At 38.6% G+C, this 72089-nt stretch overlaps 2 protein-coding genes across 3 annotated transcripts in view; both read right to left on the reverse strand.

The window, feature by feature from the left end:
• Window positions 1-813: 813 nt before the first annotated feature.
• Window positions 814-28888, reverse strand: prpf4bb (pre-mRNA processing factor 4Bb). Of its 2 annotated transcripts, XM_084399262.1 has the most exons (15): window positions 28766-28888; window positions 26789-28042; window positions 24914-25069; window positions 24644-24802; window positions 23088-23169; window positions 22786-22996; window positions 22543-22616; window positions 22349-22439; window positions 22100-22247; window positions 6608-6745; window positions 4503-4656; window positions 4313-4427; window positions 4068-4219; window positions 2400-2486; window positions 814-2260 (listed from the first exon to the last, which is right to left on the reverse strand). In XM_084399262.1, the coding sequence occupies exons 1-15, from the start codon at window positions 28810-28812 to the stop codon at window positions 2057-2059; spliced, it is 3072 nt and encodes a 1023-aa protein (XP_084255388.1). In that variant the 5' UTR covers window positions 28813-28888; the 3' UTR covers window positions 814-2056. The 2 variants fall into 2 exon arrangements, with proteins under 2 accessions (XP_084255388.1, XP_084255387.1); XM_084399261.1 differs by having other exon boundaries at window positions 4313-4656.
• A 2782-nt stretch (window positions 28889-31670) lies between these two features.
• gli3 (GLI family zinc finger 3) overlaps window positions 31671-72089 on the reverse strand; it is a 182165-nt gene continuing 141746 nt past the window's right edge. Inside the window, exons 6-15 of the mRNA XM_084399264.1 lie at window positions 61142-61297; window positions 57002-57206; window positions 52158-52374; window positions 49143-49256; window positions 48077-48217; window positions 37945-38094; window positions 37609-37773; window positions 36886-37179; window positions 34440-34836; window positions 31671-34112 (exon numbers count right to left, since the gene is read on the reverse strand). Of these exons, the coding sequence (XP_084255390.1) occupies window positions 31780-34112; window positions 34440-34836; window positions 36886-37179; window positions 37609-37773; window positions 37945-38094; window positions 48077-48217; window positions 49143-49256; window positions 52158-52374; window positions 57002-57206; window positions 61142-61297 (4172 nt within the window). The 3' untranslated portion in view covers window positions 31671-31779. The remainder of the gene's footprint in view (window positions 34113-34439; window positions 34837-36885; window positions 37180-37608; window positions 37774-37944; window positions 38095-48076; window positions 48218-49142; window positions 49257-52157; window positions 52375-57001; window positions 57207-61141; window positions 61298-72089) is intronic.

Raw genomic sequence — 72089 nt, forward strand, 5'->3', positions numbered from 1 at the left:
TTATAAAATAATGAATTGATAGCTTCAATCGTAAAACATCATTCATGTGAAGAAATATTGCATCCTGAAGTCTGTTCTGCTACACAACTAGCTACAAAGAAACTACTTATTAATGGAAGAAATACAAATATATATTTTTCTTGACTCAATTCCTTTTTAGGAAAGGAATCGAGTCAAGCTGGCATGAAACGAAAATTCAGTATCTTTTAAATTCAAGTTACAGATCTTATCATGAACCATTTATCCATGTATAGATTCATTTTCTTTCTTTTTGACCTCGTAATGTTTAATCAAAATGACATAACTCGATCTTCTAGTGAAAACAAACTTCTCTCTGATAACGTATACCAGACATCTCCAAACCAATCTCCAAACCAATCTCCAACGGACATACTTTCAACAATCAATGATAGAACCAAGTGCCCGTTACATTCGGATGTACATCACAATATGAAATTAAATATTTGTTGCTACTTTCATTACATCACTGTTTGTAATACAGAGTCGTCAGAATAACCACTTGCAGCAACAAACCTACATTATAAATATTATTACAACTTGAAGTAGTTGGCTTCACTACCTCAATCTGTATTTGTCAGCTAAAGCTTGTGGGCGAGTTGGTAGATCAGGAAGTCTGAGGGTAGGAGGCAGAATTTTTTTTTGCAGGTTTCCACCTAGATATTCCAAATGACTGCATTAGGGGAGTCAAAAAAGAAAAGGCCTCAGCATGTGTCTGACGCCACAGCACTCTCAAGAGGCCAAAAATGACAAAAGCTGCAGTTAACAGGTTAAAAATTAGTTCAAACATCTTAATACATCAGAAAATTTAAACCTTTTATTACTAAAATAACACTCAAGGTGTCATTTTCCTTCACAATCCTATATTTCGAGTTTATTATGTCCCAAAAAACAAAACAAAACAATCATTTCCCAAATATATAAAAAAAAAAAACACGTTTTACATAGCAAAAATTGTGAAGTATTTACATTGTGAGGAAAACAACTATCATCGGTTTGTCAGGACCCGTCTGTGAGAGGCTTTCTATTATGGTTCAATTCGGTCACAAAAGGGAGGCACTTCATATCAGATAACCTTTACATTAGGGACTTAGAAAACAAACATTTTAATCTCTAACAGGTGCATAAATACTGGTATGCTGAAGTTGGAAATAAATATTCAAACCCCAGAGATAACTAGTAATAACAGTTTGCTGATGGACACCATTAGAAACGTTTGAACCAAAAAGTAGATCTTTCAAATTAAAATGAGACCTTTGGAGTTTTTGGAAATAGTGAATTGAGGTAAATTGGCCATTTAGCTGACTGTCTAAAAGTGACAACCTATTCACTTAGTAAGATTTAACTTGTTTCCTAAAATCAATCTCCCAATAGGACAGGCTTGTAAAGTCAATAAAATGAGACAAGAATAGATCACAAAAAATTCAGTACCATTTTGAGGTAAATGTACTACACCAAAACCAATATTTTAAACAACTGTACGTGTTAAACTATTGCGTATGGTTTTCAATAGGAAGGAGACTGTGTGAAGTTACTAACCAGCAAAAGTTAAGATCACCTGGTGAATCTGCAGTTAAAGTCAATCATGCACTGATTAGATAAAAGGAATTTAAACTGAAGCCACTGGTTTAATCGGTCAACAAAAGGGGCACATTTGGATTATAATCTGCTAATGTCAAAAACAATTTGGTCTTTGAATACCCCTCTGATGTGCTTGCCTAGCCATTTCTCACATTCAATATCTGAACAACTCAACTAACCTTTTAAATGCTGCACTCTGCACAGTTCGGTCACTTTTGAAGTCCGATATCTGCTAAACATGCCTCTCTTTCTCAGTGAATGACAATGTGTGCATATGTACAATAAAAACAAGATCATTCTGAGAGATTCGAATCAAATGACGAAAAAAAAAGAAAAAAAAAAACTAGAAAAACATGAATAAAAATAGAAAATTGAAAGTCTTGTGATGGTTCTGAACATTCTGAGTTGGAGTCTGTTGGCTCAGTCCTGGAACAAAGGATGGTGAAAGGTGAAAGTGTCATATCTTCTCCTGAATGAAAGGGTGCTGCAGGGCCTGGTTGATGCTGATGCGTTTAGCAGGGTCCAGCATCAGAGTCCCATCCAACAGATCCTTCAGCTGCATGACCTTCTTCCTTTGATCCTCAGGTAACCTCTGACCTCCGATCATGTCCGCAAGTAGGTCTTTAGTGGGGTTAATAGTGCTCATCACAGTTACCTTCTCCTGAAAGATTAAAAGAAAGTGCAAGATAAAGAGAAGGGTAAGAAACAGGAAGCAGATGTGTGCGGTGATATAGTTTATCAAAAATAAATTAAATTACAGTAAATTAGAAAATCAGTACATGTGAGATCTAAGAAAATACCCTTTCAGTCACTTTGTCAACCTCGATGTACAGGAAGTTCAAGTTCTGGTCAAAATGTTGGTCTTTAAACAGGCCTTTCCGGATCATCTACAGACAAATGAAAAATAAAACACCATGTAAGAGACTTAAATACAATAATAAAGTGAGTAAAATGAAAAACATTTCTATGGGGTGGTGTGGCGCAATGGATAAGACACATGCCTTTGGTGTGAGAGACCTGGGTTCGAATCCACTGTGAGACACCAATGTGTCCCTGAGCAAGACACTTAACCCCTAGTTGCTCCAGAGGCGTGCGACCTCTGACATATATAGCAATTGTAAGTCGCTTTGGATAAAAGCGTCAGCTAAATGAATAAATGTAAATGTAAATGTAAATGTGAAGGTATAATATGGAACTTTTTTGTTCAAAATTAAAATATTGAAACCTGTTATAATTGTTTATATTTTAGACCTGTCGTGATGGTTTTCATTGGAACCTGTGTACATTCATCACTCGCCCGTGCAAGTCTTGTCATATCCGTAAATAGAAAAAAGTTGCTCCGGCTATTTTGATGCATGAGTGGAAGTGGCATAAGTTAGTTGTCACAACGAGCGAGAAAGGATGACATGGAGCAGCTAAATCTCAAACCTCCAGGGAATCACTCGTAAAAAAAAAAAAAAATTTAAACAGAACAGAGAATGTGACAAAGCTCGTAATAAAATGAAAATCGAGATTGGCTTTGCTTTTCAGAGATGGCGGAACTGAGGAATTTGAAATGTTGTAAAAGCATTTTTGAGATGACGTTTTCATTACTCAACAGTTATGAGGTTAAAAAGGTATTACAGTTAAAAAGGTATTTTATTGAACAGATAAACTGCCATATGTAGCTCATTGTAAAACATTATTTATTTTGAAGGGTCATTTCATTATGGTTGTGGTAGCGCTGTGCTGGAATTTATTTTCAAGGAAGGACCGCATATTAATTCTTTCCCCGCCAGTGTTTTTTTTTTTTTTTTTTTTTTACATTTGCTAACCAGAACAGAGCCTCTGCTTTTAAACAAACAAAAATTTAGTCTAGCTTTATGCATTTTTTTTTTTTTTTTTATTAACACTTGAATGTGGGCAAGTTTATAAAATAAATAAAGCAACATTTTGAACAAAAAGCTGAGAAAAATCTCATTTTTGTCGAAGACTACATTTGGATTGGATTCTGAACAATGATCAAAACATAGATGGAGTAAATCGCTTCCATCAAGACCCCAAAAGCTTGCACAGTCATATACCCCTTCCTGGGTAGACATTTAATTCGGTAACATTAGGAGGTTTCGATTTATATGCGGTTTAATGTTTGATAGTGTTATTTTATGTGCTTCTATCGCTAATTTCTGCTTCCCATGTGTTTTGATCCGTCCTAGATTCTGTACTCTTTCAGGAGATGAGTAATAGTGCCTCCTAATGTATAACAGTGACAACATGGATTGCCGGAAAATTCCGTCAATGGAGGGAAGAGAGTTAATGGCTACAGTAATGTCTTCAGCTACTCAGTTTGAGATGCTTTCCATCTAAAGTAGTTATATCTAGTAGTTAAGGCTAGTAGTGAATGTCTGAACCGTAGGATAATCTCTCTCTCTTTTTTTATAGTTATGAAAAAATAACCCATGTGGATTCTCAGAGTAAATTTCCAGTACCTTGTTTGGCATCTTGCCCTTCACATCCATGGCCAGTTTCAGCATGTGGTTGTTGGATCCACCAGGGAATAGGATCTTCCCTGCGTATAGCTCATACAGGGTACAGCCGACTGACCACATATCAATGCCATAATCATATGGTTTACCAATGACTAGGGAGGAAGAGAGATTAGATCCAATTACTAGGCCCACATAGAAATGGTTCACATGTTCTGCTGTTATCAGACAATTACAGTGCAACTTACCGATTTCAGGTGCCCTATAGAATCTGCTGACTAGGTAGGGAGTGATTTCATTGTCGGCAACATGGGATGCAGAGCCGAAATCACAGAGTTTAAGAATTGTCTTTGACTCGTTCACCTGCAGACAGAGAGTTGAGTGAGTGAGTGAATGAATGAGGTCTTTGGAGTCAGGGGCCATATAAATGATGCTAACCAGTATGTTGTCTGGTTTGATGTCAGCATGGAGGATGTTGCAGCGTTTCAGTAGTTTGAGGGCCAGAAAGAGCTGTTGACTGTAGGAACGCACTGCCTTGATGTGTAGCCCCACGTCTTTACCATACTTTTTCAGCACTTCCCGCAGATTCATACTGCGAGACACAAATATGGCAAAAAACAGCTGAGAATAACTTTTGCATTATCGTTGAGATTATTAGTTATGCATTACATGTTAGTGACCTTATCAACATTAATATTTATTAGGGATGTGCACAAGTACTCGGACGTGGCAGCGACGATCGATCATGAAAACGATGATTGTTATTTTTTTTCTGATTGGCTATTGCAGCATTTTGGGCGGTTCCTGATGTCTGATTGGTTAGCGTTAGGACAGCACGCAGTGCAAACTGGTGAAAAAGTGACACTATAGATTTGAAAGCGCACACAGTAATGCCTTGAAATTGCTTTGATAACGAAAATACAGTTAAGCGCAAGATGTGCAGCACCACCAATATATCATATGCATAACATTATGAGAACACTACTGTAATAGAATTCTTTGTGCTTTAGGTGCCTGTTTCTCAGCGTTGTTGTTACGGGAAGAGCACATTCACAATTGAGGTACACATTCAGACATGCACGGTCAAGTTCACGTGAGCATTCACATCCTTTAGTGCAAATGCAAGTCATAATATTATTTTTATGTTGTATATATTTCAGATTAATCTCATATAGGATGCGTTTAGTTGAGTTTATTAACCTGCTAGCAAAACACTTCAGATTACGCTGTTCATTCAGTCTTCAGGATCTGCTCAAATGGCTATGCCCGACATTGTTTCAAATAACCAAATCATAGTCAGACATATTCCTTTTAGAGGTTTCTTTTTCAAATTTTTTTTTTATGATTTTTACATCAAAAAGTCCAAATTTTGAAATAAGACCTTTTTCCCTACCCTGATTTTAGCCCTTTGATTTGAATGCTCTGTTTGAAGGGGCATGTCTGCTGGGAGACTTCAGTGTAAACACCCACTGCTGTGATTGGCCAACATTTTTGCATATGAAATAGCTAGAATTACATGTGAACTCTTGAAAACTCTTGAAAGCATGTTTTTACTCATTGACCGTTTAGTCACTAGGTTGATTACTGGTGTACAGTTTACTCTTCAGCTTCACCTCCACCTCATGCAGCTGCTAATACTTTTAATAATTTGTAATTTTTAATAATTTAAGATAATTTGATAATCTAGCAGTCTAATTTTCATATTTTGATAGACATTTGCATGTCATATTTCTATTTGTCAACATTCATTTTTGCGCAAGTGTTTTAAATAAAATAGTCATTATCGCCATGACAGACACACCCTGCCCCCACACAGATTTTTTTTTAATCTCAGTACTCAAAATAAAAATATTGGATAAAAATGCCCATCCCTAATATTAATATCGGTTATTTGATATTATCAGAATCTTTTAGAACTATTAGGCTGATAAAGAAAAAAAGATAATATCAAGGCTGATTTTCACCCCAATTCAAATACTAAAAGTACCAAACATTCATTTATTCATTTATAAAATGGTTTGATTCCTATGTCACATCAAGAATGAACAATTTTAGATGCATTTATGAATTTACACAACCTTTCAAAAGTTTGGGGTCAATAAGATCAAATGTTTATGAAAGTCTCTTGTGCTCACCAAGGCTGCATTTATTTGATTAAATAAATAAAAACCGAAAACAGTTATTTTAAATAGTAATATTTCACATTTTTACTGTTTTTAATAGTTTAATACATTTTAAAATGTAATTTATTCCTGTAAAGCCAAAGGAGCCATTACTCCAGTCTTCAGTGTCACATGATATTTCAGAAATCATTTTAATATGGTGATTTGGTGACTCAAGAAACATTTCTATTATTAATTGGTGAAAACTGTTCTGCTTAATATTTCTGTGGAAACCGGTATTTTTTTTTTTTCAGAATTTGTTGATGAATAGAAAGTTCAAATTTAAAATACAAATCAATTAATATACTGCATCCTTACCAATTTTCTAATGTGATGTATTGAGGAGCATATATACACACACACACACAGAATATGAAGTACCTGAGAGGTTCAAACACCAAACAGAGATGCTGTTTGTGGTAAAAGTGTCTGAAGAGACGCAAACAATGAAATTTATCGTCAGGATCTGCATCATTCAGCTTCTTCAGAAACTCAAGTTCCTTCAGTCCCGTCTTCTGCCTGCAATCAGACAACAAATTAAACTATTGAATACAAACAGTTTTCTGAGCCAGGACTACACTGACTGAACTAAACAAAAAAGTACATCAACTTAACATTTAGGTTAAAATGAAAGCTTTTATAATACATCATTTAATTAATTGGATAAAAAAAAAAATGTGTGATTAAATCGCAAATTAAACAATTTTGGCTGAGAAACTCTCTCAAAAATATTATTTGAAGACATTGTGTTGGATGAGAAACCCCTTCCTCATCACCCCCAATTTTGGAAAGTGCTGCATACATGACATACCCAAAATAAAAAGGTTGCTGCTCATAAGTCATTCTGAATAGACACATAACCAACATATATTTAGAAAGCCAACCCTTGAGAGTTTACAGTTCAAGACTCAAAATTAACCAGACTGTTATTAACATTGAGATATACAAGCTGAAACATAAAAACAAAAACAACAAATATTAAGACAATATTTATTAAATGCATAAAAATATGATGTGAATTTAGGATAGCAACTTATAACCACAACTAAAGTGTAGCCACAATAGTGGTCATGCTTTATTTCAATTCTGAGCATGATAACTCTAAAATTATGCATTTTATGAAGCCTATTGTGAGACCATGTCAGGAGAAAGCTCCTGCATTAGCACAACAAGTAGCCTCAAGCTACATGACACAATACATTTTTTTAATATTACACTTTTATTTAAAGCTCATTTTAAAAAACCATTGAGTATTTGTATCATATTCCGGTCGCGGTTTAAAATAGTTTCAAGTCGTAAAAAGATTTTGAAATATGTTATATTTAGCATTTTAGATGAAGCTATGGGCTACGCTTACTCTTACCTTTATTCTTTATTCATATAAAAATACCCCAAATCGCACGAAAATAACACACAAAACATAAATACTTAAATCGTGCATTTATTAGCTGCTTGTTTCAGGTGAAGAGATGTCACTTTCGCTTTGTTATCACGGATGTCCAGAATCAGGAAGTGTACACAGGACGCGTCATGCAGAAGAGGTCACGCTGAATCACGTGAGATGATTGACGGCTGTACGAGCTAATCATATTTCTCCGAGGTCAAATCTGACGCAAATCAGGAAGAGGAGACACACATCTCGTGGTGTTCGCTGTTTGAGCTCTTCAGATCGCATAATTCAGTGGAAAATGAATAGAAATGGTTATTCTGTATGACGCAAAAGTTTACTGGCATGTGATAATTAATAATTATTTCTCCAAATATGCGCTCCATTGGACTAAGAGCCCTGGCAGATTCTGTTTATTATATGTATTTGAGCACAAATAAACCGGAGAAGACGAGAATTAATGTTTTGTGAGTGATTATTTCTACTCAAAATAACGATCATTACAGATTAATTATTTTGCACTCCTGGCATAAATTAAGAAATTAATGTCACTGCAAACCAGTTAAATCATAAACAGTGGTCAAATATCGAAGCTGGAGTATTAAACCTTCCTTATGATGCTGAATCGGTCCAGATCAAGTAAGAGTGTGATGTTTTTATGAGTAATGAATTTTGAACATCAAAAATCCGGGATCACCAGTGATCCCAGACGGGTAAGGGTAAGGTTTTAAATCGCAAATTAAACAATTTTGGCTGCGAAACTCCCTCAAAAATATTATTTGAAGACATTGTGTTGGATGAGAAAAGTAATGTCCAATAGACCAGGGGTTTTCAAATTGGGTGAATGTGAGCCTCCCCTTAGAGTAGGTAAGGACAGCCGAGCCCCCCCTTCCCCAAAATCCTGTCCGCCTGCCCTACCCCACACACGCCTCTGCAGTAAATGCCATCTTTTGTGTGTTCCAGGCAATGATGAGTTTCAATAACAACTGATAAAATGTAAATATTATTTTATTTCCACAACTTTCTTAAAAGCGCATTCATAAATGATTCTTTGCAACAGCAAATAATTTCCAACTTCATGCAGGCCTAATTGAGGCTACTTTATAATCACTGAACATCAGTAGGCCTAACCACAAGTCAACTAAACATGCTTAACATGTGCAATCGGTGCCAAAGCTACCACTGACGACACCTGATGGCTGAAATCGGCACGGTGTGTCTGGGCTTTAAGCGCACATTTGAAGGAGATGCACATCATCTCGAAAAAAATCAGCAGTGGTGGAAAGAGTACTGAAAAAACATACTCAGGTAAAAGTAGGCTACCATTACATGTCAAAATAATGTAGTGTGAGTAGAGTAAAAAGTACTTGTCCAAAAAACTACTTGAGTAAGAGTAAAAAAGTAGCTTATTTAAAAGTACTCATGAGTAGTGAGTAGAGAGTACTGAGCTGCAGATTCTACCCCGATAATAAACACTGTGCACTACAGTTTATATATTAAATGAGAATCACTAATATTATCAGATTACCTCACCTAATGCACTGAAAAAGGCTAAGATAGTAGGCTAACACTAATTACACTGTAATTCCATGCCATTAAATATGTTACAATCTAAACGTAAATGCACATTGTTGTAGAAGGGTGGCATCATCCCTTACATTTTACACGGCTACATTTACTCACATTGTAATGCTGATAATATCATTTGTAAGGAAAATTGTGCATTAAATAGGCAAGTTATATCCGGGAAACTTTTACAAAAGAAACAAACAAACACACACACACACACACACAAATGCATGTCTCTTTGTAGTCTCGGCGAAGCTGTTTTATCAGCAGCATCCACACACAAAAAAACAGTTGAACATGAAAAACGTTTTTGCGCAAGTGGACTTGCCAAATGAAGACGGATTGTATGAAATGGATAAAAAAAAATAAAAAAAAACAGCTGTAGTTTATTAACGAGCTGTAGTCACGCACTGACAGAAACGCAGTGTTAACGCCATGGTTCATAAGGTGCACTGATACTGAAGCTGGCTGCATGGCGAGCGCGATGTTAATGAGATTGTGAAGTAAATGGGAGCGGGAATTCACCGCATTATGAACTCGTCACGCAATACTATGTGGGAACGGATTGCGAAAGCGTGGGCACGGTTTATGAATTTGTGAAAAAACTGAAGGAACGGTTAACAAGTCTGAGAGCGCGGATTAGAAACTCGTGGGTACGGTTTATTAATCCGTGGGCACGATTTGTTAAACCGAGAGAACAGTTTGACAATTTGTGAGTAGGCTACTGTTTATAAACTGAGCGGACGGATTGCAAAACCGTCGCCACGGATCGTTTTTTTTACTCACACAGGTGACTTCCCGGGCTCCGTATCCTCCCTTAATGCTGACTTCTGTTGACTTGGGACAAGGAAACGACGCATTTTAAAGCTAATACTCGCACACACAATTACCGATATCAATAGAGCTGCAAAGTTATTTTTTCCTTTGCGTGTCGCGCCTCCCCTGTGGCTCTTTGGCGCCCCCCAGGGGAGGCGCGCCTCACCTATTGAAAACCGCTGCAATAGACATTACAAAAAGTAGCTTTAGAAAGAAATATTTTGATTCAACATTTTATGTTGTATGACCAAAAATTTATATCACGGTATTTAGTCTAGATGGAAATAGGGGTCCACGCGCACCCCCCGGCTTTTTTTATGCCACCTGATTTTTTCAAATCTTTAAAGTGTCTATTTTCAGAATCTGCCAGGTACCAAGCTGAAATAATGTCCCAAAGGCTTCATTTTTAACCCTTTGCGGAACCCGATCGGAACCCGAAAAATCAAAAAATTATATAGAAAGTGGCATAACATTTGAAGTAAACAACATACAGAGACAAATGAACATATTTTCCCATACAATTCTGACCCCAGGAATTGAATGGAATGGTCATTTTTGACATTTGAAAACATATTGACCCTATTTCTGGACAAAAATAGCAAAAAATGTCCAAAAATGTGTAGAGGATCAACTATATTTTCCTTTTCTGAAGTGCATAGGGTGATTTCTTTTTCACAAACTGTTATTTCTTTATCATTCAAGTGTCTATTTTAAAATTAAATTGGGTACCAAGCTGAAATAATGTCCAAAATGCTTTATTTTTAACCCTTTGCTGCACCCGAACGGAACCCGAAAAATCCAAAAATGATATAGAAAGTGGCATAACATTTGAAGTAAACAACATACAGAGACAAATTAACATTTTCCCATACAATTCTGACCCCAGGAATTGAATGGAATGGTTATTTTTGACATTTGAAAACATATTGACCCTATTTCTGGACAAAAATAGCAAAAAATGGCCAAAAATGTGTAGAGGATCAACTATATTTTCGTTTTCTCAAGCGCATAGTTATTTATTTATCATTCAGGTGTCTATTTTAAAATTAAATTGGGTACCAAGCTGAAATAATGTCCAAAATGCTTTATTTGTAAACCTTTGCACCAAACTCGAAAAATCTAATGTGATATAAAGTGCCATAACTTTTGATGTAAACAACTCACAGAGACAAATGGACACATTTTTCCATACAATTCTGACCCGGGGAAATTGTTATTTGTTATATTTTAGAACATCTTGACCATCTATGGTCAAAAACAGCAAAAAAAGCTAATTTGACACCATTTTTATTATACTAATAGCAGCCTGAAATGGGGTTTATTTGAACCTTTTACTGCACCTATCCTGAACCTGAAGAAATTGAAAATAGCTTTACTTTTGAAGTAAACAAAACAAAGCAAATTAACTTAAAAAGTTTGGGAATGTGGGGCTTTGCAGTTGGCAGTTGGTGGCTGTCAGTTGGTACCTGCAGATCGCCATTTGAAAAAAGTGCTATATCCTTTTACTGCTACTGTTGTGTTTGCTGCTGCGACACTCAGTTCTAAAAGAGTCAAATTTAGCGAACATTGTTTCAAATGCCTCGCCCCTTGTGCATACACAAGGAAGATGGGCCCTCGGAGTGCGCCACGTGCCTGGGACCCACCCACACTGAAGCTGCACTCTCTGCCGCAGGCTGCTCTCACTGCAAGAGCCTGCCCATCTCAACACTGCAGACGCGGCTAGCTCTCTTTCGAGACGGCGACACTGTCGCTTTCTCACTTTCTCACTCACTTTCTACTTCGCCGGTCCTGTTCACTCAGGCAGACCAATGCCCCCTCTCCCTTCAAGCGACAGGTCTCGTCTCCTTCGGCAGATCGCACGAAAAACACAACGACAGCCTCTCCATCGCTGCGCTTGAGGAAGAGTGGACAGGCCCTGCTGACCCCGCCTTCTCATAGTCTGGTGCTAGCGCTGCTGCTACCGGAACTAGGCTAATTCGGACACTGAGATGCTGCGTATCCTCACTGCGGCCGTTTTAGACCTCGGTCTCGAATGGGCCTCGTCCTGAGGAGCCACCTAGAAGCAGGCTGGATGGATGGTTTCTGCCTGGGCGCCAGCAGGCCCCCGTCACAAGCCAGCGCCTTTTTTCCCTAAGGTCCACGACGAACTCATGAAATCATGGCGTGCGCCGTACTCAGCACGCACGAGCGCTTTTACTTCCGCCACGCTCTCCTCTGTTGACGGCGCAGCAGAAAAAGGTTATGAGAAGCTGCCTCTGCTCAAAGAAGCAGTTGCCGCCCATCTATGCCTGCCCACTGCTGTTGGCTGGAGATCCAGAGCGGTTCACAAGACATCCCTGGAGTGTCGAAATGGGTTTTGTACATTATAAAGAGAGGTTACTCGCTCCAATTCCCTCGCAGACCCCCATGGTTTCAGGCGGTCATCGAGACCTCGGTGAGAAGCAGCGTGGCTCACGTGCTTCTCACCTAAGTGCAAAATCTGCTAGAAAAAAGGGCGATAGAATTAGTCCCCCCGCGCTGAGCCGGTCAGGCTTTTATAGCCGTTACTTCCTTGTACCAAAAAAGGACGGTGGCACTCGCCCCATTCTAGATCTGAGACATCTGAACAAAGCTCTCATGAGATGGCCATTCAGAATAACTACCAAACAAATCCTCGCGCAGGTTCGCCCGGGGGATTGTTTTTTTAACGGTGGATCTGAAAGACGCTTACTTTCACATTAAGATAACGCCCCATCACAGGCCATTCTTGAGATTCGCCTTAGAGGGGTAGGCTTATCAATACACGGTCATACCGTTCGGTCTGTCTCTAGCAGCCCGTACTTTGACAAAGTGCATGGATGCAGCACTTTCTCCCCTGAGGCAACGGAGTGCGCGTGCTGAACTATCTCCACGATTGGCTCATTATTTGTCAGTCGAAGACCGAATTATTGACAGACAGATCTATGCTCCTCAGCTATTTGGAATGCCTGGGGCTCAGGGTAAATTTTTCCAAGAGCAAACTGTTACCCAGCCAGAACGTAATCTTTATGGGCACAGTTATCGACTCTACAATGATGAGAGAGAGCGGCTCACACCAGAGTGCGCTCTCTCTATAAGGGGTCCTTCAGGGTAGGTGCGTGCATGCCCCTCAGGAAGTTTCAGAAGCTTCTCGGTCTCATGGCCGCTGCATCGTCAGTACTCCAGCTAGGGTCCACTCTTATTAGTCTACCTATTACTGTCCATTAGCACAATTGTCCTGGGACTTATGTTCGGAGCGACCCTTATACTCCAGCCCCTTATTCATGAAACCCGACTCACGTCTGGTTACTGTCACTATGTTGGGGTTTGTTATGGCTTGTTTCTGTGAACCTCGGGGTGCTTCCCTAGGATACAGTTGTATGCAGCCACTTGCTAAATAGTGCGGCATTTTACATTGCGTCCCCACTGCATATTAGCTACGTAATACGAAGTGACCGTTCTCGAAAGGGAACATACTCGGTTACTAATGTAACCTCGGTTCCCTGAGAGTAAGGGAACGAGTATTGCGTAGCCTGCCGCACTATTACAATCTGTCGGGATTTGTCACTTCAGTCGATTTAAACCTGCTATTTGGCCAGAATGGGATTCCTTTATAGACTAAGGGGATATTTTGGGGATATTTTATTTTATTTTATCAATGAATAAATTCCACTAGAAACAAACCTCGTTGTATTATTTTAATTTAATACTGTGAAGCTGCTTTGTAACAATCTGTATTGTGAAAAGCGCTATACAAATATACTTGACTTTTTTTTTTTTTTTTAATTTGGGCTATGTTTTAAGCACTTTAGGCCCTCTTTTAGCCATTTATGTGTTTTTATGTTTTTCTAAGGTATTTCTAATATGTTTCTAATATATTTTTGGTATGTTTCTAATATATTTCTAATATTTTTGTCTAATATATTTTTGTATTACGTATGTTGGTATATGTGTATGTATGTGTATGTATATATATATATATATATATATATATATATATATATATATATATATATATATATATATATATATATATATATATATATATATATATATATATATATATATATATATGTATGTATGTATGTATGTATGTATGTATATATATATATATATATATATATATATATATATATATATATATATATATGTATATGTATATATGTATGTATGTATGTATGTATGTATATATTAGAGCCCGACCGATATATCGGCAGGCCGATATTATCGGCCGATATTAGGCATTTTCCAATCTATCGGGATCGGCATTTATAATGGCCGATTTAAAAAAAAAAAAAAAAAAAAAAACCATTCGAAACGGCCTTTAACCATGTCATGAGTGTTTGCGTTATATAGTTTATCGATCAGAGGGCGCTCTACAACGCCCTAGTTGACAACACTCGTGTATAACGCGCCACATATCCTGCAGCCTCCTGATCCAGCCAAAGTCAGGCAGAGAGAACAACGGTTAAGTGAGTTCATGGTAGGGTGACCAGAAGTCCCGAAAAATTCGGGACAGTCCCAAAATCTGAGCTGTTGTCCCGAATCCGGCCTTAATTGTCCCGAAAATTACACTTAAGCAAAATATTGAGTAGATATTGTCTGATAAAATATTAAAAACTGTCCGTGGAGATTGAGTCGTCCTGCAGCCAGCCCCCGCCGGCTGCTCATTGGCTGCGGCATCTTTTTTGTTTCTTTTTTCAAAGATACAGAAAGGCGCGAATTTAGATATGCATTGATAAGCTAATTTTAGAGAGCGCAAGTTGCAGCCGCCGCGAGGACAGTGAATGTGCAGGCAGTCATAAAGGAGTGAGGAAACAGAATTGGTCGCGGCACTGTGTGCAAAAAATACTTCGGCCTAATGTCTGATGTCGGGTGACACAAAGCAAATCATCTACACAATTATTTAGTTTTCTTATTTAATGACGACAATTTAGTTGTAGGCTAATAATAATGTTGGCATAAGGCTTATTTGCGTTCGCTATAGCCTGAAAGGTCTGATTTACGCACTGTAACAACAGTGATTTTTTTTTTTTTTTTTTACAATTTGAGACGCAGAGCGAGCGAGAGAGAGAGAGAGGTGCGCGCGCGAGACGCAGAGAGAGAGAGAGAGAAAGAGAGAGAGAGAGAGATGCGCGCGCGAGACGCAGAGAGAGAGAGAGAGAGAGAGAGAGGTGCGCGCGAGACGCAGAACGAGCGAGAGAGAGGGGGGTGCACGCGCGAGACGCAGAGAGAGAGAGAGAGAGAGAGAGATTGTTGTTGTTATTTATCAGAACTTAACAGAATTTGTCTCCAGTCCTATTCAAAGTTATATTTATGAACCAAGTCTTTTAAAACTGGTAACTTTGATTTGGTTGTTGTTGTTGTTGTTTTTTGTTCAAAGGACTTTACGTTTCATATCTTAAGTTTGTATTTATACAGCCCACATACATAGAACAGGCAGATATTTTGAATGTTGTGTAAGTGCAGTCTATAGGAAATGGGTCTAATATCCAGTTTATTTTCAAAATCTAAATATCGGCTTATAAATCGGCTCTTTTCGAGTTAATATCGGCATCGGCATCGGCCCCCAAAAATCCATATCGGTCGGGCTCTAGTATATATATGTGTATATATATGTATATGTATGTGTATGTGTATATATGTATATATATATATATATATATATGTATATATATGTGTGTATGTATATATATATATATATATATATATGTATGTATATTATTATTATTTTTTTTTATTTTTTTTATTTTTTTTTGTCTGTTTTCTTGATGTAATTGCATTTTCACTTGATTGGTCATGTGATTAATCATGGATGTATGTGATCATGTGATCATACATGGCTGTATATATGGAGGTGTGTCTCCCCACTTTTTTCATGTCTGATGAAGGGCTTGGGCCCGAAACGTCACAAGTTGGTGAGCAACTATTAAATTGCTAAGGAGCATTCTCTGGTGTGCGGACTCATTGTTCATCTTTGCTATTACTTGTCTGTCCAGAACCCAGCTTTATTGTTTTGGATGTGCGTGCTGCACCTTTGAACTCTATTGACTTAACTAAGGCCACGCCCATTTTGGCGCGCTCTGAGGTGCGACCCAATCAGATGAATTGGCGCCCATCACGTCAGAGGTGCTTGGCCATAGGTTGTGCAGTTGCCGCAGCACAGCCAATGGGCGAGCTAGACGCTCTGGTGTGTTCGCTGTGCAGCTGCACTGCGTATTAAATTATTGCACACGCTTAGCAACGACAGACGCCTCCGGAGCGCAACCGCCCTAGCGCTTTGGAAAAATGAGAATGCGGCGCGCCTAGCGTTTTCTATGCGTTTTTAGGCGCGATATGTGAACAGCGCCTAAGAATGTAATCCTTTACCACACAATACGACTTATGTGCTGCTATCTTCTGGGCCTGCAGACTGTCAATGTTGTCTGCTGCCTTTTCTGCTCTCTCCCTTCCATGCTCATGGATTTGGTACTCTGTGTTGAAGTTGTTTCTGCATGATAGATGATACTTAGCTTCCATTGCAAAAAGGTCCTTGTCCTACACCTTGAGATAAAGAGCCTATTTCTTTAATTCCTGTGCCCTAGGTTCAATAACTTTCCAGGCTGGTTCCTTGTGTTTCCAACTCTGAAACTTTGTAAGCTCTTCAGTCTTGCCCTTGAACTTGGATTTTGCTTTGTCACAGAAAATGCAATGATTGGGAAACGAGAAGGAACACCTTCTTGGAGCTCCTTCAGATACCCTGGTAATACAGAGTTCTCACGAGAGCACAAGTTGAATTTGCTCAGCGAGATACTCTGGTGTTGAGTAATGATGCTCATTAAATATGCCCCTCGATCGGAGCTGCACCAATCACATCAGGTTATCTGATATAGGCGGGCCAGAGGTGAGCTAAACAGATGACGACAGTGCTGTTACGTCGAAGTCATTAGTAAACATTGCAAGATGGCTATGGATGAATACCAGTTGTTTGAAACAGCTTTGGCCGCTACAATGAACGAGTTAGACTTGGCTTTTTATCTAAAAGAGGAACAGAAGACGGCGCTTGAATTGTTCCTTTGCAAGAAGGACGTTTTTGCTGTTTTGCCGACCGGATACGGTAAGACTATCTACCAGTTAGCTCCGCTGGTAGCATTTTATTGTTGTGATTGGTCGTAGTGTTATCCAATTGCGTGCAGTGAGATTTTCAAATGCACGCTTGGTGCCGCCCCTCGAGCTGGGCGATTTGCATTAGTCGACACCAGACCATTAATCTTTTAGATTTAGTTGCACTGCGTTTTAAATTATTAGAAATAAATTATCAAAAGAGAAAGCAGTGGGAAATGGCGATCTGCAGGTACCAACCGACAGCCACCAACTGCCAACTGCAAAGCCCCAACATTCCAAAGTTAAAGTTAATAACTTTGATAACCAGCAAAGTTAATTTGCTTTGTTTTGTTTACTTCAAAAGTAAAGCTATTTTCAATTTCTTCAGGTTCAGGATAGGTGCAGTAAAAGGTTAAAATAAACCCCATTTCAGGCTGCTATTAGTATAATAAAAATGGTGTCAAATTAGCTTTTTTTGCTGTTTTTGACCATAGATGGTCAAGATGTTCTAAAATATAACAAATAACAATTTCCCCGGGTCAGAATTGTATGGAAAAATGTGTCCATTTGTCTCTGTGAGTTGTTTACATCAAAAGTTATGGCACTTTATATCACATTAGATTTTTCGAGTTTGGTGCAAAGGTTTACAAATAAAGCATTTTGGACATTATTTCAGCTTGGTACCCAATTTAATTTTAAAATAGACACCTGAATGATAAATAAATAACTATGCGCTTGAGAAAACGAAAATATAGTTGATCCTCTACACATTTTTGGCCATTTTTTGCTATTTTTGTCCAGAAATAGGGTCAATATGTTTTCAAATGTCAAAAATAACCATTCCATTCAATTCCTGGGGTCAGAATTGTATGGGAAAATGTTAATTTGTCTCTGTATGTTGTTTACTTCAAATGTTATGCCACTTTCTATATCATTTTTGGATTTTTCGGGTTCCGTTCGGGTGCAGCAAAGGGTTAAAAATAAAGCATTTTGGACATTTTCAGCTTGGTACCCAATTTAATTTTAAAATAGACACTTGAATGATAAAGAAATAACAGTTTGTGAAAAAGAAATCACCCTATGCACTTCAGAAAAGGAAAATATAGTTGATCCTCTACACATTTTTGGAATTTTTTTGCTATTTTTGTCCAGAAATAGGGTCAATATGTTTTCAAATGTCAAAAATGACCATTCCATTCAATTCCTGGGGTCAGAATTGTATGGGAAAATGTTAATTTGTCTCTGTATGTTGTTTACTTCAAATGTTATGCCACTTTCTATATCATTTTTGGATTTTTCGGGTTCCGTTCGGGTGCAGCAAAGGGTTAAAAATAAAGCATTTTGGACATTATTTCAGCTTGGTACCCAATTTAATTTTAAAATAGACACTTGAATGATAAAGAAATAACAGTTTGTGAAAAAGAAATCACCCTATGCACTTCAGAAAAGGAAAATATAGTTGATCCTCTACACATTTTTGGACATTTTTTGCTATTTTTGTCCAGAAATAGGGTCAATATGTTTTCAAATGTCAAAAATGACCATTCCATTCAATTCCTGGGGTCAGAATTGTATGGGAAAATATGTTCATTTGTCTCTGTATGTTGTTTACTTCAAATGTTATGCCACTTTCTATATAATTTGATTTTTCGGGTTCCGGTCGGGTTAAAAATGAAGCCTTTGGGACATTATTTCAGCTTGGTACCTGGCAGATTCTGAAAATAGACACTTTAAAGATTTGAAAAAATCAGGTGGCATAAAAAAAGCCGGGGGGTGCGCGTGGACCCCTATTTCCATCTAGACTAATTTGTCAAAATTATACCGGTTTCACGGTATATATAACGGTGTATTTTTTTTTCCAAAGCATGACTGGGTGTTAACCACATTTTCTACTGAGTGAGAGAGGAAATACTGCAGTAGATTGACTTAGAATGCCCTATTTTACTGTCTTGAGTGAATATTGTAGAGAAATTCCACACTAGGATTAATATATGGAGAGAGAATTGTGTCTTTATTACATGCGAGAAAATAAATGATCTGAGAGAAAAAAAAAGTTATCACACTGATAGCAAAAAAGCATTTCATGAGAGAAAAAAATTAATATATTTGAGAGAAAAAGTTCTCATTCCAATAGCAAAAAATAATATTTGAGACTAAAAAAAGTTGAGAGAAAGTATTTTCTCATAGAACAAAAAAAAATATTTCTAAGAAAAAAAATCTCTCTCAAAATAGTTTGAAAAAAACTCAAATATATATATTTTGCTATCAGTGTGAAAACATTTTCTCAAAAAAAAAAAAAAGCGTTTCTCTCAAAACGCTTTTCTTTGCTCTCGATGCAATTTCTTGCTCTTGTGTCAGGATTTTGCTTCACTGTGAAAATTGTGTCATGGGCGGGGCCACGTTCCTATTGGCCAGTCGGATGAGCATCGTCTTGTCTTGGGAGTCGAACTGAATCATTACACCATTGTTCGGTTCACCGGCATAGATGCCGCCTCTGCCTTAGTTGAGCACGGACACTCCAATGTTTGGGTAAGATGATTCACGGTGATCTTAGATGATCACGGACGTATTGCCTGCGATAATTAATGCGATATGGCTCAGCTTGTCAGTGAACTACGGCTCTGTGTTGAATGCCGCTTCATCTGAAAGCAGGCGATGGTGATTTACTACTAATCAAGGAACCGGCTTTACTGACGAGATGCGCATAACAATGTCATCCGATATATCGCCCAGGCCCAGCCCTAGTTCATCATATACAACCTCCTGTACAATTTTACTCGGACTCAGAATAAACTATTTTGTTTTAAGGTCAATATGATACATTTCCTGTTTGAACCTATAACTGAACTATAACCTAAAATGATTGTTATTAATGTGTTTAGCATCTGTATCTCTCACTATAGGTAGGCTATATAGAGCACTATCAGTGTTGTGCCTGAACGCGTTCATTGAACTATAGTTCATGAACGCGTTCATATTTTGGGTGAACGTGAACTGAAAGTAGCCTACTGTATTACTGCCTGATGAATGATACTGTGAACTCGTTCATTCTGGTGTCTGTGAACGGCACGCTCTCTCAGTTTAACTTCGTTCAACAGAGTGTCAGATTTCTATAGAGCTTTCCAGGCGAAAACCCGGCTTAACGGTCCTCCACGACGTGTTTCGTCAAGAGTGAGTATGTGAGCGAGACGAGTGAGTGTGCGAGTGAGCGACAGTGAGTGTGTGTGTGCGCGCGTGCGAGAGCAATTGCGTGTGTGCGAGTGAGCGACAGTGAGTGTGTGTGTGCGCGCGTGCGAGAGCAATTGCGTGTGTGCGAGTGAGCGACAGTGAGTGTGTGTGTGCGCGCGTGCGAGAGCAATTGTGTGTGTGCGAGTGAGCGATTGTGTGTGCGCGAGTGAGTGAGCGAGCTACAGTGTGTGTGTGTGTGTGAGCGAGCGAGCACAGTGAGAGTGTGTATGTGAGTGAGTGCGTGTATGTGCGAGTGAATGTGTGCATGAGACGGCTCGCGGTGACTGGTCGGAAAGCAACGTGTAGTCTGACATATTTCTTGTCCATCCACTACATGACAAAACTTTTAGGAGTCAAAATCGTGTAATCTGACACCGTGACTATCGTAACAGACACAAAAATCTTGTAATCTGAACCAGGCATATGATCACCGTGAATCATCTTACCCAAACATAGGAGTGTCTGTGCTCAACTAAGGCAGAGGCGGCATCTATGCCGGTGAACCGAACAATGGTGTAATGATTCAGTTCGACTCCCAAGACAAGACGATGCTCACCCGACTGGCAAATAGGAACGTGGCCCCGCCCATGACAATTCTCACAGTGAAAGTAAAATCCTGACACGAGAGCAAGAAATTGCATCGAGAGCAAAGAAAAGCGTTTCGAGAGAAACACTTCTTTTTTTTTTTTTTTGAGAAAATGTTTTCACACTGATAGCAAAAAATATATATTTGAGAGTTTTTTTTCAAAATATTTTGAGAGTTTTTTTTTCTCAGAAATAATTTATGTTCTATGAGAAAATACTTTCTCTCAAAACTTTTAGTCTCAAATATTATTATTTTTTGCTATTGGTATGAAAACCTTTTCTCTCAAATATTTTTTTTTCTCTCATGAAATGCTTTTTTGCTATCAGTGTGATAACTTTCTCTCAAACTTTTTTTTTTCTCTCAGATCATTTATTTTCTTGCATGTAATAAAGACACAATTCTCTCTTCATATTAATACAGGTTTGCAAAGCCCCACAAAATTAAGCTGTTTACGCTTAGGCGCTTTAGGAACGGCAGAAATAGCGTTTTCCCCGGTAACGGCTGTACACAAAGCAGCGCAACGCTCATAAACGCTGCTTTATCAGAAAAGATAGATGAATTAAATGAAAATAACATTGAAACTTTTCTAAAGACAGTCGGTTCCATTCAAAGATGCATTCATATAAAAACACCCGCGCTGCGTTTTGACTTTGAAACGTGCAGTGCTCATGTTTACTCAACTATGTCAAAATCTTGTGGAAAATCTATTTGTGGCGGGCAGTGTTGATATTGTTGAACCAATGTATGGGAAACACTGTAATATAATTTTAGAGCTATCAATTATAGTTTAACCTATCCATCTTCACAGTCACGCTTGTCCTCACCACAGTGTCACCAAACGTTGTTTAAGCAACAAACACCAATATATATTAAAAATTCAACAGCACTCTAGCCCTTGTGGTTTTGCTAAACTATATAGACATATTATATTAATATATAATATGTCAATATAATAAATGTAAATAAATATATTTTTTGCCCTCATATCTAGAATTTTAGTGGGGTTTTTTATGCATTCTAATAGATTTCATCATGCAGTCAGTCATTGCCCTGCATCATGTTTGTAACTAAACTGGATGCAATGGGTCGGGGCGGGGCAGGCTGAGGGGGGTCAAAATTGACGTGTTAAATCGACATCCCTAGTAAAAATATAAAAGAACACAAAAGCAAAGTCATAGAGATGGTCATTGTTTAGTAGGATACTTACATGAGCTCATTGTTTCGGATGATCTTGACTGCCACCTCCTGGCCAGCCCGGGCAGTGTCTCTAGCTCTGACCACATTACTGAACACACCCTGTCCAGTGTACCCATACACTTCATACCGCTTCTCCAGTATTTCACCAATGTTCACACCTTAAAAGAGTTGTTTTTAATGATTCATTCTTGCATTTAAAATATATTTTCTTTGAAAAAGCAAAGATTTAAATGGATTTAAAGACTTAAATAAGGCTTACGATAGTATCCTTCTGCATCAGTCCAGTTGTCCCTGAGGTTGGGATTCTCCTTAAAGTCTTTTCCAATGCCTGCAGCCCTGAGTCTGGCACTCTGTGGATGGGAGAGAGACAGAAGTCAGATCTCTCAAAGTAACCAACTGGTAACTGGTTTAATCTAATGCCGGCAGAAAAATAAACAAACAAATAAAGTTTACGTCAAAATCTGCAGCAAACATGTCATCTGACTCAGTGAACATGTCAGGTGCCGAGGGCTTCTTTGGGTTGGCTCCTGCATAAAATACAATAAATAGTTAGTCATGCATTAGCTCATAGATTCTTTGTGTCATTATGAGAAAGACCACCTAGATTAAAAATTGTCCCTACAATCTGAAACATTTCCTGAAAACTGTTCAAGCAAGAACCCTGCTAATGTGCCAACTTCAGCCAGAGTACACCACCTTCTTTCTCCTGAGCGATGAGGTTGTGCTTGGCCTTGATGCTGGCCTCAAAAGTGTTAACATTCTCCCGCTCATATTCCTTCACGTCGGCCGCAACCCGTTCCAGGATGTCATCAGGGGAGGGTGAACGGCTGCGGGTGCTACTCTGAGGACTGCTGGGTTCTGACGCCATGGAGCCCATATTACTGTCCTCATTTACCATTTTATATTTCTATATCAAAACAGAACAGTTTTATAATACAAAATGATATCTCTCAATAGAAGGAAGTTACTGTGCCTCAGGATGACTGTTGTATTGTTACCTGTACGATTGCAAGCCGCTGTTGTCGTCGCTGCTCAATCAGAGCCTCTTCATCCTCCTCTTCTGCATCAAAATCTTCCATCCTAAACATATTTACATCCAGGCGACTTTAATAACCATGTAAACAAGACGACTCAATGACAGTGTAGAGCACCGCTGCACACTTCAGAGAAAATATTAAATTAAATATTAATTCTGCATTAAATAACCTTATCTCAAAAAAGGTTGATAAAATACAAAGAGTCAAATAAACAATTTCAATATTAATAATATAAAAAAAATTGAAATAACACTTAAAATTATTTAAATAACACTTGCCTGACGGCTCATGCTACTGCTAACCTGGACACCGACGTCACTTCACTGAGTTGAGAAAAGCACGTAAAAGTCCTGACAGAAAGCGATGCATAAGGATGTAGTGTAACAACGAATTATAATTTTTTCCGAAGTGTTGACAACTTAGTGTTAACTAATAATTGTTATAAACTGGTACTACCAACAAAATATTAGTGCATTCCTGGAACTGGGCGCCGTTACACTACATCCTTATGCATCGCTTTCTGTCAGGACTTTTACATGCTTTTCTCAACTCAGTGAAGTGAAGTAGGTGTCCGGGTTAGCAGTAGCATGAGCCGTCAGGCAAGTGTTATTTAAATAAACTCCTGATGTACTTACAAACTTTCCAATGCCTCGTTTTATGAGTACAGAACCTATTTGTACTACTGCAGAAGTTTGGTACCATTCTGGGCATTATTAGTGGGGTAATTTACGAGATACAAATTTGGAGCCAATAGCGCCTGCACTCGGCTGATTTCTCTAAATAAGCTCTAACATTAAAAATGTTCAACCAAGGAAAAAAAAGGCTTCTGGGGGGGGGGGGTTCAGAATAATTCAGAATTTGAATTATGCTTAAATATTTATTTTCAGTATTTTCAGCACTGAACTTTTTTTTTTTTTACTTGTTCTACCTCACATGTTTTTAATATTTGTCAAATATTGTTTTTTTAAGTTCAATAAATGTTCCTTTTTTAAATTGAGACTTGTAACATTTGTTATCATCATTGTGTCATTTTTATGATGTAAATTGAGTGAGCAAAAGCAGTATCGGCTCCAAATATCGGCCCAAGAAAATCGGCAGCCCGTATCGGTCATGGGATAAGGCTGATGAAAAAAAAAAAAAATCCATATTGGTCGATCCCTATTATTTAGTTTTCTTAATTAATGACAAACAATATAGTTGTAATAATAATTTTGGCATTAGGCTTATTAGCGTTATGGCTATATAGCCTGAAAGGTCTGATTTACGCACTGTTACAACCGTCATTGTTTTACTTTTTTTTACAATGACATTTGAGTTCATGATTTTAATGTTGTTTTTTTGTGGCAGACTAAAGACAGACTGTTGATCTTTGAATAAAAATGTGTTTGGTTCAGGTTTGAAATTCATTATCTTTTATTATAGGCTATGTAGTCTAATATCATAGTAGGCTTACCCCCCACTCGTACCCCTCCTTGCTTCCCTTTTTTTTGACATGTCGTGAAAATACCATTACTCACACTTCTTCAGAGGAGGAGTCTTGGTCTGCTTTCATACCCTCTGACAGACTGCCTTTGAACTTATCTTCATCTCGGCCCCGCCTCTTCCTCCTCCTCTCACGATCTCTGGAGGTGGATCGTCGTAGTCTGGAACGGAAAAACCGATCCCTATCAGCAGACCTGCCAAAACAGAACAGTACAATACACAATTATCTTACAGCACTACCAGACTGGACTGGGTTTCACTGACAAAAACTACAGTTCAAGATCATATTTCTCACTGTGTCTCACCTGCGTCTTAGGGGCGATCGACTTCGCCTTCTGGGGGAGGATCGAGACTGTCGCCGTGGTGATACAGACCTACGTCTGAGTGGTGAGCGGCTCACTCTGCGCCGAGCTGGACTTGTTTCCCGTGATCTCCCAACTGCATCCACACGAGGACGCTTCCTAAGAGACATGAAACATTTGCCAGATCAGTTATTTTATAATAGGTCGTAAGCAGAGGTAATAAGCATACATAAACACCAATTCACCTTAAATAATCAAATCTTAATGTCTATTATTCTGACCCTAGGTAAGTAAAAAAAAACTTCAAGACGTGTATGAATTTTACTTTAACCCCAGGCTGTTTCAGTGAGGACTCTACCTTTTAATAGTGTACAAGAAATTTTAGAAACTGCCTCAAACCAAACAATTAGGTTCCCTCAATGGCACAATCTACTCAACAGGGAGATTCCCAGTGACTGGCCAGTCCTTCACCTTGATATCAAACCTAAAAATAGCTCTGATCAGGGTTCAACAGTGTGAGGGTTTCATCCACATTTGCGACTAAGAGTAGATACAGCACAAACTGTAAAATGCATTTAGGAGCATGAGTACAAAAAAAATTCTTAAATATCTTAAAGCAGAGGTATTCAACCCTGCTCCAGAAAAGTTTATTTCCAACCTGCTTCAACACTATTGTTTATGATTTCCACGCCTTCCTGGAGAGTATAATTAGCTGGTTCAGGTGTGTTTGATTAGGGTTGTAGCTAAACTCTACAGGACAGTGGGTTGAAGACCTCAGTCTTAAATGGTATAACGAACATCTTAATTATTTTAAGAGGTCTCCAATTTAGGAATGGAAAAACAGCTATTTTACCTAATATGATAATTAAACTTCAAAAGGCAATGATTTAGGGTGTTCGCACTTGTAGTTCAGTTGTCTTGGTTCTTTTGGTCCCCGACCCGACAAAAAAACAAAACAAAAAAAGGTACATTTAGTCAATAGCTTGGTTTCCGTGAAGCGAATCCTTTCAAACTTCACAAAAAAAAAAAAAAAAAAAAAAAACCGAATTAGGTGTGTTTCCATCAAGTTGTTTGAGCGGATGATGGTGGTATTGGTAAAAAAACAGTAAATAGAACCCCATCAGCAGAAACAGCCTGTTAGTCATGTGGGTTTAATGTTTAATGTCAGAATTTATTAGTCAAATGCTTTTCCATCTCCCTTTAATCGCATTAACTTTTTCACACAAGTCAAAAACCACCTCAAGCAGGTGTAAAAACTTTTCCCCAAAAACATGGCGTTTCCATCACTCGTTTCTGATACAATACTTCAAAATGTGCATAAAACAGGGTGACGGCAACAGCTATTGTTCGCTTAGCTTTTACACTGTTATTGTTTTTTTATATACCAAACTTAAAGATACACACAAAAAAACTAAAAATGTGTCAAATATTTTGCATCAGAACTTTTTAAGGGCCTCGGTTAGGGCTGTGAGCGAGCCTTCTCTGTGACGAACTATAATAAATCCAAAGATGATTCTGCGTCCGTGCAACCTACTCTTGTGGCAGAGATTTTTCACGTTTAAAGCATAATGTTTTCATAATGTAAAGCAGTAGAAAACTACATAAAAAAAAGCTGATTCATTTGATTAATAACTGTGATTATCTGTTCAACCATTATTGTGCAGACCTAGTACGACTGACTTTCTTCTGTGGAACACAAAAGATGTTCCAAACAACATTGAACCCTTACTGACATTCTATCACAGTTTTTCAAAAGATCTTCTTTCGTATCCCTCAGAAGAAAGTCATGTCTGGAACAACATCAGGGTGAGTAAATGACGACAAAATGTTATTTTTTGGGGTAATTTTCCCCTTTATAGAAGGTGTGCTGATGAATACCTGGCAGGGGAATCTCTCCGGCGCTCATTTGAGCGGCTTCGTGCTCTTCGAGCGGCTGGTGATCTGTTCCTAGAAGGTGAGTGGCTCAGTTTGGTGTTCCGGTCCACAGAACCTGAGGGGGGCTGCGGAGCGGAGTTGGACTGGCGGTCCCTGTGGCGAGGGGAGGAACTGCGTCGGCGTTGAGGGCTAAGAGCTCGGCGTAGATGAGGCGACCGATTCTCTTTCCCAGAGGAGGTGTCTTTGGATGGAGACTTTCCTGGCCTCTTTTCTCTGTCAGTCTCCGATCGACCCACCCGGGCATCTTTAGAACGAGATCGTCTATCTTGCGACCGGCTCTTGCGCCCTCGTGAGCCTGATCTCTGCCTGACTTGTTCCCGCTTATCTTCTGAACGGGGAGGAGAACGTCGATCGGAATGTCCCTTCTGGTCTGGTTTTCTCTCTGCAGAGCATCTCTTCGTAGATGGGGACTGGGACCTTCTCCCGCGCTCCCTGGATTTGTCCCTACTCCGGGAGCGTTTTTTCTCTTTGGACTTGCTTTGCTCCTTAACGGTCTCTTTCGCACTTTTGGTCGTTCGTTCAATCTTAGCGTCCCTCCCGGCTCTCTCTCGGGAACGACTGCGTCGTTTAGTGCTTGGTTTGCTGGTGTCTGTTGAGTCCCGTCTGGATCTACCGCCCCTGCTAATCTGGTCTTTAGGTGAGCGGGTTCTGCCCCCACTACCTCTTTGCCGTTGCTCCCCATTACGTGCCCTCTGCCCCTCTCCATCCTCTTCAGAGCCAGAATTGTAACCCTGTAGAATTAGGCCCATTCCTGACTGAACTTTCCCCTCCATCAGCTGGCTGTCCAGCTCAGCTTTAATCAGTGCTCTTTGTTTCTCCAGATCTTCAAGAAGCGCCTTGTCATCCAGGGCTGCATTGCCCAGTGAAGGGGAGCCATCCTCTGCCCTCCCCTTGATGGCCCCAGACGGCAAGGAGGACGGCTCCTCTTTGCGCCTGTGCTTCTTGTGTTTGTGTCTATGTTTTCGTTTACGTTCCTTATCTTCCTCAGATGCATGTTTGTGTTTTTTGTGCTTGCTACGGTGCTTGTGTTTCTTTTTCTTGTGTTTGCTGCCGCTGCTGCTGTGATGTTTAGGACCGCTTTCTTGCTTCTCTCCATTCACCTCCGCTTCCTCCTCACCTTCCTCTTCATCCTCTCCAGACATGTCACCATTTTCATCCTCATTCCCGCTCTTCTCTGGACTCTCCAACTCCTCTGACCTGTAAATATGAACACAAACACATTAACAGGCAGAATCAGTAAATCTTAAACGTAAAAAGAAACAAGGGTCATTTATGCAAGATTTCAGTTTTTCCTTGTAATAGTCGTTTTAAACACAATGTTTCTTTAAAAGCACCTTTTTTTGTTGCGCTTATTATATTTAGGTACCAAATAACATGCTGAGGTTTACTTAGTTATGTTTCATCAAAGCAACACAGTGTTCTTCTTCACAAGGACACACATGCTGAGCATATAACTCACCAACAATATAAATAGGTATGTTAATGTGCTAAGGGATAGGGACTGATAATAAATTATACTACTTTAATGGTTTAACTGACAGTAATTTTGTAAATTCGGAGCGATAACTAACAAACGGAGCATGTTGATCATATCAAGACTAACTACGGATATAAGACCTTACGAAATAAGCTAACCATATAAATGCTTAAATTCAAAGGACGTGGTAGGCTTTCAAAACTGAGAACTTCACAGAACCAACCGAACTAATTTTAAACAAATTCATCTTGACAACTGGCTACTTGAGAGAAATTAGCACTAGCATGCTAACACTAGCCGGATATGAAAACAGATATCAAAACCCTCATAGTTCACTATGAGAAAAACCCAACCCAAACAAAATCCGTCCCTTTTCTCTAAACACCCCCATCTAGGCTCTAAAATGCGTTGTTGGTGGGGTTAAACTACGCACGTGCTCTTACCCGTTATTCAGCCTCTTGCTCTGTAAATCCATTTCCACGTCGGCCATTTTGTTTCAACAGCGGCCCGCTGTTTATTCTTCAGCAGTGCGATTATGAGGAGGAACAGAGCGCCGAGGAGCGCTTGTGCTCCCTAGTGTTTGCATTAACAACTGCAGATAATTTATATGAATTTATAACAGGAAATGTATTCTTGTAAAAACGGTAAAAAAAAAAAACCTTTACCCGTTGCTTTACTAGGCTATTTAGTTTTTAAATAGTCCTGCTGTGTTACAAAAAGTACAAATATTTCATGTAGTATCAATTAATATGAGGCTACAAAAGATGCATCCATGATAATTATAATGATACAATAATTAACGAAATTTGATTCGAAATAGTGTAAAATGTATATCTCATGTTTAGGCCTATAGATCTGTTAGATATTTTGTTTGTTCTTCCCCCTTGATGTCACAAGTGTTGCTGGTATTGTCCAAAAACAGTGTAACTTTGTTTAGTTTTTTCCCCCACACACCTTGTTGTGAAGTTGCACCAGAAAAATTACACAACATTTCCAGAGTAGGCTATATCATGTTACACTGCAGGTGAGAACATGCAATAAATACTTTTTTATTTATGCTGTAGTGTGCCAAATATTAATTTTTGTGACACTGCAGGATACAAACTAGCTTGCTTAATGTGTTTAGGCTACTGACATAACATATAGGCCTACCCTAATTTTAAAAGTCACTAATGTTGTTGACACTAAATTATTTGGTGTGCTAGAAATAGCAGTTGCACTATGCAAAATAACTTTCAGAACAACATGAATTGCTTCTGCAATGTCAGTCCAAGATTTTATCATTTGCATTTGCAGCTTGTGAATGAAAGATGTATATATATCTGGATTGTTTTTCATAAAAAAAAAAAAAAGAAAAGCTTTCCTTAGGTCAGGTCCTCTGATCAAGAATCTCTTCAGAATGATACTCTATTGCACTGCACATGGATGTTAGAACTGATGTGAAGCATTAACTCATGAGCTCATTGGCAGAGAAAATAGTATTGCATTATAAACAGCCATATTAAATATTTAAGCACCGTTTATAGCCTATCACTCACTAATATTGTGTTTTACTGTAACTACTTTAAAACATTAATAGCAAATCGTGTCCTAGTAAAAAAAATTTAAGCATAAAGGCACAATTCAGAGACAAGCATTTTATATATATTTTTTATTAAAACCATACAAACATTTGTTGTAATCTGATATAAAATGAACAATGAGACTTTGCAAAAACTTCCCAGTCTAACGGTGCTAGGCACCACAACTCCATTTTGATCTCTCTGTTTAATGAGAGGGCACAGGGACTCCTGCTTTATAGAGTAGGATACTTATACTAATTCTGACCCCTGATGCCACCTAAACTCTTGACTACAGTTTACAGAATGAATATGTATTTACAAGCATGAAAAAACAAAACAAATAATTATAAAAAAAAAAAAAAAAAAAAGCTTCCAACATTGTTTATACATGTTACATTTCTCAATGCCCAACCAACAGAATATAATTTTTAATGTTTCATGTAACATGTAAAGTCATAGGACTCTTTCCATACACATTTTATTTTTGGCAGTGATTATTTTGTATGGAAAGGCATTAATAAGGCACATACCTTAGGCTCAAACCCTTTAGTCCTTTCATTTGGGAATGGGTCATACCACTTTTATGTTCAAAACACATGACACACAACTACAGAAAAAGTTCAAATAACTGTACAAAAACAAACAGAACCTAATTATCAGAATACACATTTTAAAAAGCTGTACATATGCAGTTTACAAACTGCAGGGTAGTTTTAATACTGCTGAAAAGTCTCTTAGCTCTTGTAGTGGAGCTTGATGTGTCTTGGTGTTTATACGTCTTAATTTCGCTAATTAAATCATAAATGGGTAGGTAAAAACAGGTTGATCTAAACAGCATACATGATATCTCACTATAGATGCACACAGCACACAACTGAGACAAAGAAACAAATAAAATTACTGATATATTTAGATAAATTTAAACATGAATTGACACCGATGCTTTCAACACCCTTTGGCCACAAACTAAAAAATCTTTGTGCAATAAGTATGTTGAGATTGACTAAAATGACCACAATGTTTTTTCCACAATTATCACATAACGCACTGCCTAACGTCAGCACCAGTCATTTACAATATGATCAAAATGATGATATTTACAGTATAAAAAAAGAAAAAAAAAAAAATTTATTTACAAAGATACAATAGAGTTGACAAAAGAGTTAACAGCTCTCAGTTTGCATTCAGCTCTCAGTTAGCATTTTGCTCCACACTTATACAACAAAATGGTCCCTCTTACTTGCCATGTTGGAAAAAAATTGATCAAAACAACATTTGGTACTTAAGAAATCACTGAAACATCATTGATTTAAGACACTTAAAAAGACAATTAGAATAATCACAATATGACACATGGGCTTGTTAAGAGTGATATTTGACCCTGTCTTGACCTGTTGACAGTTAAGTCTGTCTGTATTCAACACTGTTTTTGAAGTATGCAATGCACTCTAAAATAAAGGTACACAATACATGAGTTAACCTACTCAATTTAGTGGACACTGAGTACACTTGATAAGAAAAATAGCATGCACTTGTAGCAAAAGTGTACAAAAAAAAAAACACATACAGCAACAACAACACATAGAATAATTTTTCAATGTGATGGAAAGTGTCTCCTGTCATCATTATATGTATAAAAGAAAAAAAAATAACCTCTATATATGCATCTATATGGTTTTATTGGTCATTGCCTCTAGGACGATGAGACAGCTTTAAAGTAGATTGTAAACTCTTTGTCAACATTGCCTATTAAACTATTTTAATGAGTATAAAGTAAGTACTTTTTTTTCACAGACCACATTTAAACATTACATGCATATGTCTGTTATATTTATCTTATCTATAACATAGTTACCATTTTATTTTTATTTATTTTTGGAGGAGGAGTTCACAGACTACTGCATAATAGCCAGAAATTTACTCTCTTCTGCGAGGGTGGTAAGGAGGGAGCTCATGTCACCTATAGCCATGTTGTTAGTGCCTGGATGCATGCTGTGAAATGTAGCAGAAACACGAGGAGTAGTAAGTCGAGAGGAAGTCCGAGACAGACCCTGGAGAAAACTAGGACTGATTATGTCAGACACCACACTACCCTGCTCAAAGCCATCCTCAAGGATGGAAGAAATATCTAAACCCATAATATCTAGGACACCTGGGCTTCCTTCTACCGTGCTGGTAACCTGATCAACCCCAGGGGACAGAAGAGCCTCAGAAGGTGTTTCTGTCTCTTCTGTCAAGGACTCCATTAGACATGACTGTGCTATGTTGTGAGAAGATGAAGTTTTGGACTCTTTTGTGTCAAAACACTCAATAAACACTGGCTGTTGTTGCTGAAAGGAAGAGCAAGTGCTAGTTTGAAGGTGATCATCTGCCTCAAGCTTCAGCCCTGAAACCTGATTTGTAAGGGAGCAATTGGTGCAATTTCCATTTCTTAAGCTTTGCTGCAGGCATGAATGTGCATTTTGACTGTTGCTTACATGCTGAGTGGAGTAGAACTGTGGGTGATATAAGCCTCTATGGCCACTGTTGACAGGTGGGTGGGTCATAGGAGGCTGGGGCTGGTGAGGCAGTAGTGTTGCCGGGGACAAGCTGCAGTTTGCTTGTCTTTGCAACAAAAGGTTACCGCTGATTTGATGTGTTGTGTGATTTTGCTGGAGGTGAGTTTGGGATATTGTTGTCTGCTGGGCACAGCTAGGGCGGATGGGCCCCAAATAGATATGAGAGAAGTCTGGTCGACCAAAGTTATTGTGCCTTGATTCCATTTGGGATGTTGAGGAAGACTCAGTCTTAATGCCTGGATTAATCTTGGACTGCTGCTGGGCTGGTTTTGCAATTTGTTGATGCTGCTCTGGATGTCTGCACCTGTAGCTCATACCTGTCATGTCTCTTTGAAGACTTAAGTGTTGATCTATGAAATCTGTATGCAGTTGTTGCTGCACAATCATGTTTCCAAATCGACTAAAGGGGTTGCTCACAATGCCACTCTGGTCTGACCATCTTTCGCACCTCTGAGATTGCTGCCTGGGTGGAGTAAAATCAGCACTACCAGAGCTCACTTCATTCCACTGGATAGGCATTACATCTTTACTAGTGTCTTCCCCTTCAGCCTCTTCCTGTTGCGGGCTGAGGAAGTTCTGGCTGTCTGCAATACCCTGGTCAAAACTGGATCTTTGGGGACTGGAATCACTGCTATGGTTGTGAGCCGATTCCTGATCTTGAGAATGGAGATACTGTACCAAATCATCTGGTAGGATGACTTCATTGACATGTAACAAAAGACCATCCTGGTCCATGGCCAATTCCTCAAGTGCTGATTGCTCCATGATGCTAGGAGGGCATGGAGAGTGTAGACTCTTCTGAAAGCTACCTACTTGGCAGGTATAGTTCTGCAGACTTAGACTGTGATCTTCTCCATCTGAGTAATGATTACTAGCAAGATGGAGTAATGAATTCATGTTGTTTAGACTGCTAAAACGCTGTACCTGTGGCAAGCCGAAAGCACTAGGATCCCGTGGGCGCACAGGGTCACTGGCTCTTCGATCGCTATTCCCTGGACCTTCACCAGGGTACAGTCCTCTCCGTTGATACACTGCTTGACTGCCTTGTAAGTTGTGCATGCCATCACTACAGCGACGTGGCCTGACCAGTGGTGGTAGTGTAAGCTGGCCTGTGTTCTGTCCATCTCCCATCAAAGTCAGGCGAGTCTTTAGACTCATTTGCTCCATGTTGGGCAAGGGTGTGGGAGGAGGCCCACCTGTAGCAGCTGCATATTTGGCCTTCAGGTGATAGTGCTGAGCTGGAGTGAGGTTCAAACCACCTCTTGCTCCCATTCCAGTTCCTCCGATACCTCCACTTCCAACACCCCAGCTTCCACCGTACATCATCCCAACTGAACTTCCTCCTCCACCTCCACACTGGCTGGCTTCACTGGAGCGTCGGGAGGCATCAGTGGAGATAGGGTCATACGAATCAGTGGCACTGAGATTGTGGATACGCCGATGATGGCTGTGCTCAGACTGCGAGGCCTGGCTAGATCGGCGGCTGGAGAAGCAGGGGGAGATGCCAGAGGAGCGACGGCTGCTGCTTAGGTAGGCAGAGCTGGTGTTGCTACCACTGCTGTCCCGCCGTTCATGCAGCAAACTCAAAACTGTCAGCTCTGTGTTGGACGGCTCAGGACGTGGAGAAAGCTGGAGCACCCCCACAGAACTACTCCTACCAAGGCATGAACCTAATAATGAGAGATACTCTTGTTAGGAGAGGTTGAATGTTATCATTATTATGCCATTATAGTCATATTTAGACACAAATGGGTACGTTCACCCAAAAAGAAAACTTCTGTCAAACTGTACTCACCCTCACATCATTCCAAACCTTCAAAATATCTTATTTTATGTTCCGCAGAAGAAGTCATGAAAACGACATAAGGGTGATGACAGAAGTTTCATTTTTGGATAAATTAATCCTTTAAGTTTAAAAGATTATAAGAACACCTGGTGGTCTGCACTTAAATTTGTAGAGTTTGGTATGTTGACAAAGCTCTGAAAGTAAAACTTACCCTTTCCTGTGAGGGCAGGCAGGGCCTGGCCTTTAGGGGGTGGTGTTGGGGACAGATGTCCCAGCCTAGGCACAGCTCCATTCACCTGCCTTAACCTCTCCATCTTAACATGTTCCATCCAGCGTAGGGGCCGTCCTACACTTCGGCGTGTCTGCAAAGCTAGTGTTGCCGTCGTGGCTGTTGCAGTGGATACTGTAGAGTCCATAATGGGGGCATCCTCCTCCTCTCCCTCTCCTTCCTCTTCCTCCTCTTCTTTTTCCTGGTCCTTAAGCACTGCCACCTCCCCCACAAACCCAATGCTGTTTACAGCAAGCTGGACTCCACGGCCGATATGGGGGCCGCCGGGGGACTGGTCACTGCCGCATGAAGACTGACTGCCAGGGCTTGGCTGAGACGTCTAAGAGAGAAAGAAAGAAGAGAACATATTTTTAAAATGTTACATTTATGACAAAAATGTAACAATCCTGATATTTTGGCACATTTTCTATAGGTGAAACAGAAGAATGCAATGAGGAGAATGAAATGCAATGTTGAGAAAATTTCTCGCACTCAGCCATATTACAAGACCTATTAGAGCAGATGTCTTCACCCCTGCCCCTGGAGACCACTGTCCTGCAAAGTTTATTTCCAACCTGCTTCAACACACCTGCCTGTAATTTCCCGAATACCTTAATTATCTGGTTTATCTGGTGTGTTTGATTAGGATTGGAGCTAAGCTCTCCAGAACAGTGGGTCTCCTGGAGCAGGATTGAAGACTTCTGTAAGAGTATATGGTTAATGTGAGCAATAATTCTACACAATTTCTTCTTTCTCAGTTTACATAAAACTGTATTTGAATCAATTTCATCACTACGTCAGCATGGAATGTAAACTAAAGTAAATCACAGACGTGTGAGAAACAGGTTCCCTCATGCTCACCAGCTGCCAATAAAAGAACTAAATGACCAACAGCGGGAGTAGAGGTAAGCTTGTTTGCCCCATTTTCAGAAAACAGGGCACATGAACAATGGTCTCCCTGTAGAGCTGTTGGGTCCTAATTAGGTTGTTTTTTTGTGTGTTGCAAATGGATAATGGCTGCTAAAGAATTGGCTATCTTGATAGTAGTGGTGTAAGAAAGCTTGTATTTTTCTTTGCGATTTGCGATTGCGTTTTCTCAACCTAGAGCTGTACAAAGATCCAGAACACAATGAAACCATAAGTGCAGTCACAGCTCACTGATTTAAAACGGCAACAGAGTTCCAGAGCCAAATACATAAACAGTTATTAGAGGTAGCTTTGTCATGCAAGCTGATATAATACTCATGTGACCATAAGCAACAATATTATGACAACAAAGTATGCACCATGCTTTAAATAAAAAACAAAAAAAATATTTTTACATTCAGCGTTAAAATATGTAAGAGATGACATGATGCTGTTGACCGATGACTGAATGAATAGCCAAAATTGATCCAGATGGCCCAGACTTCAAAGGATAGAATGAGTAATAAAAAGAGAAAAGATCAGACCTATAATAACATCACCATTCTCACCTGATCACCCACTGTCCTTATTAAGAGAGGAAAAGTAATGCGTGTGGTAGTGGACAAAAAAGATATTCAGTTATTTATTTGCACATGCAAGGCAAAATGTAGCTGGCTGTAAGCAAGTATTAGCTGAGCAGCTATGAAACCAGGAATGTAAGGGGACATCAGTTTTGAAGTAAACATTTGTAAGACAAAGGCCAAACACTGCAGTTAAATTTGGTTGTCACTTCACCTCTTTAATGCTTAATCCCGTTATGTATACCCGCAGTGACAACTGCATTCTACAACCGTATTAACTCCCGAAAAAATGCAGGTAGTGACAACACTTCTACGCAGTGTGTATGTAACCGAACAACTAGTTTTTAATGACATATTTAAATGCACATCAGAGATATTTCTCTCTTCTGTATGTGTTCTGTAAGAAAATCACAGAGAAATAGGTACTAGGCTTGACTCATTCATGTTGCCAGATCTTGCTAAACAATAGCAGACATGAATAAGCCTATAATAAACCAAAATAAATCCAAGTGCTTTATATTGGAAATAAGGCCTCTGTTGATTGTGTTTTAGTTAAAATTTCAAAACATAACGATTCTTTGGTTACTGTAATATTACTTTGTTCAAATATAGTGGATACCAAACATGTGAGACGCCAGAACATTACTATGGATACCACGGTGTTAATCATCAAAGGAGTGTGTTCTGTACACACACACAGAACGATAATTTAGGGGATTCACTTCTGTATTTAAATACAGGAATACTCCTGAAACTTTCTAGCTTGTACATGGTCAAAAGGACATAAAAGGTTAGATTTCAGTTTATTTATTGTACATTTTTAGAGATGAAACTTTAGCATAAGTATAGCAAACCATTACTTTTTGTAATTTATTTATTTTTTTACATGGAAGGAAGCTTACCATGGGTTTTTCTGTTTTGATTGACTTCACTTGTAGACATTCATCCTGTTTCGAGGTAGCGTGGTTATACTCCCTTTGGTCCGTGATCGCTCCGAGAGGCAGTTGTCCTGGTGACCGGCTTTGTTCATTACCTCCAGGTTCTCGTGGCTGAGGTGGGGGTCGTGGGTATGTATCCCCACGCTGTTTCTTGGTGACGTGGGCTTCAGGACCATGTACAGTCTTAACATGTTTCCGTAAAGAGCTGGGGTCAGTGTATCGCTTAGTGCAACCAGGGATTTTACAGACATAGGGTTTCTAAGATAAGTAAAGAGAGAGGGAACATCGGCATCATATAGAAATATTCAACTTAAAGTCAACATGAATGGTATAGTCACAACCCATTCTACTTCAGAGATGTGATGTATTTTGAGTAAAAAGAATATTCAGTGAGAAAATTATGTAGGATGGGACCTAATTTTATCCATCAAGAATTTATCGCATTCAGAGAGGAGCTAGCTGGTCGTGATCGTTATATGAAAGGAAGTTGGATGGGCTGAAAAATAAAATGGCATGGTGATGTCAGCGAAAATTTAAAGTTGTTTCAGAGGTGGATCAATAGGTGAATTGTTCACCATAAGACCAGGAACATAAGAAGTTCATAAGAAGACCAGGAACATACTTGTCCAAACCTGACAGTGTTAGAAGCAGGCATTTTGCTTGGTACACTCATGTGTGTGAATTTACCTCATTGGAATGTGTGCGATTCTGGTGTTTGGCTCGGTCGGACGCGTTGGAAAACGCTTTGTTGCAACCTTCATGTTCACACACATATGGCTTCTCTCCTGTGTGTGACCGCAAATGTGTCTTCAGATTCTCTAGTCTGGAGTAGGCCTTTGAACAGCCTTCAAACTGACAGAGAAAAGGACACACAGTTGCATAGATTTGTTCTAGATAGGCCAAGGCTTTTGCAGCAGGTAGGTTTGTAGAAAAAACTTTTTCAGATCAAAAGCTGTTCTACCTATTGAAATGAGTGTCTAAAAAAACAACAAAAAAAACAAATGTATTTAATGTAATTCTCACCGTGCATTTATGAGGCTTCTCTCCTGTATGTCTGCGCATGTGCACCACCAGCATGTACTGGGCCTTAAAGGGTTTTTGCTCTCTTGAACATTCCTCCCAGCGACACACAAACTCCTTCTTTTCTCCATGGATATGGTCATTATTTATGTGCTGTGAGAGGAAGAGAGGGTCAAAGTTCATGTTAATGAATAATATGATACATAGTATGAAACATTTACCACACTATGCTCCGGTAAAAAATATTTCCCTTATGTCTACTTTAACAAGAGTTGTATATTTAAAAAATGAGTTTACATCTATTAATGTTTTACATGTTAGATTGAATGTACTTATTGACACATTTTTTGAGTGAGTCAAATATTTAACATCTACTTTGTATGCAATGCAATGACATTGTTGTGCCACTAGAGGGCTTCAGGATCACACAGTTGAGGCTTCAGTAACTGCTCATCAATTGCTTAACCACTGCAAGCACAGAGTATACTGTATACATTTTACTCAAAACAATAAATATCTATGCAATATCTTATAGAAGAGATTCTGCATCATAAAACTAGGGGTTACACTATGGAGGATATCTAAGATTATGGTGTCTCATTCTCTAGTGGTCAACAGCAGCAGTCTTTAAGGGAACTTTTAGAGAAGTTTGCAGAGCTATCTCAACATTGAAACGCATGTTGAGCATCAAAAGAAGCTACTCAGACATCTACATGAGTTATCTTTTCCTTGTCTTTTGTCAGGCTTTATGTGCAGTTTGTATGGAAGCCCATTTCTGCACACATAAGAAAAAAAAAGTGCTTTTGTAAATCCAAAAATGACATAAAAAGTCATAATTATGGCATAAAATTTCAAAATTATGACATAGTACAAGATTAAAAGTCAGAATTATGACATGAGTCAAATATTTTGTCTTAACTTTGACGTCATCAAGATATACTAAAGCGTGATTTTTTTTCTTATGTGGCATAAATGGGCTTCTATAGAAATGTAAGATCAGTTAGTCCTTAACACTTAATTTCAATTACTTTAATTCTTACAATCAATTTCTTTAATTGGAAAACAATGCTATATTTGTGTTGTATGTTTGTGAAAAGTAATTGTTAAAAATCTCTTTATGTTTATTGTAATGTAAAGTCATTCAGACTCTATGATTCTCTTTCTTTCTTTCTTTCTTTCTTTCTTTCTTTCTTTCTTTCTTTCTTTCTTTCTTTCTTTCTTTCTTTCTTTCTTTCTTTCCAAACTCCCTGCTTCTCCTTACAATGATCTTTCTCGTGTCAGTTTCCCCTTTTCTTTCAATCTCTCTCTCTCTCTCTCTCTCTCTCGTCTGTTCAGTATGCTCAGTCTGTTGTGAGTGATCATGGTTTGTGAGTCTCAGTGTCCGATTTAAATGGGATTTCAAATAAACCCCTGTCACCTCCCATCACTATAGGCCTATGGTCTATAGTTGACAAGTGCTGACAGATGTGCTGCTGTGGCAACTTTTGAATCTAAGGTTTTAGAAGGGGTGGATTGGGGGATGTGTTGGGGGTGAAAGATATTGAAAGTTTAGTGAAAGCATTTCTAATGCCAGAGCTTTCCAACTGCAGCCCATCATCTTCATTCGCCCCTCTTGTTGATACTGTCACCCCTGTCTTAACCAAACCAATTACTTCCTCTCACTCGCTGTCATTTGCCCCTTCTCTGTCCTACAAGCCATCAAATCCCTGTTGCGTTTCTTCTATCTTTCTCTCAACATGCTGCCTCCACCTCATTTTCTCTATGTAACCCCTTTTTTATTTGTCTGGCCATCTCTGTCATGCACACACGTGCAGCAAGGGAGTTGTGAAGGGCTGAAGGTTTCAGAGGAAAACACACACTTTCACGTAAACCGCTGAGCAAATGAGGTCAACATCTGGCATCCACACAAATACAACAGTGTGCAGCACTTATGAGTGCTTTTCCTGTCCTGAAGCCATTTGATTTAAAAGGAACAGACACAATATCCTGAACATAAGCGAGTGGGATTAACGCATTCCAAAGCAACTGAGCATCTCTGCAAGAGATAGAACGATCTCGTATGGAATACAGGGAAGAATATGCAAGAGAAAGACAGACAGACAGACAGACAAGCCAAGAGAGAAAGACAAAACAGGAAAAAAAAGACAGCCTGAGTTGACTTCCCTTACATACAGAGTAGAAGAGGGGACAGACCAGACTGACAGCTGCAGTCCAAGAAAAGGCAGAGTGAAACAGCTTCTAAAAAAGAGTGAGAGGTGGCAGCAGAGACAGTGAGCAGAGCTCATCCTTTATTCCTCTTCATGACACAAAGGCGGCCTGCATCACAGTCCTCCCCGTCACCTCGCTGCAGTTACAGCCAAACTTTCACAGAGTTTGGTTGAGAAACATGCACATTTGTGTGTGAGCTGAGTGAGTGTATATGTGCACACTCAATATTTGCACTTCTTCATCACTAGACGTCAAAGTCGGACTGTCATTCAGATTTTTCTTTTCGACAAAGAGTTGACCTTCAATCCCCTGTCTGGGTTGAGTTTATGTCAACTGATCACCATGAGAATGCCAGACCTTAATTGAGAATAACTGTGTAACAAATTTCCGTTCGTTTTAACATCTTCCATAAAACGCTGTGTATGGAACTGCTTTCTTAAGCCCAAAGTATTCACTTTTGACACAAATGCTTAGAGTGTAACCGAAAACATAGTCTTTTAAAGTAACTCCATTTGATAGTGTGCTTGAACACAGGAAGTCGGCACATGTACACTAAAAGTGTAATTTTTGCCTTATTTTTTTTCCACTGTCTGTGCTAGTTATGACCAATAAAAATGTCTCTGTAAAAGAGGTGGACAGTAACAAAGTACATTTACTTTAGCATACTTTTTTTTACTTATTATTTTTTTCTGGAAACTTGTTACTTTAACTTCACTACATTTGAAAGACAAATATCTTACTTTTTACTCCACTACATTTCTGTTAAGGTCCCTTGAGTAGAAATTAATGTTAGTCAGGGCATGAATTTATTTTTATTTTCGTCTCTAAAACGTGATTGGATTTTTGTCTGATATCCTATCAGTAATCCCTCTTGTAGAACTTAAAGTTAAAGTTTTATTTTCATGGCAAATAAGTATTCCTGTTTTGCTCTTTGTTAAAGCAGTATTGCTGTTGGTCAGTAACACAGCTTTAATTTACAGACCACTTGATTAAAATGTGCATGAATGGATACACATAGATGTGTACGTCTTTTGTGGGGGTGGTAGGAGTGTTAAATAAAATAAAAAAGACGATTATGGCTGTCTTTTTTGTTTAATTTCTATAGGTTTTGTAACATTCTAAAAGCTCTTAATTCCACAGTTACTACTTACTGGTAGGTGTATTCACTATGTTGCTTCAGAGGCATAAGGTACTGTAACAATGCAACAATAATAAAACAATGCATTGACATTTACTTTTTACTTTTGATTCTCAAGTGCTTTTAAAAGCAAGTACTTCTGTACTTTTACGTAAGTAAAAATTGGTCTTTACAACTTTTACTTGTAATGGAGTAAAATTTGACCAGTAGTATCTGTACTTTCACTCAAGTAAGGAAGTTGTGTACTTTGTCTCTGCTCTGTACCCCATTTAAATGAGAGTTTCATGTACAGTATTTTTAAATCCCCTTCAAGTCCTCATCAACAGGGTGTTTATTGTTGTTCAGGTCCGGCCGCCCGGGCCAGTGCTGCTTACCTTGTGGTCAAACTAATTTCAGTCAGGACCACTCTGTTTGATTAAGATTATTGTAGAGGCTCTGAATGTTATTTGGCGGTAGGCTTCGCTCTGAAGGGTTCAGCTTCTGAGTTGTCCACAAGCAAACCTTGCTGAGGTTTTAACCATCTACCAAGTTAATTATTAACTCCTATGGTGGCTTGAGCCCTTTTTTAAATAGACAAATAAAGAAAATGTTTGAATATTTTTGTCTCTTTTATCCAATTCCCTTGGCCTGATTTACTTGACCAATGTTCTTTTTTGGGGGTAGACTGCATGGATTTTTGAAACAACTGGAATAATTGAGGTGAAGTGATTTAGAAATGTAAAGCGGGTAAGACTTCATAATCACCCAGTTAGAAACACCTTAGAACATTTGTTAATCAGAATCAAGAATGTAACAGTGCAGCCATATAATATGAATAAATCACAACAGTCCTCAGTTGCCCTCTTAGCTTTTAAAGGGTGAGAATCAAAATTTACAACTCAATCAACTACTAATGTCTTCAGCCCACTGTCCATTAGTAAACTTAGATTGTTAGTGACATAAATACAGAATTAAGTAATGTAATCAGACTGTATAATTTCCTAAAACAAGAGTGACAAGATTCCCACATCTTGTCATCATTCCACCCACAAGCTCACAAGTAACTACCTACTATTTATTTGTATATTTTGGTATATTTGTGGGAAAATCTGAGAAAAATGTGCTGGGAGTTGCTTTCCTTTTTTCCTTTTTTTTTTTTTTTTGCTGAAAGTCTTCAGATCCTTAAAAGATGTATGGAAGATTTCTGCTAAATTTGTAGAAATCACAGATTCCAAACAATTCTAAGCATAGCTAAAAACCCTTATCATGAGAAGATTCGCTCGGATTAATGAATATTTGTTGATTTATTTGCCGACGACTCGATTTAAAACTATTCTTTTCATTCATTCATCCTTCCTTTTATTCCTCGCTCCAAGTGGGATTCCCTGTGGCATGTGATCTGTCTGCCGGCCCTGTCGCTCGATAACACAGAGAAAGAGCAGCAGAGAGAGATTGCAACACATCCCTGAATGCTGGTACTCTCGCTTGTACAAATGAGCTTAATGCTGTCGTGCGTGATGCATGACCTGGCCACGCTGATAAAAGGATGGAAGAGGAAGCGAGGGAAGTGTTTTGGGGGGTGACACTAATGCCCTAATGGCCTGATGTAATGGCAATGGTTATTGAGCGGATGATGGCGTTGTTGTAAGTGAACGAGGCTGCAGCCAAGGGAAATAGACTAACAGGTGCTGATGCTACACGTGCAGCTTTGAGGAGAGATCTATTCATCTTCGGCCTGCCATGGTACAGGACAACAGCAACCACTGGGACTCCCAGACTCAGAGGAAGGAACAAGATGCTTACTTTTATTTGTTTGCTGCATGCAAATACAAACAAATGCACCCTGGGGCATAGCTCCAGATATATATTTTTTGCTTTCTTACATTACTATAGAGCAAAATGGCCTGTGTGAAGTTGAATATTTTCAGATTACTGCTTTCCATCATAGCGCACACATGCATTAGGGATGTGTATAGGCAAGAATCTGGTGATACACTCCGCATCGCAATACAAGGTTTACGATACAATCAGGGCTTGACATTAACACCCGCCAACCCGCCAAATGCGGGTGGATTTTGCTCGTGGCGGGTAACGCAGTCACTCCAACTAGCCACTTTGGCGGGTTGAATAATTGTAGTCTTTTCAAAAGGCATCTGAAATAAGTGTGACACTACGACACTACAAATCCCATAGGGCTGTCAACGAATATTCTAAATTCGAATATATATTCGAATAGTTTTAAAAAACAGAATTTCGAAGGTGAAAATGAATATTCGAATGTGGAAAAACGAGGCGCGGCTGTCTGCTTTGCGAGTGGGCGCGCTGCCTGAGGGATCATTTTATTTAACGTTAAACAGAAACATTTCTGAAGTGTAGGCTACTGTACTGACTGAATAGATATTGCATGAATAAGGTAGATACAGCAGTTTCATGCACTGCAGGCTTCCACTGGTTTGATTATTTACCGTTTCATGTCAAGGAAAAGTTCCATGTTTACCACAGCACAGCTCGCTCGGAGCGTTCAATGTCGGTTCTATATACTGTAAAACTTCAATTAATGTTAATAATATTTGTTTCAATCACTGAATGAAGCCTGCTATATAAGAGTCGCGACCTTAAATTGCTTGCACAAAACTCTTGATCAGCACTCAACATTTGCTTATTGTTGTTGTTCATTTAAACTGCACAGAGCGCGTGACGCCTCATTCATGCCGCAAGACCTCCAGACACGCGTAAACGCGTCTTTACACTCGCGCCAGACGCTCTATTCGCGTTTGGTGTGAACGCAGCTTGAGGGAGGGCGAGAGAGAGAAAGTGCCTGCGAGTGAGCGAGCGAGAGTGAGTGAGGTCTGCGGTCTTGGCCATTAGTTGATTTACTTGTTTTCGTGTAGGTAATACGTTGTCAAATATGTTTAAACTTAAATAAACTACCTATACAAGTAGTTATGTCTCTTTGTATTAATTTGTCCTGTTATTGACGTAATGCGCGTCATTGACAAAATGTGCAACCAGATGTTCGAATAGTTTGAAGATAAGCTATGTGTTTTTTTTTAGAGGGAATATTCGAAGGTCATTTTTGAGCAATTTTGACAGCCCTAATGAGTATTGTCGCTAGTGACCGACAACAAAGAATCGAAGAGACAGCTAGCTGCCCTGCTGGAGTTATGTCGTATGCCGGTGGAGCAATGTGGCAACATATAATACATAATACATGGTTTTATTTAAAAAAAGGAGCTTTACACACAACCTTATCAGAGCTAATGATAATGACCTGTATTGTTATATATTTATGTAGTCTTGATTTGGGTGGATGTAACAATGGTTTACTGAGAGTATACTTCAAAGTGTACTTTCATATACTAAAAAAATGTACTACAAGTATTAAAATAGTAAACTACTAGTATACTTATGTTCACTTGTAGTACAGATGCAGTACAAATGAAAAAAACTTAGTTGTGAACTAGTTGTGCATTTACAGTACACTTAAACATATACTTTTATATACTAAATAGTGGGCCAATTTAGTCCCAAGCAGTATTGAAATAGTACACTTACAAGTTTACTACTAGTACATTGATATAAGTACACTTACTACATAAAGTATACTTCATAAAATTAACTTTTTTTTTTCGTAAGGGACAGTTTACATTCAGAGATAACAACACTGCCATATTGCAGTCGGAGTTAAACCTCAAAACAAAGCCACTGCCACAAATCTTAGATCTAAACAGATAATTAAATATTGATACAGTGTTTTTGTGAATTGTGTTTCAATATTTTCTTACAACCCTAACGTGCATGAGTGCCCAAATTTGAAGCTCTCTTAAATTCATCTGTATTGTATTCTTATCTGGTTACTTTTTCTAGGCCATGGCCTAAAATGCAGCCACACATGAAAAGTGCCTGTTTACACGGCAATTTCACAAAGCTCCGGGATCCGCAACAGCATTTAGCGTTATCACATACATACTAATAAATCATGCTTTCTTTTTTCACGTCAGTTGCTAAAGCGCAATGAAAAAAGGAGAAAAAGCTGACAAGAGGCATAAAAAGATGGAGAGCAATAGTAATGTGTGCGGGGGGAGTCAATTGGCATGTGTAATTCAGCGCAGCTTTTCATCTCCGCATAAGATACTCCAAACAGATAAGGTGTCTAATCCTCTTCCTGATCAAAAAAAATCTACATTTTGCCAATTAAAGGGTCCTTGCCAGCAGCCAGATAGGGGTCCGCCTTCCCACTCAGCCCAAGTTTATCTCCCCCAGCACAGGGAGGAGCACAGAGCAGCTTAAAAGTGCTATTCTTACCATATACACACAAGGACATAGACCACCCCACAGCGCCACCATCAGTCAAAACCACCTTGAGGGTGGAGGGAGAGACGGAGTCAGAGAGAAAGAGGATCTAAAATTAACTCTTAGTAAAACAGTCAAATGAGAGTACAAATGGACTCTAAAGTGTAAAATGGCTAAATATTACACTTTGGGTATTTGGTATGAGTTAATAATTAAAAATAGTAGTTTCCTACAACAAATCAAATATCAATTCAGCAGATTATGTAAAAAATTAGGACACTATATGATTCAGTTGTTGGATACAGTCGAGGAGGTCAAGACTTCTGAGGTGGGACAGGTCAAAATCACCATTTTATTGGGGTTAAAGATTCATGTCTCTCTGTTTCGTTTATCACTGGGCATCCTTGTTTACCAGCAAACCCACACGCATCAGCTAACATTAAAGAGCCCTTATGAACTAGAGTACCCCTATTGAGTGAGATGCAAAGAGAAAGACTGAGAGAGAACCAAGGCAACCTGATTGGGGGTAATAAGGGCCAGAGTGTTTTTTTTTTTTTTTCGGGGATAAGTCAAAAAAAGAAAAATAATGAAATAAATCAGTACAATTTGACACTCGATTGGTATATGCTGACTGTGTAGAGCAGATAAGTGCACTAAGTTGCAGAGATTTGATGTTTATCTTATTGAGAGCGCTAAGCTGTGCTGATAAAAAAGTGCAGCAATGTGTCATGGTGTGAGCATGTTTTACATCACTGATGTGCTGGCAGTTTTTATATCGTTAAGATTGTTCTAAAATATCACAGTGGCTCAGTGGTTTTGTTTCTATGCTAATGTATCTTACTTTTTTTCCCCCACATATCACAGTCTAATTTTAGGTTGGGATATAGTTTTTCTGTGCTGCGGTTGTAAGTTTTTTTTTTAGCATAATAAATCTACAGTATATAAACATTTATTTAATAAAACATTTGTTTTTCCAAAGTGTAAACAGAAAATGTGAACAGAATGGAATGTTTGGATTTATTTTTATTTTTTCTCCCACCAAACAATCTTATGGAGGTCGTGGGATATGGGGGAGGGGTCTTATATCTCTTTGATATATGGAAATACCCCCCCCCCCCCCCCCCCTCCCCACCACTCTTTGTTGGATGAGATTCACTGTGGTCCACACACTGCTCTCATCCTATTACTGAGAAAAGAGCGATAAGAAGCCTCATCCCTTGCTCAGTTGAATTAGAGGGGAGAGAATGAATTAGAGTGTAGGCAAATATTTTTATTAGCATGTGGCTATGGCAAAATAAAACACAATAATTGAAAAAAGGCAAAAGAATTGGAAACCAAGCATTTTTTTTATGAGACAGAGTGATGAATATCACAGTGATTTGAGGAATATCAGATGTTGATTTAAGAAACTATTTCATTTTCAGTGCTTAAAAAAATATGCTAATGGAGGAAAGTAAAAGAATTAGAATAGAATAAAACTCACTTTTTCACAAAATAATACTCATTGGGTTGTTGATATGATATTTAATCTGTCCTACAATGTGATACACTCAAACTATTTTAAACAAACAAAAAAATATATTATTATTATTATTATTATTATTATATTATATACATTGTATATATGCATTTATATTTTAATTACCTGATATAAATGAAGACTACATATTTATACTTTTTAAAACGTAATCTGTGATACCTCAGGACTATTAGCAAAAAAAGCTAAATGAAGATTGTGAAAATTTGTCATAGTATTTAAATGTATAAGTTACATTGTAACAGATATAGTAATTAACTATATGGCTAGGGTTAGGATTGGGTTTGGTTTAGGGTTAGCTACATGTAATTATGCATAATTCATAATTATTACATGTAATTTATCTACCACTCAATTACTAAAGTCAAAATTTTGATTTCAAGATTTTTCTAAAACGTATAAAAAATGCGTGATATATAGCGAACAATGTGCACATCCCTCTCTCAAATACACAGTCAAGAAATTGTCAAGATCTTCAAGCTTTGAGCACAGGCCTTCAAATGTGGGAGGCAGGCCATTCCAACTGGAGGCTTTCAATTATAGATAGGGGTTTGCATGGCCGCCATGGATTGCCATGGATTGCCATGTCAGAGTAAGGATAGACAGCCTTGGAGAACTGGGAATCTTTCTATCAGATGTGTGCCTTTGGGGTTGGTGTGTGTTTCTTTGAATGTGTGTGTTTGTGTGGATGATAGGAGACAAGAGCGGTTAAAAGAATGGCTGTGTGTGTGTGTTGTCCAGAGAGAAGTGGTTAAGGGAGACAGAGTGGTGTATTTTCAACAGGAAGTGGGCTTTCATGTCCCTTCAATCTATGCCCAAGCTTGGGAGTAGCTGTGACAAATGGGATGTCTGAAGCGAAATATAGGCTTTCAAGGTGTGAATGTGTGTCTTTTCCACCTATTTAAGACCCTTATCATAAATGATTCTATTAAGAGACTCAACATTTCCATAGATTAAACACAGATGTTTTGTCCACTCACATGCACAAGCTGCTCTTGGGTGTCGAACTCCCTGCAGCAACCTTCCCAGTGGCAATTGGTCTCATACACTACCTCCGGCTCTTGCTTGCCCTCCTCTTTATCGCCCTCCTCTTTTACCAGAGTCATTCCATCCATTTGCTCCTGCCACAAACGCATGCAGCAAATTGGTGAGGGCATTTGGGTCAATAATGAAAACACATTTGAAAACACATACAAATATAACGCTAATGTGTATTACTGCAGCGTGATGTGAAGGAAATTACTATGTGTGAAAAAATTATATGTGTGGCCTGGTATATGAGAGTTATTCAACAGTGCAGATGAGACGGTGTATGATAAATGATGTTATTTGGAGTACATGACAGCTAGATGAGCTTATTTGTAATCATAAACACAATGCTAAATTTAATAAAAATGGATCTGCTATTTGGAATACCTCTTGAGAAACATTTAGCTGTATGCCTTTACAGGGATGTTATTCTTTTTATCAAGGGAAAAATGCCCTGGAAAAAGCACTTTGCTTTTTAGGTGCCACAAATTATGCAGAATTGGCGATTGTTTATAAGTTCAAGAGGTGTTAACAGGTTTGGAAATGGAAACCAGGTTTTGTGAATTCAGAGGCCTGCAGTCAAATGTAGGTTATATAGTACATTTGATTTAGCTCTGTTTGGACCACAAAGTGAGAGAAAATAAATGAGAAAAACAATAAAAACAGAGGTCTTTTTACTCAATTCAGCAGTCGCCCAACCATGTGTCAGTAAAATGTGTCATCTAATTTTTCTTTCATTTTTCCATTCAGTTAAGCATCTGATTAAAAGAAAAACAATTTCCTTCTGAAGCTGTGGAGATCAATGGGGCTTATCGCATCTGAAGCAGTGCCACAACAGGCGACCAAATCAAACACACAAATAAATAGCTTTACAGTATGTAACATAATTGGTCCCAAAGCTCTTGCTGTGTGTGCATGTGTGGAAACCTTAATTTTTTTTATTTTTTTAGGTTGTGTGTGTGTGTGTGTGTGTGTGTGTAGCCCAATATATATGCATGTGCACTTGAAGATGCATACCTGCATGCTAACAGCTCCGGGGCTGGGTTGCTCCTCATCTGGTTTGAGTTTAGAGCGCTTGTGGTGCATGGGATCACCTGTGCTGCTCACAGCCGACTCGCTGGTGGGTTTAGTCTAGAAATAAATATTTTTAAAAAACACACATAAAAAATAAGTTACCACATAAAGAGTATAATCATCATTATCATAAATGTAGGTCCAATTTTATTTTGGAGGCTGAATGATTACCATATTCATGTTCACATTCATGAGATGGTACTCCAAGGTACTTCAAAAAAACAGTATTACCATTGTCCATCAAAGGATAACATTGTGCCCCCTTGTGAAAAAGAAGTACACTTTAGTTTACTTATTAGTAGCCTACGTAAATATTATACTTTTAAAAGAATATACTTAAAGGTGAACTGAACATAATGTTTTCAGACACTTAACTGCATGCTAATTGCAATAAAATGAAAATGTATTATAGATTAAATTTGTAATAAGCTGGACTTTAGAGTGCTTTTTTTGACCAACTTAAGTAGGACTTATTAACTTTATATGTAATTTATTTTTATAATAACTAAATAAATTATTAAAGTGCATTGCCGAATGTACTGACAAGCTGTCAAAGTGCATTTAAATGTGTTAAGAAACATAGATATTGTCACCATTATGTGCAGTTTAGTTTTGTTCATGGACTTTTGGTTTGTAAATCTTCAGTTCCTGTGTTCCTTTGTTTCCCGCCACTAATCTGTAACCATGGTCTCTATCTATCACCACCACAGCTGTTTGTCAATCACGATTGTGTATTTAAGTTCCTCTTTAAGTGGCTTTTTATTTCATTAAAATTATATATATATATATATATATATATATATATATATAGGCCTATATAAATGATTATTATTTTATTATAAAAATATGCTTTTGAAATTTGATGCACACTAAAAGTGCTCATTCAATAGTACACAAGGGACTAGCATGGAACATAACTGAACTAAAAACTACTGTATTGCTATAGTCCAAAAAAAAAAAAAAATATATATATATATATATATTACCACTGTATTTTAGAGAATACCACAGTACTGCGATGGTATATCAAAAAAGCTTGATTTTAACATTGTACTATTCTCAAAAAATGGATCTTCTTTGTTAGTGTAATAATACACATGCATATAACAAATCCACTTTGTTAAACAAAACCCCCACAAAAACAAACACAATTAACATGTTGAAACAGACATTATTCTCAATTTCTCCCTGAACAGCAATATCCCCTCTTCTGACTCTATCCGCTCATTCACTGCCTCTCTCTCTCTCTCTCTCTTACTCTCTGCCAGAGGAAGTCCCTTGTGACTGACCAGAGCCAGTAAAGAAGAAGGACTCGGTGGGAGAGAAAAAAGTAACATTCCCTGGATGAGAGAGCATGATTCCTTGGCTCTGAAGGAAGGTTTATCCTGCCAGACTCCTCTAGCAGAGCGTTTAACTGCTTTCAGCTTCCTTTGCTCTTAAATCACACAAAAATACAGGAGACGTGTGAAAGTACTTATTGACATTATTGTGACTCTTTAATTAACATACTGTACATGTACAAAATTGGAAGATATTACTCAAAATGAAGCCAAAAAGTAACTGTTTTGCATTGAGTATTGAAAATAGAGCAGATGAATCTGACATTTTGGTAAAGGCACAGGGATTCAGTCAAGGATTTAACCAAATATATTTACTAAGCTGTTCAAAACCCTTTTTGGATTGCAAAATGATTTATTTAGCAGAGTGACCAGTGCATTAACTTGCCGAAAACACCCGTTCAAACCTTGCAAATCATTCAAGTTTTTAATGATATTAGGGTGAGTAAATGACAGCATGTTTGTTTTTGGATGACCTATCCCTTTTAAGCTCAAGTTTCATGTTTATGAATTTATGAATACATTTTAAAGACAATCTTAAGAATATATATTGTATACCATATGAAGTGTATAAAACTAAAATAAAAAAAAAGTTCCTTGAGAGCTTAGAAATTCAATAAAAAAAACAGTGCTCTGCTATTTCTCTGTCTGTCACATTGAGCAATGCTCACACCTTCTCTCTTTTTCCATTAATTGTTCTTTTGCAACCACATGGTGAGACAAATGTCCCATGATGCCCTTCTATTAAAGAGCCTGGTGCTGTCTGTGGTCAGGCGGGGGAAATGGATGACAGTTGGGACGGAGTAGTGGGTCTGTAATGGCTTGAAAGGAGAGACTTGGCATTGGGACAATCTCTGGAAACACTAAGAGTTAACTTACTAAAGTAAAAAAAAAATCGAGTCAACACGGTGAGTATAAATGGATGGGAGCACACTTGGGTGAAAAAACGAAAGAAGAAAAACAGTTTTACGCTCATCCTTCAAAGGGAAGGTTTGAGAATGTATCTGTGTCTGATTAATGGTGGAGGTGGTGGGATTTTTGCTGTTAACAAGCTAGGTGTTATTTCTCAAAGGTACCTTCCAGGCAAGCTCACCAGCTCTCCACATCGAGACACAACATAGAGACTACATGCACACAAGGGAAAAACTCCCACGAGGCCTGTCTGCAGCCACACTTTCTCAGCTGTTTATATATGCTGCTGTGTTGGTGGTGCATGTTTTCATGAGCCACACACAATAACAAATAGCGCTGGCTCTTGTGATGATAAGCACTGAATAAATTTAAGCCTTGAGGGGGAAAATCACTATGTGATCTAAACAAATTCTATTTGCTGTTTACACCCAAAAGCAATCATGTTAAATGATTTAAAAATGCATTGTGTTGCTTAAACTCGAGAAAGAAAAAAATCTTGCTTCATCTAATTTTAGCTCTCCCAGCTTTGCATTTGTATTCTAACTGACTTGTGAAGGCGGTTAACACGTGCTCCAATAAAACCGAGATGTAGTGCTCATATGGGAAACACGAGTTCAAATCCAGCTTGCGTTAAACTGTCTCGTCTCCATCATCTCTTGCCATCTCTCCATCTTTTCTATCAATAATTCATACAGTATTGAGAACTGACCTGTGAGTCATTTAAGGTTGTGGAACGTTCTGTAGGTGCCAGGCTAGAGGGGGGGATCCCAGGAACAGGTCTCTGGGTGGCAAAGGCAGGAGCTGGGTGCACGAGGGGCGGACTGTGTCCGAACGCAGAACCTACGATACCCGGTTGCCGACTGATCAGCTGCTGATGCATTTGTAGTGCTACAGGCGTCGGAGGATATGCAAAACTCAATGCAGGGCTGAAAGACAAATAGAGGAAAAAAAACAACAGCTTATAAGAAAGATTCAACCATGAGAAAGTTCATGTTGCAAATGAGTGAAATGGTGATGTGGTAGATTACAAATTTTCTTTATATAAAATTTGCCATTGATTGAATATCAGTAATTTAATATTATTTATAATACACTATAATTCGATTTTTAACGTTTTCTGGAAAAAAAAAAGAAGTGAAATATTACTATTTAAAGTGACTGTTTTATTATTTGAATCTATTTTAACAAGTCCTTAAATTATTCCTGTGAAGTAAAATTTTCAGCAGCCATCACTCCAGTCTTCAGTCACATGATCCTTCAGAAATCATTCTAATAAGCTGATTTGGTGCCTGAGAGTCTATGAAAACAGTCGTGCTGCTTAATATTTTTTAGGGATTCTTTGATGAATAGAACATCCAAAAGAACTGCATTTACTAAAAATAGACATTTTTATATATTATATTTTATATATATTTTTTTTTATATGAAATAAAAAGTCTTTACTGCCAATTTTGATCAATTTAATGCAGCCTTGCTAAATAAAATAATTAATTTCCAAACAAAAAAACACAAACTTCTGAAAGGTAGTGTAACAGCTGCAGGCCAGAGTTACACACACACATCCAGAGTTACACAACACATCCAGGAGTTACACACACACATCCAGGAGTTTTTTTTTTATAATATAAAATAATATTATCAATAAAATACAATTAGTAATATTAATAATTACCATTAGCCCAAAAATACAAATATAATTTACTACACTGTTAATCTTAATTAATAAACAAATATATAAACAACAACAATTATAAACCCTTTAAAGAAAGGTTCCAATATAGTTCATGCAAAAATTATGAATCACCTGTAGAGAATAAAAGCTGTATTTAAGCACACTATTGAACTTTCATATATCACCTCCTCCTCTATAGATGCCACAGTCTCTTTAATGACAAATCCCTGGTGCTCAATAACAGACATTCATAGGGGTTTCCATTCATCGTGGGACATGCTGGCCGCTCCATACAAGCTCATACATCTACTGGTCTTATTAAAGGCAGAGAGGAAATCAATGTAGCTGGACGCTGCATGGCTGACGCAGCTGTCTCATCACTCATTGGGCTTGGACCCTCGCCTGCCATGTCTGTCTATTCATGTATACACGAGATATGACTGATTAGCTTACAAACAGTCACTGATAATCACTCTCAGTGTGGGAAAGAGGAACATTTCTGTCATCTTTTCTTTCTCTGAGACCCCCACCCAAACATAGGTAAAGTCACCAGGTAAAGGCATTTCCTAATAGTGCTGGATGGCAGATGTCAAACTGAGTGACACATAGTCAGGGATGCTAGCTATGTCTCACACTATGTCTCTTTGGTAGATACATCGTTCAGTTTGATAGAGAAGTTACAAAAACTGAATGTCAAAAAAAATAAAAAAATCTCATCTCCGGTTTAACATCTGTTGTAGTACTCATTACAAATTAATTAATAAAATTGTCTGAGGAAATTAAATCTCAGAAAAAAAAAATTCATTTCACATACACTTCTGGGTTAAGTAATTATTTAATTTTTTAAAGAAATTTACACTTATTCAGCAAGGACACAATCAGTTGATAAAAAGTGACAGTAAAGACATATATAATGTTACAAAAGATTTATATTCCAAATAAATGCTTTTGAACTTGAAGACTTGATCGCACAGGTAGGTAATCCACAGGTAAAAGTTCAGTCTAGAACGACGAGACCAAACCCACATGTGTTTTTGGTGCTGGCTTTTATGGAGGAACTGATGATGCTGATGGCAGACAGGTGTGCACAGGGGGTAGCCAGAGAGGATGATGGGAAACGTAGTGTGCTGAGGTGACTGGTCTGGTGACTGAGAAGGACATGGTAGTTGTCCGAAGGCACAGACCAAGATGGCATTGCAGGAAATGGCGAAGGGCTGACAACCTCTAGCAGAGGCAGGGCTGGAGGACTGGCTAAGCAGGGCTGTGATGGAGGCAGATAAAAAGGTAGACAGGGTTGAATGTAAAAATACATTGTTCATGCAGGTATCTGTGCTGTCTAGGAACAGCGATGAAAAATCCAAAATGGGGTGGGATAGGGTGGGAGACGATACCTCTGCGCTGAAGTCAATCAGCCAGTCCTCAGTCTCAAAATCCACCAAATTTCCCTCGGCCACGATGTCGTGGGCTCACAACCCTGGTCAGACTCACTTGGGGGCTCCTCTTCCGGGGCGAGTGTCCATACTGCCCTCTTATCTTCAGGCACTGGCTGACGTGTCACACGGTAGCTCTCCGTCTGCAGGGGGTCACACGTTTCCTTTGTGGTCGATGGTCGTGGAACGGACTCTGTGTCCAGCTGTAAACATTCTCTAGACACCAGATGATAGCGTCCCTCCAGTTCAGTCCAGAGGTGTCTGGGAGGTCTATGGGGTGATAGTAATTCACCCCGATCCAGAGCAGAGACTTCAGGGTCTCTGCGTCAAAGGGGCTGGTGACGGCAAGGCAGAAGGTCTTGATAAAAAAAAAGTCCAGGTTCTCATGAGCCACAACAACAAATCGCGGTGCATAATACATTTTAGGTCTGGTCTTCTTTCATGGAACAGAAGAATGCAGACACAGGTAAAATCTGAATAGTTTATTGAATGACACACAGGATGGTAGCAGGTGTGTCTCTGGATTGCAAATAGTTAAGGTGAAACTGGCAGGAAAATGACTGTTCTTTTCTGTTGTAGGTGGAGATGACTGGAAGACCGGCTGACTGGAAGACGAGATGATCACAGAAGACTGAAGACTTGACAGTTCAAGATATGATCGCACAGGTAGGTAATCCACAAGTGGGTAGTCATGTTGAAGTTCAGCCTAGAACAACGCGACCAGACCCACTTGTGTTTTTGGTGCTGGATTTTATGGAGAAACTGATGAGGCTGATGGCAGACAGTTGTGGTGATTGTTGAGTGTGCACAGGTGTTAGCCAGAGAGGATGGGAAATGTAGTGTGCTGAAGTGACTGGTCTAGATTGTGCAACAACATTGATAATAGTAAGAAATGTTTCTTGAGCACCAATTATTATTATAATTTCTGAAGGGTCATGTCTCACTGAAGACTGGAATAATAGTTGTCATTTTAAATTAAAATAATAATAATAATAATATTTGTTAATTTAAATAATAATATTTCACAACATTACTGTTTTACTTTATTTTTGATCGAATAAGTGCTGCCTTGGTGAGCATAAGAGACTCCTTTCAAAAGCATAAAAACTATTTACTGACCCCAAATAAACTGTACCATTTTATAGTAGTGTTCACACACACACACACACACACACACACACACACACACACACACACACACACACACACACACACGCACGCACAGACAGACACACACACACACAAAAACTCAGTGAGAGCACTATGAGAACTTAGATAATGTACTTATTTAAACAAAAAATTTAAGCTTACTATTTTTGGCAGAGAGTAGGCAGTAAGTCGGAATATGGGAGTGTGTTGTGACTGGGACAAATTTAGATATCCCAGCTTAAAGTAGCATTAGGTTGATCAGTATCTGAATATTGATTAGCCCCCATGTCAATAACAGTCTCATTGATGTCACAAACGCTTCATTATCCACTTAAAATCTGTCTGGACTCCTGCTATGAACTGACCAAACTAATTGAGCCCCATATAAGTGAGATCATTTGAAAAACATGAATTATTCAGCTGTTGAAACAGATTAAACGAGATTACAAGGCAGAGGATGGTCAGTGAACACTTAAGAACAGCCCCCAGGTTGAAGCACTATTGAATTTCAACTAAGACATACTAAGTGGGTGAGTTTTATTCACTTCATCCACAACAGATTCTCTCTCTTTCCCATTAAAGCTTGTGTTACTGTCCTCAGCCCAGACTTCGCTTCCTTCCCTTGTCCCCCTCTTCATGACCCTTTCATTTGTCATTCCCCCTTCCTCTCCTCCTTTCCAGCATGAGCGATTGCGTAGCGGCAGTGTTAGGATAAAGCTCTCCTCAGCTGATGGAGAGAACATTAATCAGGTGATGCATATCAGACAGACGAGTGTGAGGGAGGAGGGGAGGAATATGTTCACACGCTTCCTCCTAATAGTGCTCTCTATGTTCCCTCGTTTATTTCGCCGTCCAGTGTTCATTCATCACTTCACTGCTGAGGATGTACTGGAGTGTCCACTTTCAGCACGGGTCGCTTTTCCTGTCTATCTCTTTCTCAGAATCTCTCTCGCATTCTAATGCCTCTTGTCTGTTCCAATATACACCACTCTCTATATTTTCATACTTGGTACAGGGTCCAAGTTTGGAATGACAGGAAGATGAATAAATAAAGAATTTAGGGTAAACTATCATTTTAAAACCTGTCAAGTGAGAGACGAAGACTGGCTCATCTCAAAAGGTTGTGAGTGACACAATAATCTGTCCTGAAGGAAAAACTAAACAATTCCAATGACATATGACGTACGAAAAAAAAAAAAAAATTTGTAAACAAAAATAATGTAAAATCCAGTTTTATGGCCAGTCAGAAATAATTCAAAAATGTTTTGTTAAAAAATCTTTTTTATTTACTCTTGTATGTACCTGATAGTGCCGGCTGAGAGGTGTCCGTAGGATCCACTGGTGGATGAGCTGGAGCGGGAATTATTAAGAATAGTGACTAGAGAGTTGGGCGAGGTGCGAATCATGGCCTGCAGGTCAAAACTGGGGTCAGACAGGCATGGGGAGCTGGGAAGGGGTCGTTTTCTGCTGGGCCGATTTGTGAACCTAGGACTGGGAAATCGAGAACCTGAGGGAGATAGACAGACAGAGAGAAAAAGAAAAAGAGCATAGTAAGTAAAACCTAATAGTAACACAAATGTCAAAATGTATTCTATCTTAATTTTATTGTATTGTATTTTTTATTTCAGAAAAGCTGTTACTATCGAAGAGATATGGGAATTACCACCATTACCTGTAAGCCAAATATTTTATGGTCATGCCTGTAGAGCACAACTATATCCCTACTGACATAATTTCCAAAAATGTATCCCATTTTCATGTGGACAGTATATTGTTATTGTGAACTAACCACACAGAGGGCTTTACATATATTATTATTTTTTAATTATATGTAATTTATTCATCATAGACAATGCTTTCAACAACGATTGCATTTCCTGCATTGCATGCATTTTGAACACACTGTAAAAACAAGTTCGACTACACTTTTCCCACTGCTTTTTGGCAGCATCACTGTGATATTGAATCATGTTTAATTGGGTTGAATAGTGTGACAACACTGAATGGAATTGCACTAGTTGTTTTTGAAAAGCTTTCTCTAGAAAGCAGATCGAACGCAGACAGGCCCCTCCACTCACACACAATGACTGGCACCTACAGATTAAGAAATGACTTTTGTTGTCTTTTCATTGGCAGATGTCACAAACAAGAAAGAAGGGAGGGAGAAGTGAAAGGAGGAGGGGAAAAGAGGGGTGCGGGGGTAATGGTGGTCTTTTGTTGTATGGAGTGACACAATGACTTTGTGACTCATATTTTTTTCTTTCAGTTATTCTGTACTTTTTTTAACAGAAAGCATGCAAACAAAACAAAATTACGCTCTCTCTCTCTCTCTCTGACTCTCTCCATCTCTTTCTACTTTGACACATACAGTGATTACAGGGTCTGTCATTCATATTTAAATCACTGTGTGTGTGTGTGTGTGTGTGTGTGTGTGTGTGTGCGTGCGTGTATTCACACATTTGGAACATCTTTTTACATTGTTAGCATTCTGCTTAGAACTGTGATTTAAGCCTTTGAATGATTTTGGATGTGTGAAGCACAACAAACACAACGTGAATAATATTTAATTAATTAATTAATAATAATAATAATAATAATAATAATAATGTAATTTGTTACATTTATATAGCACTTTTTTCTGGGTACTCAAAGTGCTTTACATATGGAAGGGAGAATCTCCTCAACCACCTCCAATGTGCAGCATCCACCTGGATGATGCGACGGCAGCCATATTGCGCCAGAACGCCCACCACACACCCTTATTGGTGGAGAGGAGACAGAGTGAAGAAGCCAATCATTATATATGGGGATGATTAGGAGGCCATGATGGACAGAGGCCAATGGGCAAATTTAGCCAGGATGCCCGGGGTTAAACCCCTACTCTTTTTCGAAGGACATCCTGGGATCTTTTATGACCACAGAGAGTCAGGACCTCGGTTTAACGTCTCATCCGAAGGACGGTGCTTTTTGACAGTATGGTGTCCCCATCACTATATAGGGGCATTAGGACCCACACAGACCACAGGGTGAGCCGTACCCCCTACTGGCCTCACTAACACCTCTTCCAGCAGCAACCTAGTTTTCCCAGGAGGTCTCCCATCCAGGTACTGACCAGGCTCAATCCTGCTTAGGTTCCGTGGGCAACCAGTCTTGGGCAACAGGATGATAGACACATGCACAAGCTTACACACCCATTAATCCATATGTACATGAGCACGACCATTATACACACATATAATTCACACTCATATTCAATACTATGTTCAGTCTATAAGGCCAATTTGGACAGGCATAAACTCCAAGATGGTCTCAAGTAGTTTAAATTAGCAGTTCTGGTCTATTTATGCTATGAGCTGGTTAACTTAGGTAGAACAAGGAATGCAAAAAGATGGTTTACATTAATAAGTGAAGCTGTCACCAGCTAAACCAGCTTATTTTTTCTAGGTTTTGATGGACTTGTTTTAGATCAGCAATGTTGTTTTATTTCTGACAAAAAACTATTGGTAGAACAAATAATGTAGGTAGTCAAAACCAGTATGAAAGTTCCCAAAACATACACTATACTGGTTAATAAAATGCAAATTGCAAATTGCAAAAACAAAAACAAAAAGATTTTACATTTAATTGGTCGTTTAAGATGATCACCAGCTGGTCTAGGTTTTCACAGACTTATTATTATGATATTATATTGGCAGTACTGGTATATTACTGGCATGGGCTAGCTAAGCAAGTTTAAACAGCCTGACTACTGGAACTATGATGGATAAACAATCAAAACCTGCATGAATATGCCCAAAACACCTTTTCTGAAAAGGTGAAAATAAGATATTCATGTAACCAGTCATGCAGTTAACTGATCTGGTCTATTACTGGCATACACTGGTTAAGCTATAGGTAAAACAGTGGTTCTCAACCAGTTGGCCAGGGCCTACAAGGGGGCCTCAGCAAACTTTTAAGGCATCAAGATGACTTAAAATTATTTAAAATGAGACAAAACAAGCTTTAAAATAAGCTAAACTACTAAAAATTTATATTTAATTGACCCCCAAACTCCTGAAATTCTAAAATGTAATTATTTTATTTTTAATTATAATTATTTTAGTTACTTAAAAATGGACACACCTAATTTCTGTAAATTGAAAAGAAATGATTGAATATTGATGTGGACAATGGGGGGCCTTGGAGTCAATAATGTTGAGAACCATGATGGTTAAACAGCCAAAGTAAGAAATTGCCTAAAACATATATATTTTTTTTATTAGGTTTGAAGATGAGCCATTCTTTGACAATTCCTGTAGTATGAGTAAATATTACATGCTTGGTCAAACATCATTATCAAAAAAGTGTGGGGGAAAAAAACAATAATTCCATCTACATCCTGCAGAGGGTCCAAATTGAGGTGTGTAATAAGTAGAATCTAATCAACACTGGCTAATTAGCAGCTAACAGGTTGAACAATGCACGGCTTGAACACACATACGCAGTACAGGTTCATTCTTTCATTAGTCTGTACTTCTCTAAAAGTAATTACACTGATGTGAACTGAGCTCTAAACTACGACTGTGCCATCCCATCCCCATTATTAACAAAAGCTTCTAGATAACGCACTTCTCCTCATTCACTTCCCTTCTCAGAGTCTATATATCATAAAAGAGAGCTTTAAAGTGTTAATTTGGCTGGCGTGGAACACACATTGTTAAAATAGGATGAGTTATTACCAAGGGCTGATCACAGGCGATTTGAAGTTGGGGGGACGCGACATCTTCATTTGAAAATGGTGGCCCTAATTGTTTTGTTTCAGTCTATTAATCTTAAACAGTGCCACAGTAGAAAGGATTTCTCCGGTGATGAATAGTGGGACATTCCAATTCCCACCTAATAGCAATTAATTTTCTGATACCCATGCAATTTTGGCTAGTTTTAATTAGTTTGTGAGAAACGGCAGAGTGGGGAAGCTGACGGGCTAAATGCATTCTCATTAAAGACTAACGGGCCAGTCCACCTGACCTCTCTTCAGTCACCGTGCCTTTAATTTCCTATTTACTCTTCAAAATAACTCATTTGCATACGTTCTGTGCACACCCCATCCCCGTCATACACACACACTTATTTTTTTCTCAGAAAAACCTCAATTTTACCAGTTTAATTATTTGGGAATGGTTTTGAAGGAAATAAAGATGTATTATTTGTTCCACTTCCAACTAGTCTCTCATTTGACCATTTATCTTCTTTGAACAAAAAAATAAATAATATATATATATATATATATATATATATATATATATATATATATATATATATATATATATATAGCCAAGCCTTTTTGATTGGTCAAGGTTAGAAATAGTCTAAATATATAGCCTAAATCTGCCCCTCTGATAGGTGGATAGGATAGGTGGACGTTGTAGTCATCAGAAAAGAGTATGCAAGTGGAAAACTTACTTTCCATAGCCTGCAGGTACTCCATGTGCAGGGCGTTGCTTGCAGCCCCTGTTGTGGATGCCACTGAGGGAATAATGTCAGCGTAGGGGCTGCGGTGACCTGCAAGCAGGGCCATCTGGTGGTAGTACTCTGCCGTGGTCAAACCAGTGTGGGGTACTGAGGGGTCAAAAAGAGTGGAGACGACATAAAAACATTTGACATCATTTGATGAATACAAAACCATTCACAAGTGTGAGGTGAGTAAGATAAATAAATAAATAATACTGAATTACTTTCATGTGACACTAAGGAATGGATCACCATGCAGCAATAAATTACATTTTAAAATACAGGTATATCCAAATAGAAAAATTTTACTTTAAATGGTAAAAATATTTCACAATATTACTGTTTTTATTAAATAAATGAAGTCTTGGTGAGCATAAGATAATTATATATATATATATATATATATATATATATATATATATATATATATATATGCAAATGCCTTGAAGACCAGACTTTTTTTACTCTCAAACTTGTGCATCAATGGTTTAATTAATTATTTGACTTCAGAAGACTTTGCCAGAGTCATATGGACCGGGTCCATGCGGTCTGTGTACCTTCGGATAATTGGTTTTCGATGGCTACACTTGTAAGGATTCTTAAAGCGTTTATTGCAACTACTTTTCATCTCTTTCTCATCAAACAACCAGACTAAAGAATGGCTTTACACAAACCGTAACGGGGCAGAACCTAGACAAGGTTTTTTTCTGTGTAGACATAAATTCACCTACATGTGCCGTGAAATGTTAGTTTATCTCACAAAAAAAGTCAAGTCACCTTTATTTAAATAGCACTTTATACAAAACAGATTCTTTCAAAGCAGCTTTACAGTGATAACAGTGATTATGCATTTCAGCTTTTGTTCACCTAAAGTCAGTTCAGTGTTGATTCAGTTCTGTAGTAAAGATTTTATTAATTACATCAATTATTAATTAGTTATTTCATCTACAAAGCAGTTCTGCAAAAAATGATGTCATCGTCCAGCTCAGTTTAGTTCTCATACAACAGCGTCCGTACAGTCAGATGAATAATTTTGTTGAATATTAATTTACTTTGCATCTGCACCCACAACTACCCCTCACCTGCATATTTGGCACACCACCTGTTCTCTATCAACATTTACTCTCAATGCTGCGCTGAGTTTAGTACGGTGGCCGGGAGGGGACATGTTCGGTTCACTTAGTTTTGTCGTATTAATATGTTGAGGGAACGACATCCGTTTTTCGTGGCCACGACTTAATATGTTGAGGGAATAGCATCCGTTTCTCGTGGCCACGACTTAATATGTTGAGGGAACAACATCAGTTTCTCGTGGCTACCAGTGATATAACATGTGGGAACTGAATCTTCACACACGATACGGGCTCCTCCTTTTACCCCGGTCATAATTTACTTTGTTATTTGTTAATTTAAGTTTCTCATAATTTGTTTTTGTTTATTGTCTTGAACGGGACTTTATTCATGACCCGAGTATTTCATTCAAGCTAGCAAATTTCCGACGAAAAAGCCCATTCAACTTAAGAATGCGCTTCAGGTGTCTTTCATTACGTACCCATGTCTTAATGCCAGAGACCGCACTATATCTTTATATGACATTCCTAATTCCAAGTAAAATGTTATTTCATCAGTCATCTCCATCTCCGACTGCTGTATATGGTAACAGTATTGACCATGTGTAACTCGTGGCCACGAGAAATAGATGTCGTTCTCTCAAAATATGAAGTCGTGGCCACGAGAAAAATATATCGTTCCCTCAACATATGATCTTGAGGCCAAGACTTTACATCGCGTTTACAAGACTTATTATCACTCTCCACAAGTTTATATGTTGAGGCCACGACAAAACTAAGTGAACCGAACATGTCCCCTCCCGGTCACCATAGTTTAGTGCTATGGGAAAACATCTTTGTTTGACCGGTTGTGAAGTATGTGTGGCAAACACGCTAAAAACTTTAAATAACTTCTGACGATGTGCGCTCGTGAGAGGCAGTTTTCTTTGTCTTCAGAGAACCGTATTGTGTGTGTGCTACACTTTCTATCTGTCCACTTTTTAAGGAGTTAGCGTTCCAGCTGTCAGTGTGAAGAAATTTGTCATGTCGCAAACAATCAGAAGATGCATTCCTCCATGTTCACGGACCATCCCTGGTTATGATACGCATGAGTTCTGCTTTGAGCGCTTGTGTTTGAGCATGGCGAGTGTGAGCACTGTTGTTTTCCATTAAAGTGCTTCTTGCTCGTCTCGCATATCACGAGTCGATCTGGCTGAGGAGCGGGAGACGGGTCCTCCCGTCCGCTGTTGAAGACGACGATTCTTCAGAATGGGCTGAAGACGTAGGTTCTCTTGTCAATAAAGAATCTAAGTGGCTCGGATCTCGAGTTTGCCGAGGCAACGCACCAATTACGGGTCCGCTATATATATTTCACGCAAATACGCATACTCTTTTACTCTAAATATTTGTAAGTGTGAACTACACTTATAATTAGAGTAAAATAGTATGAGTATTTGGCGTGCTCCGATCTCGGAATGTGGCCTGAACCCAGAGTACTCCCCCGTATCCCTGGCTGGGATAGGATCTAGCCTAAAGTGAGGAGGGATGCAGAAAAGACTGTTGAGGAAAATAGGTGAGTCGGCAGTATATATATATAGGCCTCCAATCATACTGATTGGGTAGATCATTTGAACGTGCTCTTCCCGAACTTATATATATATATGTGGAGGTAATCGATTGTCGAGTTCACGCGCGTGATCATAGGTACTAAACCTATGCGCGTGAACTCGACAATCGACTACTGTGGACTTCGACCGAAAACAGGATGTAAATACAGGTATGTGCGCTGGCTGAATAAACATCATTTTTATTAATATCTTTCACATCTACTGCAGTCAGATTCACCCGCGTTCACTCCGAAGGAATCACTCACATGATCTGTGCACTTGTAATGACACATCAAGGATGTTAAGAGCCTAAAAGCAGGTTTAAAACTTGCCCCATTGAAGTTAACAGGGTGCAAATTTTAAAAAGAGGATAACTCGGTGTAGGCAACACCGATTTTTGTCGTTGTTCTCTGTACTGACAGCACTCCAAATGTACAAAAAAATGAGCTCAATGTTAAAATTGACCGGAGTTCTCCTTTAACAAGAAATAAAGCTTCTACTTCTGCAGTTTCCAAAGAGCATAGCAGTAATGACTTTATGAACTTCTTTACTTACAAGATTGATAATATTAGAGAGAAAATTATAAATGTGCAATCATCTACTACAGTATCGCATCAGGCAGTGCATTGTAGTGACCCTGAGGAAAAATTCCATTCATTCGTTGCAATAGGAGAGAAAGAATTGTCTAAACTCGTTTAATCATCTAAATCAACATGTATGTTAGAACCATACCGACTAAGCTACTGAGAGAAATGTTTCCAGAGGTCATAGATATTCTTCTTAATATCATTCATTCATCTTTGTCACTAGGATATGTACCGAAAACTTTAAAGCGGGTTATTATTAAACCTCTTATTTAAAAAAACGCAACTTGATCCTAGAGAATTAGTCAATTACAGGCCAATCTCAAATCTACCCTTTTTGTCAAAGATGCTAGAAAAAGCAGTATCCTCACAACTCTGTTCCTTTTTAGAAAGAAATGGTATCTGCAAGGATTTCCAGTCAGGATTTAGACCGTACCATAGTACTGAGACTGCTCTCATTAGAGTTACAACTGATTTGCTCTTATCATCCGATCGTGGTTGTATCTCTCTATTAGTGTTACTTGATCTTAGTGCTGCATTTGATACCTTTGACCACAACATTCTTTTAAATAGACTCTTTAAGAAAATTATGTTGGCATTAGTGGAATTGCATTAGCATGGTTTAAATCATACTTATCTGAAAGTTATCAGTTTGTAGCAGTAAATGAAGAAATGTCTTATCGATCACAAGTTCAGTATTGAGTACCACAAGGCTCAGTACTAAGACCGTTGCTGTTCACTCTGTACATGCTACCCTTGGGAGATATCATTAGGAAGCATGGGATTAGTTTTCACTGTTATGCCGACAAAACTCAGCTCTATATCTCTCCGCACCCCAACGAAACTTGCCACTTCAAGAAATTAACGGAATGCATAGCTGATATAAAAATTTGGATTACTACCAATTACTTAATTCTGAAAAAACAGAGTTTCTAATGATTGGACCAAAAACCTCTGCACGTACTAACCTAGAATACTGTCTAACAATTGATGGCTGCTCTGTCAAGCCTTCGTCATCGGTTAGGAACCTGGGTGTGCTCTTTGATACCAATCTTTCATTTGAAAGCCACGTTTCTAGCATCTGTAAAACCGCATTCTTCCATCTTAAAAAATATATCTATATTACGACATATGCTTTCAATGAAAAATGTGGAACAGTTATATGGGATCAATTTCCCGCCTAAAGTATTGCAGCCACGGATAAAAAAATAATAAGAGTGAATCAAAAATTTAAAAAACACATGTAAAAATATATTGCACAAACTGAAAAAAATTATGCAAAATGATCAGAATAGCAAACAACGTGGTCACAGATCAAAATATAATAAGCGTGAATCAAGAAAAAGCAAGCATGAATAAAAACTTTAAACGCATTAAAAGTTATTTTGCACAAAACTTAAACTTATGGTCATGCTTTCTTAAAAAGTATGTTTTCCTTGGTTTTATTTCTCTGTACTTTGTGCTCTCTTGCATTTTCTGCTCATATTTTACTCTTTTGTACGCTTGTGCTGTTTTTCTCTTCGCTCGTCTTTCTATGTTCTGCGCTTGCTTTCCCAAATGTTGCAGTTCCAGTTTCATGTAAATTAGGGCGGGCTTAAGTGTCACCATTGGTCCACTAGTTCTAGACTGACAGCTACTCCTCTAGCCAATCAATCGAAGAGGGGAGTTGACGTCACACCAATGCGACTCGTGGCTACTGATGCTTACTTATACAGGGGAAGACGACAGTTTAATTTAACTTTACAAAGATTTTCAAGCAGTAAAGCTATCAGAACTCTGGAAATAAATAATTAAATTAATATTTTTTGAGATACATGAGAATGTTAATGTGCACACTGGTAATTGGTGTTAAACAATATTACTTGGCTCATGATGTCAATATGCTAAGGCTGCTGTAAGGCCGGCGACACACTGGCTGCGTGGCGTGCGCGTGGTCTCTCTATTGTGTTTCAGCTGCGTGGTGTTTGCGTGTCGTTTTCTATGTCTTTGCACACCAGAAACGTGTCTGACGCGGCACTACTGCTGCTAGGTGACATGATAAGCCTCATTTGTGATATCTTTGACATATGGGGAGAGAGTTGTAGAAGGCCTATACTTCATGTTAAACATATAGCAGCAAAGACAACGTCGGCAGTGTGGACAGCAAAATAGCTATATTTCGTTCTGTATTGACAGGTGCAGTCTTTGAAAATCGATTATATTTTTTTATTACATTAATATATTGCATTTATGTCAAAACCTAGAGACTTTCAAACATCAAAATGACATTTATTAATATGCATTCGTGTCAAAATTACATATAAACATATTTTCCTATTTTATTTTGCCTGGAAACACTTCCAACACGCTTGCGTGTCTCGTGAAAAATGTCGGTTCTATTTCTAGCATGCACGCGTTTTCCACACGGCTCAAGTCGCGCCTGAGACACGCGTGTCACGCAGGCAGTGTGCAAGCTCTAACCTGTTAACATGGGAGCGGCAATTCTTTGATGAAACACTGTAGCTTTACTGCTTGAAAATCTTTGTAAAGTTAAATTAAACTGTCGTCTTCCCCTGTATAAGTAAGCATCAGTAGCCAGAGTCGCATTGGTGTGACGTCAACTCCCCTCTTCGATTGATTGGCTAGAGGAGTAGCTGTCAATCTAGAACTAGTGGACCAATGGTGACGCTTAAGCCCGCCCTAATTTACATGAAACTGGAACTGCAACATTTGGGAAAACAAGCGCAGAACATAGAAAGAAGAGCGAAGAGAAAAACAGCACAAGCGTACAAAAGAGTAAAATATGAGCAGAAAATGCAAGAGAGTACAGAGTAATAAAACCAAGGAAAACATACTTTATAAGAAAGCATGACCATAAGTTTAAGTTTTGTGCAAAATAACTTTTAATGCGTTTAAAGTTTTTTTTCATGCTTGCTTTTTCTTGATTCACTCTTATTATATTTTGAATATGTGACCACGTTGTTTGCTATTCTGATCATTTTGCATTATTTTTTTCAGTTTGTGCAATATATTTTTACATGTGTTTTTACATTTTTTATTCACTCTTATTATTTTTTGAGCCGTGGCTGCAATACTTTAGGCTGGAAATTTATCCCATACAAAAAAATTTATTCATGCGTTCATGACCTCAAGGCTAGATTATTGTAATGCTCTTATGGGTGGTTGCCTTGCACGCATAATAAACAAACTACAGCTGGTCCTAAATGCAGCAGCTCGAGTTCTTACTAGAACCAGGAAGTATGACCATATTAGCCCGGTTCTGTCAACACTGCATTGGCTCCATATTAAACATCATATACATTTTTTTATATTGCTGATTACAGAGTACTAAATGGTTAAGCTCCCCAGTACTTGAGCGAGCTCTTAACGCATTATAGTCCTTCACGTCTATTGCAATCTCAAAACTCTGGCCAGTTGATAATACCTAGAATATCAAAATTGACTGCTGGCGGTAGATCCTTTTCCTATTTAGCACCTAAACTTTGGAACAGTCTTCCTAACATTGTCCGGGAAGCAGACACACTCTTTCAGTTTAAATCTAGACTAAAAACACATCTCTTTAACCGGGCATACACATAGAAAATTATACATTCCTATTATTCAAATCAGTTAAATGTTTATTAGCTGCATAAATTAGGTCAGCCAGAACCGGGAAAACTTCCTATAACACCTGGTGTACTAGTTACATCATAAGAAGAATGGCATGTAAAACTAATGTTAGTCTTTCTGCTTATTCCGAGGTTTACTGTAATCAGCTGGATCCAGGCCGTATCCAGATCAGATGGTGGACCTGCACCTAGACACGACCACAACGCATGATGTAGTCAGCCGGATCCGGGCCGTATCCAGTCCAGATGGAGGACCTGCACCTAGACACGACCACAAGGCATCCCTGAAGTGTCAGCAGAGATTGTGTCTACTAGACTCTCCCCTGTGAAGGTTTCATCGACACCTCAGCCATCGACACGGATCCTTGACAAACCCGTCTCCATACCGACGTGACTCCGATCTTCAACCAGATGGAGCTGGATAATATTCTGATTTTTCTAAACCAATCTGACTTCTGACCTATAATACTGCCTAAATCATAATCACACACTGTTCGTTCATTGGCCAGAGGAGAACTGGCCCCCCGACTGAGCCTGAGTTCTCCCAAGGCTTTTTCCACCTTTGTTGCCATTGTTGCCTGATTCATTCAGGAATAAAAATCAAGTGGCTGTCTATATGGGTCATTGAATCACTCACTCAACCGATTGGTTCAAAGACTTCAAAGACACCACTCTGCGTGCCTATGCACACAGTGCGAGTCAGTCGCACAACGGAACTGTGACTTTGCTTTGGAAGTTTTCAGTAGATGGCAGATAAAGTTAAACACACCATTTTCAGTGACATCAATTAATACTCAATATTAATGAAATAAACTCAGCGTATTGCAAAAGTTATGACTGCTGTATTGACAATTATAAAGATACAAGTCTGTGCTTCATTACAATGTAAATGCATTTGCTCCGCGCTGTCCAGTGCGTTGTGGAGCTTTGCCACACAGAGTTTGAGAGTTGCCCAGCTAAATAGAACAGGAGGTGTGCTAAATGAGTAGACTAATGGGGAGCAAATGTGGGAGCAAATGAAATGCATTCATATTTCCGAAATAAACACTTATAAAAGTTTATTTCTCTGGCACGGGTAGTTAGCCATAGTGAACCTGTCTACACAGAAGAAAGCTCTGCCTAGGCTCTGCCGTGGTACGGTTTGTGTCAGGCCATTAGTCTGGTTGTTTGATGAGAAAGAGATGAAATTCAGTTGCAATAAACATTTAAAGAATTCGTACAACTAGCAACAAATGACTATTATTCTGTTGAACAGAACTGAAGACGACATGATGACAGCACTGTTTAATCTTTGCTTGACCAATCAGTGGTAAGGGCCGTTTCATTCCCGCCTACACGTGGAAATCGAATATTTAAGTTGTTTACCCATTTTCTACCCCTGAATGTAAAAATGAAAAATCAAGGCAAGTTCTTGTTTAATTATTATTATTTTTTTTAATTTATTTTTTTTACATACTAAAAAGGCATCGTTTTTTTCATGTTTTTGTTTTCAATATTAAATAGAAGAAAAAAACAAATGAATGCAACATACACCGACCGGACTTCTTTCATGATATATTTAAAGTGATTCGTTGTTATTACTGGATCTTGACAGGCCCCATTCACTTTTCATCATATGGAAAAATGTGACGCCTGGACATTCAGCTACATATTTATCTAGCTCAGTCATGAAACTCTGGAGGGCGCAGGTTGATAGGTCCTTTACATAGGTCCCAACAATCTGCAAGCAATCACAACATTACCACATGCTGATTGGCCTCTGCTGATCCTGCAGCCAATGGGACTGCTTGCTATACATTTAAATAGTCTGGTTCAGGCCCCGTTTACACGATGGGAAAACGCAGATATTTCCCTGCGTTTTGGCCTGTCATTTACACGAAAACGCCGTTTTTATCCCAGAAAACGATTATTTCTAAAAACTCCGGCCAAAGTGGAGATTTCTGAAAACGCCGGTTATGTGTTGCCGTGTCAACTGGGAGAAACGGGGTTTTAGGTTCTCAAACGTCACATTATGCGCCAGAAAATGCTTACGTCATGTGAGCGCCCTATGTTTAGAGTTTGTTTGGCTACTATTTGATCATGGATGCTGTTAAAGTGGTACTCATTTTTACTTTTGTGCAAACGCTTTTGGCCTGTTTGCATTTGCTTCGCTGTCTGTTCACACGAACGAACCTCGCGCTATGTCTGTTGTTTTGAAAGGAACAGGAAGTCGCTCGTGCTATTTGTTGTTGTCGATTTTGAGGATTCTGATTGGCTTGCATGGCTTTATCCTTCTCCCTACACTGCCGCCCATTGTATTTATGCGGGTTGATGTAAACGACAACTTTTTTTGTTGTTGTGTGCACGATGTTATTTTTGAAAACGGAGGGGGAGAAATATTCGTTTCTCTAAATACCCGGCTATGTGTAAATGTGGCCTCAGTGTTTACTGCAGGGTAGTCAGATTTACTCTGAAACTCTCCACCTCCTCCAGCTCCACATGCCTAGATCTGTTATGGGATTTATGTATGTCTATTTATGCAGCATCAGCATGTCTTAAATGCTCACAGGAGTGTGTCTGTGTATCTATTAGCAGTAGCAAGTCCATACTTGCTCTGCAGCAGCAGCAACAGCAGCAGTGTATCAGATCTAGTCTGCCAAGACCAAATACATTAATACATTCATTAACATGCTAAAACTTTTTTGAAAGTTGTCATGAATAAACCTCTTTTATGTTTCAAAGAAAAATCATGAGTTTGAAAGGACACGAGGGTGAGTAATTAACAAAATGTAAATTTTTTGATAAAAAAATGGTGCCAAATTTTATATGCAAACCTTTAAACTGCTTTTTTTCCTTTCTATCTTTCATGTGTTCCCTCTATCTTCCTTCCAATCTTTAGCTACAGAGTGATACAGGTCCTAGAAATTCATCCTAAAAATAAACTTTTGGCAACATGCTTAAAATAACACACAAACACACACATATACACACACAAAAAAGGAAGGAGAATAAGAGAAAGACTGACACAGTGCTTCTCAATGCAAATACAAAATCAGTTTAGCTGCACAAAGTGTTGTGGCTAATTCCTGTCTTCCCCAGAAGAAATGAACAGAGCGGATGAAAAGATCTCGACTGACGCCCGGACTGAATGCATGGAATATGCATCTCTGATTGGTTGTGTGAATGTAAGAAGAAATTCCAAATTAATTCGATGTGGGTATTTTGTCTTAAGTAGTGAGGGAGGGGTTAGGGGGGCTTCCTTAATTGTCTCTGTTGTTCTGCTTTGCCTCGGCTCTCACATTGAGCCGTAATGTGCCTCGTTTCCTCATTCACGTGCAGAAAGAGCTTTGCGGAATTTCTAAATTGGAGATGTTGGCACCGAATTGCAGGACTGGCGGTGGGGAATGACTGGAGCGAGCGTGTTCTGCTTGTGGGATATCAGAGTGGCAGTTTTTAAGGATGAATATGCATCCTCAGTATGGTGCGCCACCAGAGCCAGGAGGCATTCTGCTGGTGGACCATGTAGGCATCTGGGAGAGTACAACGTCTTTAAAACAGGGTTGGAAAGCAAGCAGAAATCAAAAAACAAAATGATAAAGTGAAAGAGCAAAAAAACTAGCACCTATCTTTGGTTTTTCTCATCCACCAACATGAAGTGGAGGTTATATAAGGAACACAAAATATGATTAATCATTTTTATTTTAGAATTATAACTTATAATTATAATTCTAGAAAAGTAAAAAAAAAAAAAAGAAACTGCCTGGTTTAATGTGAATAATAAACCATTTATCTATGTTCATGGAGACTAAAAAGTACTTCCTGATGAAAAGACTAGCCTAGAGAAGCATACTTTTCTTTTTTTGAAGACCTGCTAGTTGAAGCTGATTGATAAAGGAAGTTTTGCTGGTTAAGATGACAGGTGGGGACAGACTGTTGTTTTCAGCATATAATTGTATTAATAATTGTATATATTTATAGGAATTGTATTACTGTTATAATAGAAATAAAATAATTATAATTCATCAACATGCCCTACAGTATATCATAGTTTGTTTTACAGAGCTATCCATAAT

This window comes from Rutilus rutilus (genome assembly GCF_951802725.1).
Source record: "Rutilus rutilus genome assembly, chromosome: 24".
In the NCBI taxonomy this organism is placed as follows: domain Eukaryota; kingdom Metazoa; phylum Chordata; class Actinopteri; order Cypriniformes; family Leuciscidae; genus Rutilus; species Rutilus rutilus.

Coding starts and splice junctions, on each gene's coding strand:
- prpf4bb (XM_084399261.1), bottom strand. CDS start 28,812: ATGGCCGACGTGGAAATGGATTTACAGAGCAAGAGGCTGAATAACGG. Junction 24,803..24,913: donor CGATCGCCCCTAAGACGCAG/GTGAGACACAGT, acceptor CTGTTTTGGCAG/GTCTGCTGATAGGGATCGGT. Junction 23,170..24,643: donor GACTCCTCCTCTGAAGAAGT/GTGAGTAATGGT, acceptor AAATATGTTTAG/GATGGAAGATTTTGATGCAG.